Below are 51416 nucleotides of genomic sequence, written 5' to 3'. Positions count from 1 at the left end.
CCCGCCCCCGCCCCAGGGCCTCTAGGCTATTTTTTTCCTCCACAATATCTAACATTTAATCAAGAACCGCAGGGTCATCTTTGACTCAACTCCTCTCTCTCTATAGATAGCTATAGAGATATATAGAGATCAATAAGTAGATTTATTTCCTCCCTCCCTCATTCCTTCCCTTTCTCCCTCTCTCTCTCAATATACCCACCACCTTGTCCCTGATCCAGGCCACTCTCTCACCAGGCTTAGCGGAAACAGTCCCCTATCTGGTCTCTCTGCTTGTTTGACCTCACTTCAGTTTACTTTCAACCAAGCAACTAAAAAAAATTTTTTTAATCAAATTATGCCAAGCTTCTACTCAAAACCCTATAGGAGCTTTTAACCCTGGAGTAAAAGCTGAAGTCTTTGCATTGACCTCCAAGGCACAACACTCTGGTCTCTGTCTTCATCTCCTAATACTCTCTTCCTTGAAGTCACTCTGTTCCACCTACCCTGGCCTCCTTAATCTTATACACAACCTGCCTGGTATACACTACCTTAGAACTTTCACTGGCTGCTTGTCCTGGAATGTTGTGCCAAATAGTCTCAAGTTGCATTTCTTTACCTCCTTCATGTCTCTCCTCAAATGTCACCTTCGCAATGAAGCCTTCCCTGGCCAATATAAAAATGCCAGGTTCCCCTATACCCCAGCACCTAGCCTTCTTCCCTACTTTATTTTTCTCCTTCGCTCTTATGACTAACACACATATTCTACTCACTTGTCTCATTTTTATGAGTCCTTCACAAGAATATAAGTTTCATGATGGCAGGAACTTCAACAGCAGTTTTTCACTGCTATATCACCAGTAGCACTGGGGATAAGGTAGACAAGAACAGTGTTTGGCACATAGCAAATACTCAAAAAAACTATTTGTAGAACAAATCACTCCATTTCAGACCATTCAAGAGTTGTCCAGAAGATATCTAGGATTGTCAATGAGGAAGAAGTCCCTATTTTGCTGCCATGGGCATAAGTGATACTAGAAGTCATAGATGTGAATGAGATTGCCCTGGGAGAGTAGAATAAGGGAAATAGGCTGTGAATAAAAACCTGTACAAGAATCTCTAATGGCTATCTATTTATTTGTAAATTCCAACTGTGGCTGGTATAGGACTATTGGCTACCCACTCAATATCCATTCTTCCCAACATCCTTCTAGAAGAATTTGTTCTCCTTCTCCTGATCAAGTGCTTCTTGGAGGTTCCCAAAGCCTGGGGTCCTGGTCTAATCCAAATATGGTGGTCCCATACAGATTCTAAAATTAAGTCAATGATATGATGTAATTCTGGTCATTTGGGAGTTTACAGGGGGCTTTGCTCTTCCAAAGTATCTTCTCTTTTGTCTTCTGGAATGTGGTACTTCTACTGCTATCTTGTTGAAGTCACAACCCAGATAACAGAATAGAAAGGTGGGGAAAGATGTGTTGTTGATGATGTGCCGAGCCAAGTTAACCAACCTCTGAACTTAGGTGAAAGAGTATTAATGAATTCCTCATTGTTTCAACCACTTGGCTTGGTTTCTGTTACTTGAGGGTAAAACTATTCTAATTTATATGCTTCAATACTTCCATGATATGCCCAAGCTTTCTTTCTAAAGGTATTTCTACAACTTCTCTACACACACCCTTCTTAAGAGTTCTCCATGTACATCTTGGGCTTTTGAGCCTTTGATCAAGCCATTCTGAATGCACTTACCCCAAGATCCTGGCCAGTCACTATATTATCCCTCATCAAACACAACTTACATGTCACTTTCTCCTCCAGCCTTTCACAAATTACCTCAAAATTAAGATCTCAAATCTTCTGGCAGCGTTTTTACCTCTGGCACTTACCACACACCTCTGTGTTACTGTTACTTATACAATACCTACATCTGCTTTTGACTACAAACTTCAAAGCAGAGTGGTCCAAAGGATTTTAATATAAAGGCTTAACATTTACCAGGCACAGCTCTAAGTGTATTTATTAACGCTTTTAATACTCACAATGAATCCTAAGAGATAAATTCTGTGATTCCCATGTTGTAGATTAGGAAATTAAGCAAAAAAACATTAACTTGCCTGAGGTTAGGGAGCTAGTACAGTGCAAAAGCTGGACTCCAATGAGGCAGTACTTAGCTGAATTGAAGGCGTTAGTTCAAGTGCAAATAACTGACCACAAGGTATACATCTACTTCACTTACACAAACCGCAAGAACTTTAACACTGCTAGTACTAAAACCAAAGCATCTGTGTTTCTAAGCGTAGACCCGCCCCACAATGCTCTACTCTTCAGAGCCTGGGACCTGATGAATTAAGGCTTGGAGGAACTAAGCCTTTAAAAAAAAAAAAACTCAATAAACCGCCCACCCCTTTTCCAAATGTCTGTGCGGCGGCCCTTGTCGCTCCGTGAGCCCAAGGAGCGGTGAGCAGAGGAGGAAGGCGGGGAAATGCCTAGACAGGGCTGAGGAAGGTGGCGGCAACCAGTCCCTGGGGCGGGAGAGGTGCAGGTGCCAGGAAACGTCAGGAAGCCCTTCCTGGCCCGGGCAGGTAACAGAGCCGGGAGCCCGGCTGCCCGGGGTGTGTGATCGTAAAGGGGCAGCCTGGGATTGCGGCGGCAGAGACCGAGGAGACACAGCGAAAGACGCCCGAGAAGAGCAGGAGCACGTGCGCCTTCGAGAATGGCGCCGACACCAGCCCTGAAGAGCCACACTCCAGAGCTGGCCCGGGGCCAGCCGCCGCCAATATCCCGCCGGCTTCCGCGAAGACCGCCACGCCCCCCATACGCGCCTCGCTTGCCAAAGAGCGCCCAACCCGCAGACGCAACTGCAGGAAAGGCACGGGTGGGCGGAGTCAAAAGTCGGAAGTGCCCTGCCTCGCCGGCCTTCCAGGGAAACCTACCAGCTTGAACTACCCGGAAGTACCGCCCCCAGCCGGAACCCAGGATTGCTTGGCAACGGATGCGGGCTCTGTTACCTCTGGAGCTAGCCGGGCGTAGCTCCCACCTCCTGCACCCGCAGCCTGCGGTCCCGCCCGCCTCCTTTCTTGTCGTCCCTCATCGCGTCGCGGAATCCCGGCCCTTGGCACTACTTACATCTCTCGGGCTCCCATGACGCCTTAGCGCCCACTTGCCGCAAAGCCAACCTTCACTCATAGCGAGGCGGTCCCTTCCCCAGAATGGCCTCTGCGTTGACCGACCGCACCTCTCGGTCCATGAACACCTACACCTACACCAGCCGACCCCGGGCGCTGCCCTGCCATCGCCGCCGTTACCGGGACAGCCTGATGCAGCCGTGAGTGACCAAACCAGTCCCTCTATGGTCTCCACTTGCGCCCCATCCCGGGACCAGGGCCTGACCCCTTGCCCTGGCAAAAGCTGCCTAAGTTGCTTTGCCTGTCTACCCTCTGCCGAAATAAAATTTCTGCTCTTGAGAACTCTCCCGTAGTATGGAGAGTGCCCTCTCTCAGCTGACTTTGAGTGATGCTGTTCAGTTGCTGACATCCAAAACATGTACAGAAATCGACCTGTTTCACAAAGTTTGAGTCAAGTATTGTATATTGAGGGCCAAACACCTTACTGGGGGCATTTATATACATTTTCTTACTTGTCTGCAGTGCTGCAAGGTTGGTTTTATAACTCCATTACGCAGATAAGGAACTGATCACTTTGAGAAAACCAAAATAGAAAATTTAAATTTGAAGAGGGATTATTTATGTTATAAAAGGATCTAATTTAAAAATGACTCTTTCTCAATGGCACTTTCTGGTACCATTAAGTGGTTGCTTACACATCATTGCTATTAAATCACACCAACAAATTAGAAAGAAATATCAATAGTGGTTTATTAGGAACTATTTTTTTGATAGTTATTTGGTTAGTATTGAAGTAATCTGTTGATTAGTTGGTTAGCATATTGAAATAATGCGGATGACATAGTAAAATCTCAATTTCAAGGAAGTTGCCACTGGGCTCAGTGGCTCAGCCTGTAATCCCGCCCCTTGGGAGGCTGAGGTGAGTGGATTGCCTGAGCCCACGGGTTCGAGACCCGCCTGGGCAACTTGGTGAGATTTCATCTCTACAATAAATCAAAAATTAGCCAGGTGTGGTAGTGCCCGCCTGTAGTTCCAGCTACTTGGAAGACTGAGGCAGAAGGATCGCTGGAGCCCAGCAGGTTGAGGCTGCGGTCGCCAGGAGCAGCCACTGCACTCCAGTCTGGGCGACAGAGTGAGGCTCCAACTCAAAAAAAAAAAAAAAAAAAGGAAAGAAGTTTAGTTAACTCCTGGTTCTACAGACCAAGACGTATAAGAAGCAAGGTGCCAGCATCTGCTTGGCTTCTGGTGAAGGCTGAATTTTCATGCTATGTCATAACATGATAGAAAAGGTCAAAGAGGAAGCAGATACGTAGGAAGAGGGCCAAACAAGAGGAGGAACCTCATTTTGTAGCAACCTACTCTCAGGAACAAATCCTGCAAGAATTCTCAGTCTTTTGAGAGTGAGAAGTCACTTACTACTGTGAGAACGGGCACCAAGCCATTCATGAGGGATCTACCCTATGATCCAAACACCTCCTGCTAGGCCCCATTTCTCATCACTGCCACATTGGGATCAGATTTTATTGTGAGTTTTGATGGGGACAACAAACCAAACCAGTACTGTTAGCTAAACTTGCTGATGGGTGATTAGATGACCATATCCAAAAAAGAGAACATTTTTATGTCAATCTGTCTCTACCCTGTAATGCCCTTAGTTCTATTTTATTCAAAACGTTTTGTTGAACTGGAGAATCTCTCCATTTTCAGATGACACATAGCTGGAAAGGATAACATGCTTGAAGGGGGTCAAGGTTCCAAATTATAATGATTGGGTATATAACTGGGCTAAAACCAAAAGATGAAATTTAATTGGATAGCTGTGAAGTTCTATACTTAGGTATGAAAAGTCAATGATACAAATACAGAAATGGAAATAACTGATTTTTCATGTGAAAGGACCTAGAAATTTAAGTTTAACACAAGTCTAATGTGAGTCAAGCGCTCCCACCTTTTCATAGGACCATAAATATTAAAGCTGAAAGAGAACATTTGAATACTAGTCTTCTCATTTACAAAGAAGAGAATATGATACATCTTTTATACATTTGTTGGTAGTTAAGTGATCATAAACTTGATTATATTCACCCTTAGGCATGTGCCCCAAAATAATTGCGATAATGACATTCTCATTTTACAAATCCTTTGGTAAAGGATATAAAACCTCTAATAAAAATAACTTTTTAAAATGCAGATTTAAAAAAATGTTATCTTAGAACATATCTTTTTTTTCTCAGATCAGATAAAGTTTAAAATCATTGTGGTAGGTGGAATAAGATTCCCTCAAGAGGTCCTCTCCCTAATTCCTAGAGCCCATGAATATGTTACCTTATGTGACAGAAGGGACTTTGAAGTGTGATTAAGTTAAGAATCTTGAGATGGGGAAATTTTCCTGAATGACCTAGGTGGGCCCAATATAATCACCGTGGCTCTATACAAATGAAAGAAGGCAGGGAGAGTCTGAGTCAAAGGAGATGTGGCAATTAAAGCAAAGATCAGAATCATGCACATACTGACTAGAAGTAGCCACAAGCCAAAGAATGGTGGTAGCCTCTAGAAACTGGAAAGGGCAAGGAAGCAGATTCTCTTCCAGAGCCTCCGAGAGGAGTACAGCCCTGCTAACACTCATTGTGGACATCTGACCTCCAGAATTTTTTTATTTTATTTTTTTTTTGAGTCGGAGTCTCACTCTGTCACTCAGGTTGGAGTGCAGTGGCACTCTCACGGCCACCACAGCCTCGACCTACTGGGCTCAGGCAATCCTTCCGCCTCAGCCTTCCAAGTAGCTGGAACTACAGGCATGTGCTACCATGCCCAGCTTATTTTTTTGATTTATTGTAAAAACAAGTTCTCACCAAGTTGCCCAGGCTGGTCTCGAACCCCTGAGCTCAGGTAATCCTCTGGCCTCAACTTCCCAAAATGCTGGGATTACAGGCTTGAGCCACCGCACCCGGCTGACCTCCAGAATTCTAAGAGAACACATTTGTTCTGTCAAGCCAGTTACATGGTTAGTAGTGCCATTTAATGAACTAGGAAACACTAAAGAGGTAACAAGCTGGAACAGAGTAGTAATATTTGCTCAATTTTGAGATTGAGATATCCCAGGGAGATGTTGGTGGGCAGCTGGATATGCCTAGAGTTGAGAGAAGAATTCTAAGCTAAGAATAAAATAAAATTGCGAGTTTTAAGCTTATGGATCATAATTGAAGCTTTGAAAAAGGATGAGGTCAGCTAAGAACAAGAGAAGGCTGAATCCTGGAATTCTTCCAGTGTGGAAGGAGCTGTAAACAAACCCTGAGAAGAAGCCACCAGTAAAGCAGCAGAAAAACAATCAGAAAAATATGGTGGTAACTCAGAGGCTTGGAAAAGAGAATGCTTCAGTGAAGGACTGGCTCACTAAGCTGAACACTACCCAAAGGTCAAGTAAGACGAGCAGTGAAATGTGTCAGGATGTTCAATAGTGGCCTCAATATCTGATGAAAAAACAACTTATACCCCACTCAAAACCATTTCCGATCGAGTACTATTATTGATGTTAGTAAATATTTGGTTTCATAGCTATAAATAGGATATCATTTAAACAACTTTGAATGAAAATACCACCTGTGTATTTATATTTTTTTACTATAAATCATTTATTCAGATCCCTGAAATTAAAATGTTATTGACTTTTTTTTTTTTTTTTTTTTTTGAGTTGGAGTCTCACACTGTTGCTCAGACTAGAGTGCAGTGGCCGCTCCTGGCCACTGCAGCCTCGACCTGCTGGGCTCCAGCGATCTTTCTGCCTCAGCCTTCCAAGTAGCTGGAACTACAGGCGTGCGCTGCCACACCTGGCTAATTTTTTTTTTTATTATAGAGATGAGGTCTTGCCAAGTTGCCTGGGCGGGTCTCGAACCCGTGGGCTCAGGCAATCCACTCACCTCAGCCTCCCAAAGCGCTGGGATTACAGGCTGAGCCACCGAGCCCGGCCATTATTGACATTTTTAACAATAACTTTTTAAAAATCTTTGAGTTTAAAGAACAATGAGACATTTGACTTATTTTTTAAAGTCTGATTATTTTATTGTTTTAACTTTTCAATCTTTGATTCAAGATTTTTTTCAGTCCTTTGGGGAAAATCTTTTTTCATATGGGCCTTTTTACATTTGTTACGTAATTATATAGATCTGCAGCCTAACTCTAGCTCTGCCACTTATTAGCAAGGTGACACTGGGCAGATTTCTTTCTAAATCTATTTTTCCTCCTGTCAAAAAGGAATCATAGTTCCCAACTTGAAGCTTCTTGTGAGCAGTAAATAAAATAATGCATGTGCAGGACCTAGCATAAAATAAGCATTACATAAATAGTATCCATTTGTCTCCTTATTTTATGGCCCACACTAAAATAGAAATCTGTTTTCTTAAAGTATTTTCATCTTAGTCTAAATCCTATTGAAACTAAAATATATTGAACTGTACACTTTAAGTGAGCAAATTGTATGGTATGTTAATTATAACTCAATAAAGCTGTTCAAAATAAAAAAAAATTTTAAATAAATAAATCCTATTGAAAATGAGTTTACTTCATAGAGACCAACACTCTATTAAACTAGTTACTTAGAATTTTCTGTGTTACAGAGATGAAGAGCCTATGCGTTATGGAAACATAATGTATGACAGAAGGGTAATCCGTGGCAACACTTACGCACTTCAGACAGGGCTGCTGGTAAGTTCCATTTGAATAGTTTAACACCAAGCTATGACGAAGGATCAGTCTGTCTGTATTAATTCCCAATTCATTGTAGACTAAACATCCATAGAATAAAGATGAATTACTAGAAAATGAAATTATTATTATTAGTAGTAGTAGTGATATCTTGTTATTATTTTGAGTCCAAGTCTCACTCTGTTGCCCAGGCTGGAATGCAGTGGCACAACCATGGCTCACTGCAGCCTTGACTTCCTGGGCTCAGGCAGTCCTTTCCACCTCAGTCTCCTGAGTAACTGGGACTACAGGTGCCTGCGACTGCACCTGGCTAACTTTTTGGTTTTTTGTAGAGATCAAATCTTGCTATGTTACCCACACTGGGCTCAAACTCCTGGGTTCAGGCAATCCTCCCACTTTGACTTTCCAAAGTGCTAGGATTACAGGCATGAGCCACCATGCCTAGCCAGTAAACAAATTTTTTTGGGGGGGGGAGGGGTGGAGGCCCTTGGCAACAGAAGTTTAATTTCTTGTAATTCTGGAGGCCATAAATCCAACATCAAGCTATTGACCAGGGAGGTTTCTTTGAGGCTTCTCTCCTTGGCCTTCTCTTTCAGTGCTCCACTCCCCACTTCCCCAACACCAGTGTCAGCAGGAGCTAAACTACCACCACCACCACCTGACACCAGCAAGGTGTACAAGCTGACCCTCTACTTTTAATAAAGTGTTATCAGCAGGACGCAGCAAGGAGTTGAATTTCCAACTCTACCCAGACTCACATACTAAAACAAAAAGAGGTAACTTCCTGCTAAAAGATTAAACAGGATCCAAAATATTACAATATAATATGGCTGCCTTCTGTCTGTTTCCAAGGGTCTTCTCTTGTGCTTCTGTGTCCTTATCTCCTTTTCTTATAAAGTCACAGACATATTGAATGAGGGCACACTCCAATGAACTCACTGAATTTTCTCTTTAAAGATCATATGTCCAAATACAGTCAATTCTGAGGCACTGAGTGTTAGAACATCAACACAGGAATTTTGGTGAGGATACAGTTCACATGGTGAAATGATATGTGCCAGTAATATTTTAATAACTACAGCTAAATTACTTTCCAAAAGAGCTGTGGCATGTACATTGTCCCCAGCAGCCTTTGAATGTACCTTCTTTTCACAGAAAATGAAATTTTTAAAAAGACATATAAATACAAGCCCAATGGTGGTTGCCAGGGCTGAGGGTAAAGGTCATAGGGAGTTATTGTTTAATGGGTACAGAGTTTCAGTTTCGCAAGATGAAAAGAGTTCTGGGGATGGATGGTGGTGACAATTACAGAACAATGTGAATGTACTTATGCCCCTGAATTGTACACTTCAAAATGGTTAAGGTGGTAAATTTTATATTATATGTATTTTACCACAATTAAAAATAATAACTAAAAAAATACAACCTCCAAATTTTCATTAGACTCAACAGAACTCTGGAAAACTGCTCTAAAAGTTTCTAAAATTTCCTCTCAATTTCTGAATTTAAATTATTACAGACCAGCTCAAACAGTTCACAGACAGCTGAAGACCCTTCTTTGAGTAGCACTGATCTAATACATCTAAGTTTGTTTAGATTATCTCACACTCTAATATAGTTATTATTTAATCAAAAGTCTGAATTATGCTTCTTTTCTTTAATTCATTCGTCAAATATTTATTGAGTTTTAGGTCCTGTGCTAGGTACATAGGATACAAAGATGAGTAAGACAGGGAAAGACATTAAGGGTAGTGATTTCTTGGCACAGACCTGTGATATAGTGAATCTGTAAACAGTACATGATATATAAGTGCCTAATACAAGATGGTGATACAGACACTTCTCTGTTTTCAATAGGGTTATGTCCCAATAAGTTAAAAATACATTTAAGCCGGGCTCGGTGGCTCAGCCTGTAATCCCGCGCCTTTGGGAGGCTGAGGTGAGTGGATTGCCTGAGCCCGCGGGTTCGAGACCCGCCTGGGCAGCGAGACCTCATCTCTACAATAAACCAAAAAAAATCAGCTGGGTGTGGTAGCGTATGCCTGTAGTTCTGGCTACCCGGAAGGCTGAGGCGGAAGGATCGCCGGAGCCCAGCAGGTCGAGGCTGCAGTGGCCGGGAGCGGCCACTGCACTCCAGTCTGGGCGACAGAGTGAGACTCCAACTCAAAAAAAACAAAAAAACAAAAAATACATTTAAAACACCCAGCCCACAATATATCATAACTTAGTCTAGCTTCCCTTAAACATGCTCAGGACATTTACATTAGCCTAAAGCTGGACAAAATCATGTAATGTCTATTTTATAATGAATTTTTTTATAATAAAATGTTGAATATCTCGTGTAATTTGTTGAATACTATACTGAAAGTGAAAAACAAAATGAGTGTATGAGTACTCAAAGTACAGTTTCTCCTGAATGCTTTTGCACTATCTTAAAGGCTGGAAAATCTTAAGTGGAACCATCATAAGTCGGGGATCATCTGTATATGGAATGTTGGACAGTCTGAAGCAGTGGTTCCCAAACCTGGCTATGCATCAAAATCACCTATAAAACTTATTAAAATTATATATGTATCAGCCCAATCCTGGATCCTCCTGCATTAGAACCTCCAGGAGTCCCCTGCTTCCCCCACTGAGGTGGTATCAACAAGGGTAGAGCAGAAAGCTGAACTTTCACCTTCACCTAGCTGCAATGAGGTAGTAGGAAATGGTACAAGTCAGTGTTCCACTGTTTCTGGGGTGGTGTCAGCAAAGCCAGTAGGAGGCTGAATTTTCAATCCTATCTGACAGTAACGAGGAGGAGCAAGATGGTATGAGGCCATCCTCGTCAGTGCTCCACTCCCCCCTTCCCCAGCACCAGTATCAGCAGAGCTGAGCAAGGAGCTAAACTACCACCACCACCACCACCTGACACCAGCAAGGTGGTGCAAGCTGACCCTCTACTTTTAATGAGGTGTTATCAGCAGGGCGCAGCAAGGAGTTGAATTTCCAACTCTAACCAGACTCACATACTAAAACAAAAAGAGGCAACTTCCTGCTAAAAGATTAAATAGGATCCAAAATATTACAATATAATACCCCAAATATCAGGATATAAATAAAAATCCACTCTATACAAGAATCAGGACAATCACAACTTGCGTTAGAAAAAACAACAAAGAGATGACAATATCAAGATGACTTAGATTAGGAATTACCTGATAAGAATTTTTAAAGCAACAATCATAAAAATGTCTCAATTAAAAGTGAACAGTAGCCGGGCTCGGTGGCTCAGCCTGTAATCCCGCGCCTTTGGGAGGCTGAGGTGAGTGGATTGCCGGAGCCCGTGGGTTCGAGACCCGCCTGGGCAGTGAGACCTCATCTCTACAATTAATCAAAAAATCAGCCGGGTATGGTAGCGCATGCCTGTAGTTCCAGCTACTCGGAAGGCTGAGGCGGAAGGATCCCCGGAGCCCAGCAGGTCGAGGCTGCGGTGGCCGGGAGCAGCCACTGCACTCCAGTCTGGGTGACAGAGTGAGACTCCAACTCAAAAAAAAAAAGTGAACAGTTAGGAACACAGTTGAAACAAATTTTTTTTAAAAACTTAGCAGACAAATATAAAAATGAACCAGATGGAAACTATAGAACTGAAAAATACAGTAACTAAAATGTTTAAAACTCACTGGATGGACCTAATAGTACATTGGAGATGACATAGGAAATAATCAATGAATTTGAAGAAAAATAAATGGAAAATACCTAGCCAAACAACAGAGATAAAATAGACGCCCCCCATCCCGAACCTCAGAGAGCTGAGGAACGATAACAGAAGATCTACATTCATTTATTGGAATCCCAGAAGGAGAGGAGAAAAAGTGTAGGTTGGAAAAAATAGAGCTTGAAAATTCCACAAATTTGCCAAAAGGCTTATAGATATGAAAAACTAAATGAACCACAATGAGGATAAGCCAAAAGAAATCCACACCAAGACACATCAAAATCAAACTTTTGAAAACTAAAAGCAAAACATTTTGTTTTTTTGTTTTTTGTTTTGAGTTGGAGTCTCACTCTGTTGCCCAGACTGGAGTCTCACTCTGTTGCCCAGCCTTGACCTGCTGGGCTCCAGCGAACCTTCCGCCTCAACTTTCCAAGTAGCTGGAATTACAGGCGTGCGCTACCACGCCCAGCTAATTTTTTTTGATTTATTGTAGAGATGAGGTCTCACCAAGTTGCCCAGGCGGGTCTCGAACCCGCAGGCTCAGGCAATTCACTCACCTCAGCCTCCCAAAGGCGCGGGATTACAGGCTGAGCCACCGAGCCCGGCTAAGCATTTTGAAAGCAGCCAAAAAGAAATGACATATTAGCTAAAGGAAAACAATGATTTCAATGACAGCACGTTTCTCATCTGAAACATATATGCATCAAGAAAGTGGTACAATATTTTAAAGTCCTTTAAAAAAAGAACTATCAAGCTCTAATACTAATCCAAGGAAAATTTTTTCAGATGTTCTAAATGTCAGCATAGAAGGAGGCTGGCTTTACTTCCCCCACACCCAGAAAACCAAGAACAAGTGTACAGTGCCAAGATTATCACTAGCAATACCCCAGAGTTCAAGTATGAGGAGGAGATAGTTCTCAGGCCACAGAGAAGTAGAAAATCAACAGCCAGCAAAGTAAAGAGTCAAACCACAGAATGGGAGAAAATATTTGCAAACTGCCTACCTGACAGGTTATTAATAATCTGAATATGTAAGGAGCTCACACAACTTAATAACAAAAATCATAATAACCTGGTTTTTAAATAGGCTTCAGATCTAAATAAACATGTCTCAAAAGAAGATATACAAATAACCAACAGATATATGAAAAAAAGATTTGGAAAAAGATGAATAAAGTGGAAGGAACCATTCTGCCCAATATTAAGACTTATATATTGACCTAGTTATCAAGACGGGATGGTTATTGGTGGAAGAATAGACACGTGGGCCACTGGAACAAAATAGAGAACTCAGAAATATGCCAGCACAAATACATTCAACTAATTTTTGACAAAGTATCAAAAGCAATTCAATGGAGTAATGATAATCTTTTAAACAAATGGTGGAGGAGCAATCAGACATCCACAAGAAAATTAAATGAACCTTGACTGTAACCTCACACCATATGCAAAAATTAATTCAAATAGATCATGGATTTAAATGTGAAACTATAAAATTTATAGAAGAAAGTATAGGAGAAAACCTTCAGAACCTAGGGCCAAATGAAGAGTTCTTAGATATGACACCAAAAAATATCTGTAAAAGAAAAAATGATAAATTAGACATCATCCAAATTAAAAACCTGTGATGCAAAAAACCTGTATAAGAGGAGGAAAAAAGCCAGGCTCAGTGGCTCAGTCTGTAATCCCACGCTTTGGGAGGATGAGGTGAGTGAATTGCCTGAGCCCGCGGGTTCGAGACCCGCCTGGGCAGCTTGGCGAGACCTCATCTCTACAATAAATTTAAAAAATTAGCCAGGCGTGGTAGCATGTGCCAGTAATTCCGGCTACTCGGAAGGCTGAGGCCAAAGATCGCTGGAGCCCAGCAGGTCAAGTCCACTGCACTCCAGTCTGGGCGACAGAGTGAGACTCCAACTCAAAAAAAAAAGAGGAAGAAAAGACAAGAAAATATTTGTAAGTCACATGCTCAAAAGAGATCTAATATCTAGAATATATAAAGAACTCTCAAAACTCAAAAGTTAAAAAAAAAAATTAGAAAAGAGCCAAAAGATATGACCAGATATTTCACCAAAGAGTGAGACAGAGATGGCAAATACGTACATAAAAAGATATTCAACGTTAGCCATTTGGGAAATACAAATTAAAACCATAACGCTGTACTACACACCTATTACAACAACTAAAATTTAAAACTAGTGATAATAGCAAGTGCTTGCAAAGATGTGGATCAACTAGAAGTCTTGTGTATTGCTGATGAGAATGTAAAATGGCACATCCACTCTGGAGAGTTGCTTAGCAATTACTTGTACAATTAAACATGCACTTATCATTTGACCCCAAAATTACACTCTTAGACATTTATCCCAGAGAAATGGAAACTTGTTTATATATAAACCTGTATATAAATATCCACAACAGCTTTATTTAGAAATTTAAAACACTTCCTAAGTGTCTTTCAATAGATAAAATCTACTACATCACTTAAAAAAAAAAAAAAAAAAGAATGAACTATTGGTATATACAGCATCATTACCTTCTACATAGAAAATCCCAAAGAATCTACAATAAAGTTCCAGAACTAACAAGTGAGTTCAGCAACATTAGGGCATTATGTTTAGTTTAAAAAAAAAAAAAAAAAAAGCCAATCTCAAATAATTATGGACTGTATGATTTCTTATACACAACACTCTTGAAAAGACAAAACTCTAGAGATGAAGAAATATAACTGGTTGACAAGGGTCAGACATGGACATAGGGCTTGGGAGCAGATAAGAAGGGCTACCCAAGGAAGTGCCTTTGTGGTGATGGGACAGATCTGTATCTTGATTGTGACGATGGTGGTTACATCCCAGTTCAAATGGGATAAATTACATGGAATTGTATATACAAACACAAATGCAAGTCAGTGCATGTAAGTATTGTGAAAACTAAAGACCTGTTAACACTATTTTGCCAATGTTAATTTTCTGATTTTGTTATTATGCTACAATTAGATAAAATTTCAGCATTAAGAGAAGTTGGATAAAGGATACACAGAACTCTACTATTTTTCAACCTCCTGTGAATAATTTCAAAATAAAAAAAAATTTTTTTTTTTTGAGATGGGATCTTATTCTGTCGCATGATCACAGCTCGCCACAGCCTTGACCTCCTGGGCTCAGGTAGTTCTTCTGCCACAGCCTCCCGAGTAGCTGGGACTACAGGCATGTACCACCACACCCAGCTAATTTTTAAAATTTTTGTAGAGATAAGGTCTCACTATATTGCATAGGTGGGTCTCAAATCCCTGGGCTCAAGTGATCCTCTTGCCTCAGCCTCCCAGAGTACTGGGATGACAGGCATGAGCCACTGAACCTGGCCTCCAAATAAAACTTTTTTAAAGAGATGCTTTACACTCTGAAATGGTTGGATTAGGCAATGCATTTCTAAATTTCTATTGCATTTATGATAATATTCCGAATATTGTAAGAACTGACATTTGTAATTCTGCTTCATGAAATAAAATGGAAAGAAATCAAGCATGATATTTACAATAGTGTAAAGAAAATACACAAAGGAAAAGAGTGTTCACTCAGTGATCCCAAAATGATATCAGTAAATGTATTCTTCAGATAAAATTGTAGGTAATTCCTTTTTTGACAATATGGTTATTTTATAATAAAGTATATGATAACCATGCCGGGGAAGAGCCATTCTATGTCAGATGTTGTATTGGGCGCATTATATGATCATTCGATTTGTTCCTTACAACCAAAACCTTAGATAGATGTTCTTGGTACTCTTGTTGTACAGGTGAAAAAAACTGAGTATCTAAAAACTTAGGCTATTAGTCTAAATCTTACGAGTTCAGGAATTAATAAATGGCAGGTTTGAATCTGAGCTTCAGAGCCAGTGCTCTTGTTTGCACTATATGATGCCAATATGAGGGCAAGTTTATGATAGTGTTAAATAAGAAGGACCACACAAAACAACATATCCTTGCAACTTCAAAACCTCTATACATTGAAATTAGATGGAATCATAGTTTTCTTCTCTCTTAAAAAAAAAACTTTAATGTTATATTGTCATTTGAACTAAAATGTGTTTAGAATTTTAATTATTAAAAATATTTTCATGCAAGATACTATCATTTTCCCTTTCTTTCCCTGTTTACCTTGAGATAAGACTGGCCAGCCATAGAAAGTGTCTACACAGTAAGATGCAGATACCAAATTAAGGGCCACCAAATATTGCAGGACGACTGTGAATAATTGTTTCTAATCCCTTGATCAGCATATCATTTGTACACTTGGAGAGGCTTTATTCGGACTAAGGATTTTTTTTTTTTTTTTGAGGATATTTTCTTTGTGAGCTAACATATTTTTTAAGATAATTCTGTCCAAATGATACTCAATTTTTTTTTAATTCTAGTGTTGTTCAATTTCTTACCTACTCAGTAAAGTTTATTGTAACTGAATGGTTATATCAGTTTTACTAGGCACCAGAGGAATTCATGGTAAAAATGCTTGAATTAGAAAAACAGTTTATAGATAGGATTCTGCACCCATTTATTCCAGTTCATAACTGTACTTTGAAGTTACTTTTTGCTTTGTCAAGCGTTGTTGTCATTACCTTACAAAGTTGCAATAAAAATTTAATCGTCTCTGATAATCAGGAAGCATTATTATAATACATGCTTTTATGCTATCCAGGAATCACTTTTGGAATGGCAGTTCCTGTATACTTTGAGAAATATTTTCTAAATTCTAGAAGCCTTTTCTGTCCCTGTTAGCCTGGACAGCCTGATCCTCTACAGCTTCAGAAACAGCAGGAGGCTAAGAGGAGGGCTCTTGCCAGAAAACGAACCCAGGAGCAGCTCAGACCACGAACGCCTGAACCTGTGGAAGGCAGAAGGCATGTGGATGTGCAAACAGGTGTGTGACTGTGCCACTGGTATCGTGGCTCCTTGATTTACTCAGTTGTCTATGTCAGTTTCTTTTTATTTGGTCTTTGTGTTATTTATGCATCCCCTGTGCTATCTGATACTTCCCAATCACATTGGTAGGGAAGTTCATTCGTTAAAGAAACACATAGAAGCCGGGTGTAGTAGTTCACACCTGTAACCCCAGGACATTGGGAGGTGGAGGTGAGATGATTACCTGAGCCCAGGGTTTTGAGACCAGCCTGGGCAGCTTGGTGAGACCTTGTCTCTACAGCAAATCAAAAAATTAGCCAGGTGTGATGGCGCGTGCCTGTAGTTCTAGCTACTTAGAAGACTGAGGTAGAAGGATCACCTGAGCCTAGCAAGCCAAGGCAGCTGCAGTAGCCATGAGCATACCACTGCGCTCCAGCAGTGAGACTCTGACTCAAAAAAAAAAAAATTAAAAAAGAAATACATAGAGTATATACTGTTATTATACTGAATATGGCTGAAATGTAGGGTTAAAAAAAAATTGTGGCCAAACAAATTCTCTCTTAGCCCTTTTCAAATATTCTTTTCTCAAACTGGGATTCTTTCTCATAGACCAACATGAACCTCTGTTCTTTTCATCAGGACCTTCAGGAGAGGAGGGTAGTGTAGTTTTATTTTGGCATTTTGTTTGTTTTGAGAGGAATCAACTCACTCAGATCTGCATCATCTGCCTCTCACGCCAGCCTCTTCTGTCCTTTTGCTTTTCTGTCACTGTATATTCCCCAGGGCCACACAGCACTCCTGTGTCTCACTGTTCTCTGCTATAGAGGCTTACCTGGACCTATAGGGTCTAGCTGTGTTGCTGACACTCTTGGTAATCAGACAAGGCGTGTTTTCCTTGGGCCACTGTATCTACTTCAGTAAAATTCAACGTGTAACTGCCAGGATCATTTCTGGGTGGTAAAGGCAAAAGGAAGAGAATCGCTTGTTTTTTCCCCTCTTTTAGGTCAAATCTAGAATGAGTGAATGTCTCATTGGCCAATATAGTTGTACTTCTGTGAGAGCTGAGTTTTAGTGTTTGTGCTATCAGAATATTATGTGATATAATGGCAGCCATCTTTTGTTGAGTATTTCTTCAGCGATGATACCAAGTTTTTTACTACTATTTCCTCAGAGACTATACCAGTTCCTTTACCTGTGTACCTCTTTTATTATGACAAAGATTCCATGTGACAGGTAGTTATGATTCTTTTTATAAATGAAGAAAGTGAGGCCCAAAGAGGATGTAACTTGGCTAGGTCCTGTGTTCAACATCTGACTCCAGTGTTCATGTTGTTTGCATGATACCACATTCCTCTTGTCTCATAAAATTATTCCTCACATGAAGTTTGTTTTCATACATCTGTTTATAATTTATAGGGTAGAGGAACCATCAGATAACATGGTGACTTGGCCATGATTTTTTTCCAATGTCTAGGTTTTTTTCAAATCGTTATACATTTACTATCTTAGGATTCAATTATGTATATATGCAAGGGGGGACCTCAAAAACTGGAATTTTTTTTTTTTTTTTTTTTGAGTCCGGGCCTCACTGTCACCCAGGCTGGAGTACAGTGGCATGACCTCAAAAGCTGGAATTTCTTATGAAAAATTGTGTATTTATGCTTACATGTTTTAACTTCAGCCACCTTCAAAGTACTCTTTGTTTGATGCAATACACCTTTATCACTGGTCAAAACAGCTTTTGAACTCATCAATTTTTGACACCTTTTAGCACTTCTGCCATTTTCGATTTCACTCTTTCACATCGGCAAAACGTTTCCCTTTGAGTACTTTTTCATCCAGGGAAACAAAAAAAAGAGTCACTTGGGGTGAGACGGGGTGAAGAGGGAGAGTGGAGCATGAGGGTCCTGCCATTTTTGGTCAAAAACTGCTGAACCCTCGGTGTGGTGTGGGCAGGTCCGCTTATAAATCACCCATCGTGAAATGGGCAAACGCGTTGAAAGACTCTCAGAAAAAATTCAGTGAAGCTGAACGCAGCTGGTACACGGATGTAGATGGGTTCCTAGAACACTTACCTGGTAGTGGATGCCTGTACTCTGAGGGGTTTGCCCTCCAAAAGACAACTCCAGGATTTTTGGGAGGTCCCTCTCATATTATTAGTTTGTTATCCCCTATTACACTCTGCATCTTATGCACATCTATGATCACATGTTCTTCTTTAGTTCCATTTTCAAATATGAAGCTTAGTGCTTTCTAGACATTCACTAAATGTCTTGGAATGACTGACTATATGGTCTTCTAAATATATAAAAACTTTTAGTTCAGTATGTGAGTTGAATCCCACATTTGAACACTTTTGTTCTAAGACTTATTTTCTGATCCATTTTATTCTGTTTTGAAGAAGCTAAAATTTCAAGTCCTTGAAATAGAACAGAATTTTAAACTCAGTGTAGTGTCTTCTTCTTAGAACTTTACCTTGAAGAAATTGCTGACCGCGTGACAGAAGTTGATATGGAATGCCAAACAGATGCATTTTTGGACAGACCACCAACACCACTCTTCATTCCTGCCAAAACTGGCAAAGATGTGGCCACCCAAATACTAGAAGGAGAGGTACAGTGCATTCTGTGGACTTCCTTCTACCATCTTTGTAAATAAATTAAATTTGGGTAACGCTTAATATGGGCAATAACCGCTTTACAGTCTGAAAGATTCTACTTTTTGGATTTCTTTCCAGATATTATCTATAATGATTTTATCCTATAGTACCCAGAAGTGTTTTCAGATGCCATGCTCTGACTTCTTTGCTGATTAGAAATAAAATAATTACAAATGTTTTTAGAATATTTACACATTGATTGTTTACATACTTGCTTAATTATGTATATAAGGTAGATTTGTATCAAAGAAGGAAAACTAATATCCCTGATATAAAAGATTCCATGTAGTTGTTTGTGGATTATATAACTTTTATAAGAATAGTCTCTCTGCTAAAAAATTTTTTGATAATTACATATTCCTATCAGTGTGGAATGCATAAATAGGTCAGTTTATGAAATTGAAGAAGAGAAGGCAGTGATTATGTTCATAATGACCAAGTGGAATTTAAGACTTGAAGGAACTTGAAAGAAATGTCATTGAAATTGGGAAATAAGATAACTCTTCAGAGGCTAGAGATGAATCACCAAAATATCCATTATTCTTGTTCCTTGTTTCACCAAAAAATAGCCAGTAAAAGTCAAGCAGAACAGGCAGAGAATAAGAAAGACAAGGATATTTTCCTTGTGTTTAAGAGTTTAATCTTAAAATTATTGAGTATCAGGGTTCATTCTGATGAATACCTAGATTTCTTTCATAACTTTAACATAATAGATTTTTGCCTGTAACCAAAGTGCTGTTCATTTTGAAGACTAGAAACCATAAATAAAGCACCATCATAGTGTCTGGTACACAAGAGACACTTAATATCCCAATATTGCTATTCTTCTTTATGTTTTTTATTGAGCGTTTGGCTCATGATTAAAATTTTAAGTTTGCTTTATTTTGTGTGTTTAAGCTCTTTGATTTTGATCTTGAAGTTAAACCAATGTTAGAAGTTTTGGTGGGGAAGATAATTGAGCAGTCTCTTCTGGAAGTAATGGAAGAAGAAGAGTTGGCTAACCTGCAGACCAGTCAGTATGCATATGAAGAAATGAGAAATGCTGAACTTGCTGAAGTTCAACGACTTGAAGAGCAAGAGAGACGACACCGAGAAGAAAAGGTATAGAATTCTATTTTTCTTTCTTCAACACTCTTTTGGCAGCTTAGCATATTATGTTAAAATTTCATGTGATGTATCATAAAGCTGAAGATCTCTGGGAATATGTTAGAAAACGACCCATAGTATTTGTTGCTTAGTTCTCTCCTATAGATCATAAATCTTTTTTCTTTTTGAGTTGGAGTCTCACTCTGTCGCCCAGACTGGAGTGCAGTGGCACGCTCCTGGCCACTGTAGCCTCAACCTGCTGGGCTCCAGCGATCCTTCCGCCTCAGCCTTCCAAGTAGCTGGAACTACAAGCGCGTGCTACCACGCCTGGCTAATTTTTTTTGTTTTTTTTTATTGTAGAGATGAGGTCTCACCAAGTTGCCCAGGCGAGTTTCAAACCTGCGGGCTCAGGCAATTCACTCACCTCGGCCTCCCAAAGTGTGGGATTACAGGCTGAGCCACCAAGCCCAGCGATCATATCATGCATATGAATTACATCTTTAAAATTTCAGCTTATATAAATATACCTAAATTGAATTTCCAAAAGTTCCTAAATGAAATGAAACTTCCTAAATTATATTTGCCTCAGTTAGCCTTATATGTCAGGAGTCCTAGAGAAAGAAATACATATGTTGGTTTTCCATAAGTTAATGGTAGAAAGATGGAAGGAGGGAAAAAGTGAGTATGCTGGGAAGAGACTGAGGGTAAGAAGTAGGGGAGCTGGATAGAATTCTGGGTCTTTTTCTCAGTGACCAGGCCCTTTTCTGTACTCTTAGGGATGTACCAGAAACTTGAGTTCTTGTAGAACATTCTTCAGATTAAAGTTTTTCTTTGCCTTCAACAAGAAAAGTTTTACAATCCAGTTTTTTAAAAATATGCCAATAGCCTGCAGTTAGGACACCCTAGACACAGTAGTTTTTCTGGTTCTGGCAATAACTGTCATCCTTTATTGTATACTGATGAATAAATTATAAAGTAATACCTGAATACCTAAGACAGTAAAAATAATTTCCCAAAGGGCCTAACTTACTATGAAGAATAGCTTAGTTGTTGGGAAATCCTACTCAATACCTAATTAAGTGGACTTTAAGTTTTCCTCCAAAATGAATAATTAATTATGTAAAGAGCATAGGGCTTATGATAAGGATTGCACAAATGCAAGACTTTGTTTAAAAAATATAAAATAAACACTGACAAAATAAGCTTAGTTGAAATAATCAGTGAAATCTTTATCAAAAACTATCTGTTTATTTATTACTGGGAAATATATTATGGAAAAAAGGAATACAAGTCATCTAGATTTAGTTTTTCTTAACCTTTGAAGACAGATTTAATTAGAAAATATACTAATGTCCCCACTTCCACATGAGAGTAGAGAAGAGGATTCATTAACTTTGTAAATATTACATGGTCTAAAGAAGGCAACAAAAAAATAAGAGGCTTTTATAATCTTCAAAACCATTTCAGCTTTATGCATTTAAAGAATGATTACAAATGAGTTCATTCATTGGCCCAAGTTCTCTTCTTTTCTTTTCTTTTGAGTCGGGTCTCACTCTGTGGCCCTTGCTGGAGTGCAGTGACATGATCATGACGATCATGGCTCATGGTAGCCTCAACCTCCTTGGCTCAAGCAATCCTTCTATCTTAGCATCCTGAGTAGCTGCGACTACAAGTATGTGCACCACACCCAGCTTATTTTTATTTTTTTAATTTAATTTAATTTTTTTGTAGAGACAACAAGTTGCTGTGTTGCCCAGATTGGTCATAAACTCCTGGCCTCAAGCAATCCTCCAGCCTCAGCCTGTCAAAGTGCTGGGATTACAGGCATGAGCCACCATGCCCAAGTTCTTTCACTGAAGACATCTAAGCAATTTTAATTTTCTTATCAGTAACACTTTATATTAATATTAATAAAAATACATATAATGATTATCTTTCTTCTATCATCTACATAGTCAAGCATGTATATCTTGAAATGATTTTACTTGAAAATGGATCAGGAGATGAGTTTTACCTTAACCTCCATCTTCTGTACCTTTTTGAATTCATTACCCACTAGTTCTTGAAATTCATTAAAATTTTGATGAAAAATATGAACCTTTAATAGACTGACACCTCACTGTCTATTTTTTGATAAGGTTAAATTATTTCACTAATTTACTTCACTAGACTCAGCACTTTGGGAGGGCATAAGAGCTAAACAACCATCTACGCTACTCTTGGCAGGACCGTCGTAAGCAGCAGCAGTGGGAAATAGTACACAAGCACAGCGAGACGGCACAAAAGATCGCTGCCCGTTCATTTGCACAGCATTACCTGGCGGACCTTCTACCATCTGTGTTTGGCAGCCTCAGGGATAGTGGCTACTTTTACGATCCCATTGAAAGAGGTTTGTGTATATTTTTGTAAGAATAGCTCTGTTACAATAAGCATCCTCTTAATGGTTTACATTTATCTCATGTCCTTTTTTGTTTTGAACTAGAATCTTCCTATCTCTGAAACAAATAAAGAAGTGAATTATAGTTGTTTTAAGTAAGTACTGTTGCTAATGAGAGGTATATTATAAAGATCTTGATTTTAGTATGTTAGTATTTCTTTATTGAAAAGCAACATTGTATAGTAGAAAGAAGTAAGGACTTGATAATCAAAACTTGATTTGAGGACCCAGCTTCATCATTAACTAGATTTATGACCTCCAATTTCCTCATGTGTGAAATGAGGATTATTTAGGATTAAGTGATAAAGTATATGAAACTTTGTATAAAGCACTTTGTGTAAAGTACTAGGTATATGTAAGTAGTTATTGCTATTAACTTTTTCTCAGCTGACTTCTTATTCTAATCGAAAACCCTTTGGGGACAGCTATTGTAGCCATTTATTCATTTATTAGGCTCTTACCCTGTCTTAGACTGTGTCAGGTGTTGGAGAGAAAGAAGGTCCCTGATCTCTGCCTTTAGGAGCCCACAGCCTGATGCCATCTGCACATATCCCCTCAAAGCCCACTCCTCAGCTGCTTAGCCAGTGGAGGGGAGGAGTTGCGTGTCCTCACTGCCACCGCCTTCCTCAGGGTGAAAAGCACTTATGCCCACAGTGCTTTGTGTACAGACCCTATCTCATTGGCCAGTAGTATTCGGGGCAGATATTAGTAGTTAATTTTCACTGATTACATATTTAATCATAAAGGTTAGGTCACAGACAAATATTAGTTTACATTTATATTTTTCCAATTTTCATAGTGTTTTTCATATGTGATATCATTTGATCTTCCCAAAAACCCTGTGGGGTAGATAAAGAAGATATAATTCCCATTTTTCAGAAGTAGAAACTGAGACTCAGAAGTTAAATGCCTCTCTTTCAAATCCTCAGTCAGTAGAAGTGTTTACATCTCAAATTGATTTGGAATGCTAATTCCAACCTTATTTTCTGTCATGGATTGCCCAATAAAAGTCAGTTATAGGTCATTTAAAAGCTTGCAAGTGAAATTCATGCCTGAGATTGAAATTATTTATGAATATTCTATCACACATTGTCATCCTATTGAAAAATAAAAATTAGATGCTTGTCCCAAAAAAGGCTATTTTGAAACATTAAAACGTATATTATAATACACTATTATCTTTTAAATGTTTGCACAGTAGATTTCCATTTCAATTTGAACAAACTCATTGCTAGTGGAAATACCTAGTTCCTGACCCATTTCCATGTGGCTGCCTCCTCAGATGCCCTGTGATCCGCATCCTCTGAATCTGATCAGTTTCTTTCCATTAGTCCCTAGGCTTCAAGAGGATCATTCTTCTTACTGGCATTGCTCAGTCCCAGATTTGCATTACTTTTGGATCAGAGTTCTCCCAAATTTACATCCCCTCCCTGCCTCCATGACCCATCTCAAATGCACCTATAAGGTCAGCTCCAAATGCCTGGACTCCAAGGGAGGCCTCATAGTTTTTAAAATATTACTTCTGCAATAGAAAGGAAACTGATCAGAACATATATAGAGAATATGACAAAGGTTATATCATATGAGTTGGTTTAAGATTTCATTTTAAGAAATCACTGTTAGCCAGGCTTGGTGGCTCAGCCTGTAATCCCACGCTTTGGGAGGCTGTAGTGAGTGGATTGCCTGAGCCCGCAGGTTCGAGACCCACCTGGGCAACTTGGCGAGACCTCATCTCTACAATCAGTCAAAAAATTAGCCGGGTGTGGTAGCACGCACCTGTAGTTCCAGCTACTTGGAAGACTGAGGGGGAAGGATCGCCAGAGCCCAGCAGATCGAGGCTACAGTGGCCGGGAGTGTGCCACTGCACTCCAGTCTGGGCAACAGAGTGAGACTCCAACTCAAAAAAAAAAAAAAAAAAAAAGAAAGAAATCACTGTTAATAAATTGGCTGCATTGGGGGAAAAGCACGTTCTCTCTATCTATAATGATTCATAAAAATCATTGAAATTTTTTAATTGCAGATATTGAGATAGGATTTCTTCCATGGCTAATGAATGAAGTTGAAAAAACCATGGAATATAGCATGGTGGGAAGAACAGTACTTGATAGTAAGTACTTTTATTTTATTTAAAAGTCATGTCTAGAAAGAATGAGTTGAAAAAAGAGATTAATTTTAGTATTTAAACTTTCAGTGTATTAATTATATTAACACAGATACAAATTTTTACCCTCAGTATTATTTTTGGTTCTTCTATAATTTGATCTGTATTAATATCTTCTGTCATTACTTTATAAATGATATATATAGTTAATATATTTATACAGAATATAGTTAATATTCAATGCATTAAGTTTTACAAAAGTTAAATATGCTGACTTTTATAAAAGGTTATTTTATAGGAACGGGATGAGGCCTGCTGAATGTTTTATACTCATCTATAAATCAGAATTATAACTCCTAAAATATGAAAATCATAGTGATTTCTGGACATTTAACTTTTCAGTGTTAATACGTGAGGTGGTTGAAAAGAGGCTGGATATGTATGAGCGTAAGGAGGACAAACATCAGTCTGTGAACCCCGATGATGAGCGTGGTGGTTCTGGAGCAATGAGAGATTCACCAGTGAGCTACCACTTCCAGGATCTAAGCATGTCACAGACACAGAGGCCACTTCCATATGATGAAGAGCTGGCCCAAGAAAGGAAGTTCATGGACGAGAAAGAGCTCTTAGGGCAGGATGAAGAAGAGAACTGAGGAAATCCTTAGGGAAGGAAGATGTCATAACAGAGGGGAGTCATGAAACCAACCAGCAGCCAAATCAACAATGCCAGCAATCAGGTAATGATGCATGAGGCCCTCAGGCTTAGAAGTTATGTTGTATTTAGTCAACATGTCTTTGTCTAATGGACTGGACAAATCAAATGTGATCAAATAAAATTTATTTTAAATGAATTTAAAATTTATTTCAATTTAATTCATGTATTTAGTAGCATATTCAAAGGCTATAGTGTAATTCTAATGAGAATTGTATTTAATTACTAACTTCCCATTACCACTATATATAACTAGCAATACTTTTCCTTAATCCTTCAGTTTTGTGATTCGTTTCTTTGAGTAAGTATGATATTTAATATTAGATATCAGCCATTGAGCTTTTCTATAGGAATACTATTTCACTTATTCTATGAAAGAATGCCTAATGACCAAAAGCTACAGTGCTCCCTCCTGCATGGACCAAGAACTGTCCTTTATTTGTATAAAATTAAGCAGCCCCTCCATCTTTAATATTCCAGTAAGACTTAAGAGGTTCTACAGATAAGTAATATACTTTCACCTATTTCAGGCAGTGCCAATACAGCAAAAGTCCCTTAGGCAGTCTCATGCCCTTCCTCAAAGGCAAATCACTGTTATCAATTAGGTGTGTACCATCTAGGCCTTTTTAAAAGTATTTGTATGCATATATATGTGAACATCTAGAAATATATAGTTGATTTTCCTTTATATATTATAAATATTATTTGCATATTTTATTTTTCATCTAACAGTATTTCTTAGATCTTCCAACATTAATTCACATAAATCTCTTATCTTTTTAAATGATGATATGATATTACATATCACAACTGTGCTAGAGCATAGGAAATTAACATCTGACTTTTTTATCTGAACGTGTTTAGAGAAGTTACCTGCATATTGAAAATCACAGGTTATTTTATCTCTAAAGCCTTATTAATCTTAAGCAATAATGGAAGTCTTCTGAGCCTTTAGATATAGCCTATTTTTCTCAGAATATTTGTAAATGTATAAACTGTGGTGATTTAAAATGACATACTTATTAACTCATTTACCTTAATTTCTTTTTAAGTTAGATACCAAGAATGTATCCACATTTTAAAATTTTATGAAGTACCCATTTTTCCATATGTCTCTATGTCATTTAAACTTCATAGCAGCTTTCTGAAATATGTTTGACAATGTTTGTATTTTTAGTTTCTAATCATTAGTTGACTTATCCAGCAAACACTAACTGAGTGCCTACTCTGTGTTGGGATCGAGGCTGCAGATACAGCGGTAAACAGATGTGCATACCACATGCATGCTTTTTACAGTCTAGGACTGGAACTAAATGAAGTAAATGATGTAAGTGAAGACACCGGAGCCCAGGGATTCAAGTGATCGGCAATAGGTGGTGAGCCTGTTGTCACCTACTTCAATAATAGCACTTAAGGGGAACCCAAATCTTCTTACTTCTAATCTAGTGTATTTTCTTCTAAACAACCTGACATCTTTGTGAGATACAAAGAATAATTTTAAATAAATTCTTGCATTGACAGCATTGTAAAAGTTGGATTGCTGGGTTAGTTCCATCATGTCAAACAGTGTTTATGATCATCCTAAAATTTATAAGATAATAATTTTGGCAAGGAGTCCAAACAATTTTTAATTAGGGTTGTTGCTGATTATGATTATTGTTACTAATTTTTAAATATCTACAACCAGTTTTTAGAAACCTAAAAGTGGATTTGAGGTGAAGTATCTTCTATAGTTCTAATCCTCCTTTAGCATAACCCAGCTTATTAAACTCTTCACAGACCCTTTGCTAACATTCAGACCTATGCTCTGTAATTTCATACATTAATTTAATTTGTTAAATATATGGAACTCTGTATATCCCACTTGGAACTGGTTAAGCTTAATTGCAATCCTAGTCATCCTAGAGAGAACCACAATTATTGCAAGGTCGGGGCATTGTCCCTGTGAGAAAACTTAGAGAAATGCATTATATGTTATCTGGTGAAAAGAATATTAAATGGAAATTTAAAGTTTTCTTGAAGTTTATGAAGAATTCCTTCAAGCACATGAAGACTTTATGGGAAATCATAAGGTAATGTGCTTAGGTTCTGGATGTCTAGAAGACTTCAGTACTATAAGCAACTTTGCAAATGGGTTGGATGCATAAAAATCTCCAAACTGCCGTTAACTTTGCTTACGTTTGCTAATACCCTTCTCATAAGTTCTATTCCTTTCTATTGTTTCAACCAACAAACAGTAATAATAAAATAATAACATGTACTTGGTATATAGGATCATCATCCCTTACATAAATTCCCATATCACTAAAATAGATCAGAGAGGTAGAATGTAATTTTCTCTAGTGTAGGCATCATTGCATTTAAGCCACTTGAGCCATCTGAGGAATACCAACTTGACTTATGAAGTCACTCTGAGTGGCACAGAGTGGAGATTGAAAGCATGGACTGGAAGCCAACCCCTGGGCTTGAATCCTCACCTGCAAGGAGATAGTCTTTGCCATGAAGAAGAAGGACTGCCTTTCTCTAAACTTTTTTTTTTAATTAGGAAAAATAACTGATTTATCAGTCTTGTGTTTTGTCTTTAAAACATATAGATGAGTGGGGAACTTGCTAAAGAAAAAGTATTTGGAGCTTAGAATTCCTTTCAGAGTCATAATGGGGATGAGGGAAGCAGTATTTTGCATACTACATCAAAATGTCATGGTACCATAATCATCCAAATGTTAATGGTCTCCATTTCTTCTATACTGGAAGTTTTCATTTTTTTATGTTGTCAAAACCTCAACCACATCAGCTAAATTTGTTTTTTATGCTTTGTGTACTATGGAAAATTTGATGAATTTTGCTTTATTCTTTTGTTTATAGATGAATCACAGAAAGTATATATATGTATTCTACAGCTCAATAGCCATAGCCATTTATCTCATTTCACTTCTTTAGCATGAAGGCATTCTGAAAAGACCCAAACATGGTCTTAATTCTCCACTAACCGATTAGCATCCTTCCTTTCTTTCTTTCTTTCTTTCTTTCTTTCTTTCTTTCTTTCTTTCTTTCTTTCTTCCTTTCTTCCTTTCTTCCTTTCTTCCTTTCTTCCTTTCTTCCTTTCTTCCTTTCTTTCTTTCTGTTGGAAACTCACCTCATCGCCCAGGTTAGAGTGCAGTGGCATGCTCACAGCCACCCCAGCGTCGACCTGCTGGGCTCAGGCGATCCTTCCGCCTCAGGCTTCCAAGTAGCTGGAACTACAGGCACTTCCTTCCATGACTGACTAATTTTTTTTATTTACTGTAGAGACGAGGTCTCACCATGTTGCCCAGGCAGGTTTTGAACCCCCAGGCTCAGGCAATTCTCTCATCTCGGCCTCCCGTATTATTTCTTAACCATAATGACTAGGTCTAACCAGAACCAACCTTCTCCAATCTTATTCGTAGTCAAAAACCCAAACAAGAATGTTACAAATAGGTTGTCTCTACTGTGAAAAAGTAGTGCTAATGGTGTTGGATTGGTGCCTATAATTCTCCTTTTGAATTAGAGCACATGTTTCAATAATAGCAACTTATATCATTAAAATTTAATAAACTGATAGTTTAGATGGTGTTTTTCATACCAAGAACATAGCATAACTGAAAGATATGAGTTAAAAGACAAGGTAATGGCATTATAGTCTTGCTTATAAATAAAATCAATTCTTATATTGAAGGTTTGATATTCCAGGATAAAAATATTTTAAAGAGGCCAGGTGCAGTGGCTCACACCTGTAATCCCAGCACTTTGTGAACCAAGGTGAGAGGACTGCCTGAGCCCTAGGGGTTTGAGACCAGTCTGGGCAACTTGGCGAGAGCTTATCTCTACAATAAATTAAAAAATTAGCCAGAATGGTGACACATGTTTGTAGCCCCAGCTACTTAGAGGACTGAGGGGGAAGGATCACCTGAGCCTAGCAGGTGAAGGCTGTGGTAGCTGTGATCCTGTCACTACACTATAGTCTGGGTGACAGTGACTGACTCAAAATAGATATATATATTTATACACATTTTTTTAAGATAAAATAACACTTAAACAATTTTAACTTCTTTTTGAAAACAGATTTAAAAGAAATGAATTTTCATCGCTGTATTCATTTATGATTTGTATAAATGTAAACATTTTTAGTTGTGATAATTGTATATGTGGTCTTTAATAGTTTATATTAGGTGGGCTCGGTGGCTCAGCCTGTAATCCCGTGCCTTTGGGAGGCTGAGGTGAGTGGATTGCCCGCGGGTTCGAGACCCACCTGGGAAACTTGGCGAGACCTCATCTATACAATAAATCAAAAAATTAGCTGGGTGTGGTAGCGTGCGCCTGTAGTTCCAGCTACTTGGAAGGCTGAGGCAGAAGGATCGCCGGAGCCCAGCAGGTCGAGGCTGCGGTGGCTGGGAGTGGCCACTGCACTCCAGTCTGGTTATATTTTATATATATATATATATATTTATATATATATGTATACATAGTTTATATTATATAATATAGTTTATATTATAGTTTATATTATAGTGATATCCATATTTAACACTAGGTGTCAGTAAAACACCAAGGTAAAATTAACTTGCCACCAACTTCATACATTATTTAATGACCCTAAGAGACCTTGGGAGGGAAAGAGTTCAAAAATGTATTTCTTGGATACTGCAGACTCCCACTGAATATTTTGTCTTGCCCTAAAGTTATCTTCCAGCTCTGTGGGGTACCAAGACTCTTAAGATACTCATTTTAGAGTAGACTTTAGTGATTGTACACTCCACTCTCCTTCTGGTTCAGAATCCTTAGCAGATGACCATTTCGTCTTTGCTTCATCACTTTAAAGGTGAGATTTTTCATTCTATGGACTGCTCTAAATAACAATTCTATTTTGCTTGGTTTTATCTCCACAGTCTTGGGCTATGGTTAGTATAGTCACTATAGTCCTCATGTGTATGCCTAATAAGCAAAGGTTGTAACAGGACAGGTTTTGACTCAGTTCTTATTATAAAAAACTCCTTTTACACTGAGTCAAAACCTGTCCTGTTACAACCTTTGCTTATTAGGCATACACATGAGGACTTGATTATGCTGGAAGGAAACAAAAGACTTTTATTGCTTATCAGCCCTACCATATAATAAAATAAAATTTTCTTTCTCCCAAATTTTTCTTTCTCCCAGTGAAATATTACCACTTTTCCCAATTATTCCTCATATGGCATATTTCAGAAATTCCTCACTCTCTAGTCTGGTTTCTTAAAACTCTTATTTAGTCAAAATTTCTCTTAAAATGTGTTTCCCAGATTTAGGCATACTGCTATAGGCGTAAACTAGCTCAGCAAGGGTATTGTTCTCAAAGCAGGAGGATGGCATAAGCCTAGGAATTTGTGATCAACCTGAGCAACGTAGTGAGACCATGTATATACAAAACTTTTAAAAATTAGCTGGGCACAGTGACATGAGCCTGTAGTCTCAGCTACTTGGGAGGCTGAGATGGAAGGATTTCTTGAGCCCAGGAGTTTGAGGCTGTAGTGAACCATGATCATACCACTGCACTCCACCCTGGGTGACAGAGTGAGACCCTGACAAAAAAAAAGAAAAAAGAAAAACAAGGGTATTAAAATCATATACTAGAAGATATGTAATGCAAAAGAGAACAATAATGAAGGAATAGATACATGATGAAGTAGTAATATCTTTGCATGAAAATCTGGTATTCATGCCTTTCCTATGTGCTATGGTTTGAATGTTTGTCCCCTCCAAAATCATGTGGAAACCTAATTCCCAATGTGCGAGTATTGAAAGGCAGGACCTTTAAGAGATAAAGCAGAGCCCTCATGAGTGAATTAATCGGTTATTGGATTAATGAGTTCTCACAGGTAACTATAAGAAATAAATTCCTTTTCTCTATCAATTATCTAGTTTCACTATTCATTGTTATTCTGTTATATGCAACAGAAAACAGACTAAGACAGAAAATTGGTATCAGAAGTAAGGCTGTTGCTAATAACGAATTGGTTATGTGGAAATGACTTTAGAACTGGTAATGGGCAGAGCTGGAAACTTTTGAGGGAGCAGGCTGGAAAGCCACTGTTTCATTTTGGTGAGGACTTAGAACACAAAAAGACTAGGGAAAGTCTGGAACTCCATAGAAATTGGGTAAGTGGTCATGACCAGAATGCTGACAGAAATAGGAAAAGTGAAGGCCATTCTGACATAGTCTCAGATGGAACTGAGGAACATAGTGTTAGAACCTAGAGTTAAGGTTATCCTTATTATAAATTGGTAAAAAAAAAAAAAAAAAACTTGGCTGACCTGTGTCCATGCCCAAGAACTTTGTTGAAGGCCGTACTTGAGAGTGATGAACTGGGGTATCTGGTGGAAGAAATGCTTTAGCAGCAGAGCATTCAGACTGCTTCGGGGCAACTTTTAACTGCCTACATTAAGCTGTGAGAGGGGAAAAATGGCATGAGGACAGAATTTATAATCAAAAGAGAAGCAAAGCAGAAAGATTTGGAAAACTCTCAACTTGGCTACTTAAAAAATGAAAAAATGATGCCAGGGTTGGTGACTTAGCCTATAATCTCAGCACTATGGGAGGCCAAGGCAAATGGATTGCCTGAGCCTGTGGGTTCAAGACCAGCCTGGGCAACTTGGCAAGACCACGTCTCTACAATAAATTTTTTAAAAGTAGCCAGGCATGGTGGCGTGCACCTGTAATTCCAGTTACTTAGCAGGCTGAGGCAGAAGGATCGCTTGAGTCCAGCAGGTCGACTCTGGGGTGGCCGTGAGCATGCCACTGCACTCCAGCTTGGGCAATGGAGTGGAACTCCAACTCAAAAAAAAAAGAGAAAAAAAAGTGAGGAAGACATACGAGCAGCCAACAGGCACATAAAAATATGCTCAGTCTAAGGCCCGGCGCAGTGACTCATGCCTATAATCTCAGCACTTTGGGAGACCGAGGTGAGAGGATTGCCAGAACTCATGGGATTGAGACCAGCCTGGGCAGCTTGGCGAGACCATCTCTACAATAAATTAAAAAATTAGCTGGGCGTGGTGGCACGTGCCTGTAGTTCTAGCTACTTGAAAGGCTGAAGTGCAAGGATCACCTGAGCCCAGGAGGTTGAGACTGCGATGGCCATGAGCATGCCATTGCACTCCAGCCTGGGCGACAGAGTGAGACTCCAATTCAAACACACACACACACACACACAGAAAAAGACTCAGAAACCTTAAAAAAAAAAAAAAAAAAAGAAGAAGAAGAAAGTAAGAAAAAAAGTGTGTTGGACAAGGAAATCAAGGGTATAGCCCAGCAGCCTTTTGCCAAAAAAATTAGCACAGATTGAAGGGAGCCAAGCACTTTTCCTCAAGACGATGGAAGAACCCGAAGGCATCTCAGAGATCTTCTAGGCTCCCAGAGGCCTATGATGGGAAGCAAAAATGGTTTCAGGAGACAGGTCCAAGGCACCTTCCACAGGCCTCCCAGGGCCGCCTGGGAACTCTACTGTCCTTTCTGGATTCTGATACAGTGCTTCTCAGCTGCCCCAGCTGTGATTCAAGCAGTCCCAGGTGTGGATCAACCCTCTATTCAAGAAGACACAAGCCATAAGGCTTGATGGGATGTACATATGCTAATTCTGCAGGTTGGCAGAAAACAGAAGCAGTGGAGGCTTGGCAGATTCTACCCAGATTTCAAAGAATAACTGAAAACCTGGAGCCCAGGCAGAGACTCAGTGCAAGGGTGGAGTCACTGCAGAGAACCTCCACTAGGGTAATGCTGAACCAAGATGGAGATGTGGGCTCAGAGCTGCTGCCAAGAGTCCCCACCAGGGAATGCCTCATGGGGCTGTAGGAGTGGGATGCCGCCAGGATCCTAGAACTGTGGAGTCACCAGAAGCATGCAACGCCTGCCTGGGGAGGCTTTGGGCACCAGACTCCAACCCATATGCCAACCACATGAACTGTACCCAGCAAAGCTATGTGAAGCAACAGAGAGTTTCCCAAGGCCCTGGGGTCCCAACTACTGACCCAGAGTGTCCAGGGGATAGCACGTGGACCCACAAGAGATTATTCGCCAGTTTTTTGTTTTTAAGATGTGGGGTCGGCTGGGCACAGTGGCTCACGCCTATAATTCCAGCACTTTGGGAGGCCGAGGTGAGAGGATTATCTGAGCTCACAGGTTTGAGATCAGCCTGGGCAACTTAGCGAGACCTCATCTCTACAATAAATCAAAAAATTAGTCGGGCATGGTGGTGGGCGCCTGTAGTTTCAACTACTTGGAAGGCTGAGGCGGAAGGATCACCTGAGCCCAGCAGGTCGAGGTTGCGATGGCCATGAGTGTGCCACTGCACTCCAACCTGAGTGACAGAGTGAGACTCTGATTCAAAAAAAAGATGTGGGGTTCAATTCAGGATTAGGTATAAAAATGAAGTTCAGGCCTCCCTTTGATCCCTACTTCGTCTGGTTTGAGATCAGGTATGCTTATTGATGTTGTATCCCCCCTCTCTCCTCTGAACAATTATTCTCCAGCTTTAAGATGGAACATCTGTCCTGAGGAGTCTTGGACTTGCTGGGAGCTTGTTGCCCCTTTCTCTTTGCCTGGTTCTCCCTTTTGGAATGGGCTGAAACTCTGGACTTTGAACTTTTGATCTGGTGCTGGAATGAGTTAAGACTTTGGCACTCTAGGGATAGGATGAATGTATTTGTTCTGAGACGGACATGAGTTGTAGGGTTTCAGGGGCAGAAGGCTATAGTTTGAATGTTTGTCCCCTCCAAAACTCAGTACCCAATGTGACAGTATTGAGAAGTGAGGCCTTTAAAGGGTGATTGGGTCATGTGGGCCCAATCATGGATTCGTGGGTTAACGGTTGTCACAGAAATGCGACTAGTGACTTTATACGAAAAGGAGGAGAGGCCACAGCTAGCACGCTCAGCCTGCCCCTCGCCAAGTGATCTCCTGTGCCACACTGGGATTCTCCAGAGAGTCCCCACCAGCAGGAAGGCTCTCCCCAGATGCTTTCTCAGCCTCCATGACTGTGAGAGATACATGCCTTTTCTTTATAAAGTATCTAGTTTCAGGTATGCTGTTATGAGCAACAAAAAACAGACTAAGATATTAGGACTTGTTTTTCCTGCATTTTAGTATTCGGACACTTGTTATGAGTTAATAAACTACATTATAACATCGCCTAAGCAAATGTCTTTCAGAAGTAATTTTATCAACTAAATTAATCATTGTCTCATTTTTGTTAATAACCTCATTGGAATAAGAGTAAGTCATTCAGTGTTTTGAAGGTAAACTTTTAAACTGCTACTTGGTTTGGTTTTCTTTGTTCTCTGTAATACAGTCTTGTAGCAGAATGTTTAAATGGGACTCCCTTCTCAGAGGCGAGGCCCAGGCCCCAGCAGCTGAGAGCCATGCAGTAGTACCTGGTAGTGCTACATCCCAAAGAAGGCGCCAGCTGTGAGGCCCTGAAAGACTGCAGGCTGGGGCTGTGGGCGCTAGACCTTGTCCAACTGAGGCTGGAGAAGAACAGAGGGAGACTAGAGCTGAGGCTTATGCTGGGGCTACTGGCGTGCTGGGCAGGTTCTAGGTGGGAAAGAGAATTCCAGGGGAACACGACCTGTGTTCCCTGGAGTTGGAGCAATTGCTGTTAAAAAATGTAAGATACCAGCAAGCAGTAAATAATGGTATCATGGTATGTAATAAAAGACAAACCAATGGCTGGGCATGGTGGCTCATGCCTATAATCTCAACACTTCGGGAGGCTAAGGTGGGAGGATAGCTTGAGCCCAGGCATTCAAGGCTGCAGTGAGCTATGATCATGCCACTGAACGCTAGCTGAAGCAATAGAGTGAGACCCTGTCTTTAAAAAGTAAAAATAAGCCAGGCTCGGTGGCTCAGCCTGTAATCCCGCGCCTTTGGGAGGCTGAGGTGAGTGGATTGCCTGAGCCCGCGGGTTCGAGACCCACCTGGGCAGCGAGACCTCATCTCTACAATAAATCAAAAAATTAGCCGGGCGTGGTAGCGCATGCCTGTAATTCCGGCTACTTGGAAGGCTGAGGCGGAAGGATCGCCGGAGCCCGGCAGGTCGAGGCTGCGGTGGCCGGGAGCAGCCACTGCACTCCAGTCTGGGCAACAGAGTGAAACTCCAACTCAAAAAAAAAAAAGTAAAAATAATAAAAGATAAGCCACGGTCATGAGAACATTCAGGTTCCCCTCAGGACGTTCCAGAGCAACTGTGCAACCTTCACTTCCCACACAACTAATCTGCATCTGTCATATTTCCCACTGACCCCACTGACCAGCAGCCTGGTGACTTTGAGGTCTCACAGGCGAAAGTGCCCACCATGGTGCGACTGGTTGGTGCACCAAGAGCCGGCAGCAGGACGGCATCAGACACCTCCCACACCAGCTCTGATGTCAGAGCACACTTCCGATGAGTGGGTGCCTTTAGGAGGACTGCAGCCAGCTCCCTCGTCGGATCTTGAAGGAAACCCCAAAAGTTCTCTGTGAGAGGAAGAGCCAAGTTTTTATGCCCACCATGTAGAGGGCTCTGGAGGTAGACTACAGCTGTTCCACCTCGGCAGATGTTCCTCTACCTGGCCCAGTCCCTTCTAACCAAGGGGTCAGAAACAGCAAACATCTGCACAAGTCAGGAGCAATTTGGGAAGAAAAGGAAAAGCCAGACTCACCAGCCTCAGCCTCTGCCACACCCTGCAGACTGCCCAGCCTGAAGCTGGCTAGACTGGGGAGGGGAGAGGTTTCCAACTAGGTGAGGGCTCAGAGTTCTGACTATTGCACTGTACTGAACTCAAGTGTTATGTCTTAAAGCATGACCAGAAACAGGTAACAAAAGTAAAAGTCAGACTATGTCAAAATTCAGAATTTCTGTGCATCAAAGTACACAGTCAACAGAGTAAAAGAGTAACCTATGGGATAGGAGAAAGTATTCACACATTATGTATCTGGAAAGGGGGTAATATTCGGACTATATAAATAACTCCTACAACTCAACAACAACCCACAATAAGTGTTAAAATGGACAAAGGACTTCAACAGACATTTCTATGAAAAATGAAATACAAATGATCAACAAGCATGTGAAAAGATACTCAACATCACCAAACATGAGGGAAATGCAAATCAAAACTATGAGATAATACTTCACACCCATAAGAATGGCTACTATCCAAAAAACCAAAGCTAAGTTGGCAAGAATGTGGGAAAATCGGAACCCTTGTACGCTGCTCGTGGCTATGTAAAATGGTACAGCCACTATGGAAAATGATATAGGAGTTCCTAAAAAAAATTAAAAGTTGAATTGCCATATGATCCAACAATTTCATTTCTGGGTACATATCCAAAAGTATTGAAAGCAGGGTCTTGAGGAGGTGTTTGTACACCCCTGTTCATAGCAACACTATTCATAATTGCCAAGAGGAGGAAAGCAACCTGGTCCATATATGGATGAATGGATAAGCAAAATGGGGTCTATACATGTCATCCAGCCTCAAAAAGGAAGGAAACACAAATGCTGCAACATGGATGAACCCAGAGAACATATGTATATGTCAAGTGAAATAAGCCAGTTGCATAAAAGACGATATATAATACCCCTTATATGAGGTATCTGGAATAGTCAAATTTATAGAGACAGAAAGAAGAATGATAGTTGCCAAGGCTAGAAGGAAGGAGAAACAGGAACTTGTGGTTTAATGGGTTTAGAGTTTCTGTTTTGCAAGATGAAAAAACTCTAGAGATTGGTGGCACAATGTGAATATATTTGACGCTACTGAAGTGTACACTTAGAAATGGTTAAGATGATAAATTGTTATGTTATGCATCTAACAATTTTTTTAAAAGTAACCAGAAAAGCTGTGGAATCTGCCTGAGATTTCATCCTGGAGGCAAAGAGAAACAAGTCTACAGATTGGGTTAACAGAGTCAGCTGTAAGAAGAGTAAGGTTGTGTGTCCTGCCTGCCCCTATTCAAATCCGGCTTGTCAAATAATCTGGTTGCATAGGAGAATGATATATTAATTAAATGCTGTGAGGATGAAATGTTCCTACATTGTTGCTGTGTTTCTTTTGCTCTTTGTTTCACAATCAATTCTCTTTGTACCTTTCTCTAAACACAGCAGGAAGGGAATGTGATTGTTGAATTTCTAAACAGATGATACAACCAGGTTGCCACCCAGCCGTGGTAAATGTTAGTACCTGGCAGCCAGCAACGTCTCAGTGGCTCCCTGACTTATAGCTGAAGCTAACTGTGATTGATAGAAGATATAAGGTGATGACTTCACATCTTCTATATTGATTTCTTTTAAGAAGGGTCTTCAGAAGTGTAAAAACAGCCGGGCTCGGTGGCTCAGCCTGTAATCCCACGCCTTTGGGAGGCTGAGGTGAGTGGATTGCCTGAGCCCGCAGGTTCGAGACTCACCTGGGCAGCGAGACCTCATCTCTACAATAGATCAAAATCAGCTGGGTGGGATAGCGCATGCCTGTAATTCCGGCTACTTGGAAGGCTGAGGCGGAAGAATCGTCAGATCCCAGCAGGTCGAGGCTGCGGTGGCCGGGAGCGATCACTGCACTCCAGTCTGGGCGACAGAGTGAGACTCCAACTCAAAAAAAAAAAGTGTAAAATCTTCCCCAAATGACAGGAATACATGGCATTTTGCACAATGCAGAACTGAATTAATTTAATTGAGCAAGTTCTCATCATTTATCCTTGTATAGCTACATTTAGTTATCTTGCTTTCAAAACTCTAACAAAATGAATGAGAGTGGGATTTTATAAATATAAAGCTGTAGTAACTAAAAGGGTCTCCCAGAAAGAATGATACTGTAACATCTAAGTTCCTTGACCGCTAAACATGAGAGAATTACATGAAATATGTTCCTAGCTGGGCTCGGTGGCTCAACCTGTAATCCCACGCTTTGGGAGGCTGAGGTGAGTGGATTACCTGAGCCCTCGGGTTCGAGACCCGCCTGGGCAACTTGGCGAGACCTCATCTCTACAATAAATCAAAAATTGGCCGGGCGTGGTAGTGCGCGCCTGTAGTTCCAGCTACTTGGAAGGCTGAGGCGGAAGGATCGCCGGAGCCCAGCAGGTCAAGGCTGCGGTGGCCGGGAGCGACTACTGCACTCCAGTCTGGGTGACAGAGTGAGACTCCAACTCAAAAAAAAAAAAAAAAAAGAAATATGTTCCTGAGTTCAGACGAGGTGCAGGGCAGGCCATCGCCAGTCTGGATTTGGCAGAAACATCCCAAGAATTTTGCATCAGTGCACTGACATTACTCCAAGCAGTGTTGTGACGTTGGCCTGCTGTTATCCTGCTATTGTAGGACTTGTTTAACTTCAGACAATGAAATAATAAAACATCAGAGTTTTATATCTGCAAGATCTAGGAACTAGGCAATTTTATCTGTATGATGGCTCAGCCTGATGTTATACAAGACCATTCCAGTGCAGTGTGTGTGTTTTGTGAATGTTAATTTTTGATATGAGGACAATAATTAATAAGAGCATTGCCTGTAGCTAGACACACCAGGCCTAAGTCACTGCATCTTATGCATAGATGTATTTACTGTTGCTACATTAATACCTCCTTTACCCATATAAAATGAATGCCATTTGAAGATTTCATCTTTCAAATAATTATGCAGAGAAATATCATAGTACTTTCAAAAGATACTGAAACCATGCTACCTATTCCATACTGACTAATTGAAAATTGTGTGTACCAAATTTTTTTTTCTTTGCTCTTCAGTCTGGATTATAGAAATTAATGTATTCTGGCTTCTTTATCATTTCTAGGCAAGAATGAAATCTAGGAAAGCAGGAGAACTATGTTGTTTTTAAGAAGGGAATGACATCAGATTTGTATTTTTTTGCAGAAGTATAAAATAGACTTTTTGTTAAGAATGGAAATGGGACGGTCAATTAGTACAGTATTCTGATTGTCTAAAGAAGAACGTGAGGCAGAGAGGGTGAGGGTTGGAAGCAAGGGGGAGGCGTGAGAGACAAAGCCAAGAGGAGATTCTAGATTAAGCAAAATCTGTAAGGAGTTAGGGAAGATTAAACCAAATTCAGGGGGAGAAATCACCCACTGAGTCTCAGTTTTTACATTTCTAAAATGAAAATTTAACAATATATTCCCCCTGTCTCATCACAAGATTTTTGTGAAACATAAAGCAGCTAAGTGTCAAATGCAGAGAAAATGATCTACAAATGCTAGTTATTATTTTCTACTTTAATCGATTTGTTTTTGTTTTTTTTTTTGAGTTGCAGTCTCACTCTGTCGCCCAGACTGGAATGCAGTGGCCGTTCCCAGTCACCGCAGCCTCGACCTGCTGGGCTCTGGCGATCCTTCCGCCTCAGCCTTCCGAGTAGCCGGAAGAATGCGCTACCATGCCCGGCTGATTTTTTTGTTAATTGTAGAGATGAGGTCTCGCCAAGTTTCTCAGGCGGGTCTCGAAACCACAGGCTCAGCCAATCCACTCACCTCAGCCTCCCAAAGCGCGGGATTACAGGCAGAGCCACCAAGCCCAGCTAATCAATTTTTAAAAGCAGTGCACAAAAGCAAAAGTATGTCATGAGCAGAAGAAGCTGACAGTCATTTATGCAACAAATATACACTACATGTTTGCTCCATATGGGGCACTACTGCTCTACACCATGGGGTGACAGCAGTGATCACAACAGACCCAAGCTCTGTCCTCCTGAAGCTCACGCTCAAGTAAAGAATGATGTAGGGGCGGCCCTGGGAACCTCGCAGCTCGTGAGTGGATAAGGTGGAGGACTGGAGAATGGTGCTGCTTGTGACAGAAACAGGGCTGAGAGGGAAGCTGCCAGGTTGCAGAGGGGACGAAGCGGCTGCCATCTGGAACCTGATCAGCTTGAGTTGTGGGGAAACAGCCTCCAGAGATACAGAAATAAGCTGTCGGGTGACAACAAAGAGATTGGGCCAGAGGGACTGGATTTGGGGATATCATCTCATAAAGGTACTGCTGAAAGCTTAAAAATTAATGGGACTGCGAGCTTGAAAGAGTAGAGAAACTCACAGGTGGAGAGTTGAAGAATACAATTAAAGGACAGGAGGCAGGAAGAGCAGACATCGAAGGGAGCAGATGATGTGATCAGAGAAATTGGAGGAAACTGAAGAAATGGCATGGCAGAAGAGAAGGGAGAGTTTGCTTTTTAAGAAATCACTGGACTGGGCTCGGTGGCTCAGCCTGTAATCCTAGTACTTTGGGAGGCCGAGGTGAGAGGATTGCCCAAGCCCGAAGGTTTGAGACCAGCCTGGGCAACTTGGCGAGACCTCGTGGCTACAATAAATCAAAAAATAGCCGGGCATGGTGGTGCTTGCCTGTAGTTCCACCTACTTGGAAGACTGAGTCGGAAGGCTCACCTGACCCCAGCAGGCCGATGCTGCGGTGGCCGTGAGTATGCCACTGCACTCCAGCCTGGGTGACAGGGTAAGACGCCAACTCAAAAAAAAAAAAAAAAAATCACTGTAGGATTCCTTTCCTCATGAATTTAAAATTAAACACATAAACATCAAATTCTATGCAGATTATAGAGCATATATAAACTTCTATAAGAAAACCATGTGCCACATCAGGCCAAAAATAATATTGTCAGAATATTAAAATATCAGATTCTCTAAAATGAATATCAAAACCTGACTAGTTTCTGAAATTGTCAGTAGTTGCTTCCATTATTTATTTAGCACAGTGCTACTTTCTTTTTCTCTTTGAGTCTTATTTTATCAGCCAGGCTGGACTGCAGTGGCATGATCACAACTCACCACAGCCTTAACCTCTTGGGCTCAAGTGATCCTTCCACCTCAGCCTCCCGAGTAGCTGGGACTACAGGTGGGCACCATCACGCCAGACTCATTTTTTAAATTTTTTTGTAGCAACAGAGTCTTGCTGTGTTGCTGGTCTTGAATTCCTGACATTGAGCAATCCTCCTGCCTCAGCCTCCCAAAGTGCTGAGATTACAAGTGTGAACCACCACACCCAGCCTGCATTTCTTTATTCAGGGCATAGTTGTCTATTTGATTTTTCTGCCATACCCCCGCAAAGGAAGAAATACTTGGTGTGGTAGGCTGGATAGTAGCCCCCCAAAGACGTATACATCCTAATCCCCAGAACCTGAGAATGTTACCTTATGTGGCAAAAGGGACTTTGCAGGTGTGATTAGACTAAGGATCTTGAGATGAAGAGCTTTGCCTGGATCAGCCAGGTGGGTCCAATGAACTCGCAGGGTTCTTATTAAAAAAGGAGGCAGAAGGGCCAGAGGCAGAGAAAACAGTGTAATAATAGAAGCAGAGGTGGTCATGATGCGGGGCCATGAATCAAGGAATGCAGGCAGCCTCTGGAAACGGAAAAATCAAGGAAACAGAACCTCCCCTGGAGCCTCCAGAAGGCACAACCCTGCTGATGGCCTTGATTACCGCCAACTGAGGCTGACTAGGTGTCTGACACCCAGAACAGTAGGATCGTGGATTTGTGATTTCCACAGCCAGTGAGTGTGTGGAGGTTGGTTACAGCAGCAAGAAGAAATTGAAACACCCACTAAGCATTTTTAGGGAGATCTAAAAAGTCAGATAAATAAGCTTTCAAAACTTCAGGGAGGCCGGGCTCAGTAGCTCAGCCTGTAATCCCAGCGCTTTGGGAGGCTCAGGTGAGTGGATTGCCTGAGCCCGCGGGTTCGAGACCCGCCTGGGCAACTTGGCGAGACCTCGTCTCTACAATAAATCAAAAATTAGCTGAGCATGGTAGCGCGCACCTGTGATTCCAGCTACTTGGAAGGCCGAGGCGGAAGGATCGCCGGAGTCCAGCAGGTCGAGGCTGCAGTGTCCAGGAGTGTGCCACTGCACTCCAGTCTGGGCGACGGAGTAAGACTCCAACTCAAAAACAAAACAAAACAAAACAAAAAAAACCTCCAGGGATATTTGCATAAACTGCCTAGACAAAAAGGGGGAGAAGCCAGGTACGGTGAGTCACACCTATAATCCCAGCACTTTGGGAAGCAGAGGCGAGAGGATTGCCTGGGCAGGTTCGAGAACAGTCAGGGCAACTTGGCAAGCCCTCATCTCTGCAATAAATAAATTTAAAAAGAAAGAAAACTTAGCCAGGCATGGTAGCACATGTCTGTAGTTCCAGCTACTTGGAAGGCTGAGGTGGAAGGATCACCTGAACCCAGCAGGTTGAGGCTGAGATGGCCATGAGCAGCATGCCACTGTACTCCAGCCTTGGAGACAGTAAGACTCTGACTCAAAAAATTTTAAAAAAGGGAGAAAGGCCCTATGCTCTGGAGTCGTCCTCAGCGTGCCTGCTGCCCTACTAGTGCTGCTATCATAGTGACTGCTGCTGTCAAGTCCCCTCCAGCAGAATCTTGTGCATGTGTGGCCTTAGAAACCCGTGGGTGTTGGCTTTCGTTGTACTTCTCACACTGGTCAGAAGCACCATGTCAGTGATCACTTGTAGTGTTCTCCCTGGTTCTCATCACAGCCTTGCACACACGGAGTGCTCAATAAATGCCTGCTGAATAAACCAGCAATTGTAGGCCCCAGCCAGGAGCACCAGGTGCTTGTCCTAGCCCTTGCTAGGTGGGTGCATAAAGGCCAAATGCTTCTGTTCTCTTATTCACTTTCATTTGTCAAATGAGGGTCTCAACTAGTCTATTTAGTCTCACTCACATGTCTGATCGTGTGGGTGACAGCATCATGATCATGCCTGTTCTCACTGCCAGTGATAATCCTCCACCATTGTCACCTGTGATTCCCCCACTCAGATGCTCCCTTTTTAAAGCCAATGCAAATGTCACGTACCTGGAGTTTCCTAACATCCTCTGAGGAATGCTCTTTGCAAACTGTGGCTTGCCAGTAGAGTAGGACACCAGCCACACTTTACTGTGTGACCAAATGTGACAGGACTCCTGGTCTCTGCAGTCATAGGTATCTGTACCAAACAAGTATGTCACATTCCCAGAGCAACATAAGCCAGAAGCATGTAGGGCTTTGCCGAGTGTGAACAGAGACCACGCCATGCTAAGCGTCCCCGAAGATCATAGCACTGCAGTCCCCATGTATGGCGAACATCTCATCATCCCCTCCATGCAGGGAAGACTAAGCCTACTGGCTAAGTGACTCATCCCAAGGTCACAGGACGTGCAGAGGTGGGGCTGGGATGTCCATCCCTGTCCCTGGGCTGGTGGCTTCGGAGGCTCTCCACAAACCCCCTACCCCCACTCCTTGCAGCCCCCCACTGAGCAGGACAGGGGCAGTAGCAGTCAGCTTCACAATTATCATCTCAGTGAACAAGGAAAGCAGGAAATGTATTTATGGAAATTGTCTTACGTGGTAATTTTCAAGAGACCTGAGATTGCATAAAAAAGATATATCAGGCCGGGCTCAGTGGCTCAACCTGTAATCCCAGCACTTTGGGAGGCTGAAGCGAGTGAATTGCCTGAGCCCACGGGTTCGAGACCAGACCGGGCAACTTGGTGAGACCTCGTCTCTACAAACAAACAAACAAAAAGATATATCAGCAGTTTGGTTTTCAGATTGCCCCTGATGCTACTTTTCTGGCCATATTTAGACCAAGCAGAACTTCAGAAAGTTTGCATCACTTTAAAATAAGAAGTGACTACATTCACATATTTCACACAAGATTTAATTAGTTATAGAACTAGTTCCACATAAGAAGATGGAGTAACAGTGTATGTGATACTAGAAAATCACAGTCTTCCCAGAATGCCAAGGAAGAACACTGTCTACAGATGAGATTATTTTTATAAAAAGTAGTAGTAGCAGTCAATAGGTTGTATGCTTGGATTTTTCTTAGAAGTACAGTATTATAAACAAAAATGTCCCTAATTCTAATGAAAATCTATGATTTCAAACTTTTTGTTTTAGGTTCCCATTTTTCAGTTGATCTAGGCAAAAAAAATCCAGGACATGATGCATCTATTTCTGACCATTTTTTTCCTTCCACTTTGGAAAGTTGGAAACATTCCTTCTTTCTTTCTTTCTTTTTTTTTTTTTTTAGAAAGCAGGATTTATTAAGGAGACAGAAAAAGCTCCCACAGCAGGAGCTGTGACCTGAAAGAGGTTGCCCAATTTAAAATATTTTTTAATGCTAAATAAATGCTATCTATAGCATTTTAAGAGCAAACTATACAAAATACTCATAAATACACAAATTTGCTATTTCTAATATGTTGCCCTTCTTGTCTAGTAACTACTAAAATTATTCCTAACAAAATTTCAGATAATATATTTATGCGGTTTAACTATTATAAATTATAAAATAATTTTAGCAGGCCAATAGATTACAGAGTTAGAAACACTTCAATATTTGTTTATGTATACAGTATTAGTCATTACTTTAATAATGTTTGCATGTTCTTGGGTAAAGTATTATGCATGTTTTTCTGTGGGAGTATGTCAGTTCACATACTCCCATTTAACTTCCTTAACTGAGTCATTCTTCTGTTTTTGAAAAGCAAGATGAAACTCATATTGTATGGTCAGTGTCAGAGGGTTCCCCAGTGCCCTGTATTAAGTGAGATTTTCATAGAGTGTGTATAAGTACCTTCCTAGGAGATGTCTTCATCTTTTCATCAAGAGGACTTGGCCCAGTATCTCAAGTCACCTGGATTGGGGGGAGGGGGTGGAAAGGGTCAATGAAAATGTAAAGATTTCTGTTTTGTGGTTAATTTATCTAGTCAAGATTATGTTCAGTAAAATCTCTTTTTTAACATTATTGTTTTCATCTGTTAATCAAAAAGAATCATCTACTCTTTCCATATTAAAGAAACATCAACACAACAAAAACATAGCATTCAATAAGAAAAGACGTAAGACATCACCTGTCAAACAGATGACAATTTGTTGGGATGGCAGGTGAGAAGCCTGCTAAAGTGCTTTTTATTTTTATTTATTTATTTTTTTGGGTTGGAATCTCACTCAGTCGCTCAGACTGGAGTGCAGTGGCATGCTCCCGGCTACTGCAGCCTCGACCTGCTGGGCTCCGGCAATCCTTCCGCCACAGCCTTCTGAGTAGCTGGAATTACAGGCACGCGCTACCACGCCCGGCTGATTTTTTTGATTTATTGTAGAGATGAGGTCTTGCCAAGTTGCCCAGGCGGGTCTCGAACCCGCGGGCTCAGGCAATCCACTCACCTTAGCCTCCCAAAGCGCGGGATTACAGGCTGAGCCACTGAGCCCGGCTTAAAGTGCTTTTTTTCAAGCAATATTTTTTTTGCAGGGACTATATATTGTGGCTCAGCTGGTCTGGGGCAGAACCTGGCATCATTTGTTTTAAGGCTCCCCAAGTTATTGGGAAGTGCAGCCAGAGTTAAGTTGAAATCCAGCCGCCCGGTGGCTCTCGCCTGTCTGTAATCCTAGTACTTTGGGAGGGGGAGGCACAAGGATTGCCTGAGCTCAGGGGTTCGAGACCAGCCGGGGCAACGAGACGGAGATCTCGTCTCTACAATAAATCAAAAAATTAGCTTGGTGTGGTAGTGTGCGCCTCTGGTTCCAGCTGCTTGGAAGGTTGAAGTGGAAGGATCGCCTGAGCCCAGCAGGTTGAGGTTGCGGTGGCCATGAGTGTGCCACTGCACTCCAACCTGGGTGACAGAGTGAGACTCCAACTCAAAAAAAAAAAAAAGTTGAAAACCTCTGAGCACTGTTTCTTCTCTGGGCTCTTTCATAAACATTGGTTTCTTATTTTCATTTGACCCAGAATTACAGTCCCCAATTTACATAAAAATGGAAATTGAACCCAGTGAATGTGGGGGATGCTACCAGGCCCTGCAATCCCTGCCAGTCTCTCAACCCTCAAAGAGCAGATACGGAGGCTGTGTGATCCCCCCAGGGGGGGGGAGATGGGGAGAGAGCCACCTCATCTGTCCCCCAGCCATCTGCTACTGGAAGGCTCAGCTGGAAGAGTGGGTGAGAGTCCAGGGCCATGAGGGAGATGCCCCCAAATGTGTCTTATTTACAATTAAAATAACCAGAGTCAAATCATATGTTTCTTTCTTTAGTAAATGTCTTTAAACAGTAAAAAATCCTATTTTAAAAACCAGTGTATACTTTTTAATTAAGAAATTTAGGACATATCTAGATTTTAAGAAAATAGCCATGGGTTTATTTTCAGGAACTATTGGCCAAAGCCAATATAACAATGTTAAAACAGTATTATGTAATAAAAACTATTGAAGTATTGAAACTTCAAGTTTAAATAAGAGTTATCTGTTTTAATTTATCTATTTTTTTCTAGTGTGATAGATCGTGTGTGTGTGTGAGTGTATGTGTGTGTATTTTACAGTGTTTTTATGTCTAATAACTTGCCTTGGTTGAAAATGTAGTTCTCACAAAAGGTAGCTTCTGAGTTTCTGAACTGATAACGCACCATAAAGTTGTAATGAATCTGAAAAGGTGGGAAAGTCTCACCAGCCTTTATAGTATGATCCGGTCAATCCTGGCATTGAGCTTATTGAATGAAAATTTCACATCGTTTTCTTTTAAAATTATTTCTTAAGTACCACATTGTAGTCAATGCAGAATAGAGTACTTTTAAATATGCAATCTCTTCTCCAAGAGCTTCCAAATTAAGCAAGAATTGGTTTACATTTTAAATTACTGCCTGGGAAAAGAAAGGAGAGGATATAAATTGATAAAAATCACTTGTGCCTCTGTCATCTGTTTGGAATTTGACATAAGTGATAATAAATTCCTCTACTCCTAGGCTTTAGAGACACAAGGTTGAACAAACTCTGCCTGGACAGAACCCACACTGCTGGGACTTCACTTCAGTTTACTTTCCTGCAAAACAAAACATGCCCAGGGTGTGCACAAACACCATATCAGAAGCACAGCCGGGACCTTAGCAAGCATCCAGCATAGAGACCTAAACTAACAATAGGAGAGAGTTTTCATCTGCTGCAAGTTTGAAGTATGTCCATCTGGAGGCAAAAAAAAAAAAGAAAGTCTTTTCGTGAAATTCATATACTGTTTAGATATCTAAAACGAGTATCTGTAAATAACTGCCCTTAGGAAGGATGAGGAATTATGTGGACATGGTGCCGTTCTGTATGTGAATAGGCTGGGAGCATGTTCTCTGCGTTGTTCGCATATATGTTGATGGTGCATTACCCACATTGTAATTACCCACAATGTGCATTACCCACAAACCTGATCTTCCCCGGGGCCTACGTGAGGAAGAGACACATACTGTATTTCACTAGTGTTCTTTCATCAGCTTCTGTTAGTTTACTGATAGAAGAATCAATGTTAAGAGATGGTGTAACCACCTGTTAAAATATTCTGATACTTGCTTAAGACTGCACCAAACAATCCCTGGGAATAGGGTGCTTTGGTCAGCACATTAACTTTCACGGGCCAAAGAGGTTCCCATCAGGTCAGAGCAGTGGTGTCTGGAAGCAGAGCAGCTAGGCTGACCCTGGGGCAGCTCAACCCTGAGCCCTTCTTGAGATTCTGAGAAGGAGGCCACAGACAGTTCAGTCTATTGAAATCAATTTCATCTACAGAGCAAGAGTAACAAAAGGAGTGTACGTGACCTGCGTCATCACAGAAAACACAGCCATAAGACTTAGGTACTAGCCAGAGGGTCCCAGGGCATCAAAACAGAGGGAATATAAATCATACAAATGACAGAGTGTGCCGCTGCTACCGGTGAAATCTTTGGGACCAAACTTTCTGAAATTACATAATTCTGATAAATACTTTAGTTTCTGCAGTTTTAAAAACTGTAGAATTTACTAATTTACCAGCAAGAAAGTCTCATCCACAACTTTGTTTCATAGTCATTTTGTAAATATATCATTTAAAAAATGGCAGGCCAGGTTTGGTGGCTCAACCTGTAATCCCAGCACTTTGGGAGGCCGAGGTGAGTGGATTGCCTGAGCCTGAGGGTTCAAGACCAGCCTGGGCCACTTGGCGAGACTTTGTCTCTACAACAAATAAAAAATTAGCCGAGCATGGTAGCACATACCTATAGTTCCAGCTCCTTGGAAGGCTGAGGTGGAAGGATCACCGGAGGCCAGCAGGTCCATGCTGGGGTGGTCGTGAGTGCCACTGCACTCCAGCCTGGGTGAGTGAGACTCCAACTAAAAAAAAATGACAAATATACATATTAAATATGCACACAGAAAGTCTGAGTTCTTACTGTTTCTGGTACTAAATTAAAATAGTCACTAGATGTTGGTAAAGAAAGTTGTTTGCCTAGTATTCTCAACTGAAAACAAAAATAAATTGTTCCAAAAATATAAGTGAGATTTTTCAGTCAGTTTTTTAGATGGGAGGTTTGAATACTCTCAACCTTCAGTTCTTCTCTTAGTGACAAAAGTATATTCTCAGGAAATTCTGTCAGAGGAGTGCTGGAGGACTCTGAATGTTGAATGGAAAAGTCTCATTCTGTGATGCTGAATCACTAACGCAAAATATTATCGATGACAATCAGCTACAACAGATAAGGAAACTAAAAGGAATGTGTACACTTCATGACCACATTCTCTGTGATGTAGTCATACCATGTGACAAAGTATGTTAAACGATTTTTTCTGGAAAAATCTAACATGTGTAAATACAAATTAACTCTATATTCTATAAATACAAATTAAACTTTTTTATACAAATTAAGTTTTTGTCCAGGCTCAGTGGCTAAGCCTGTAATCCCAGCACTTTGGGAGGCTGAGGCAAATGGATTGCCTGCCTGCAGGTTAGTGGCCAGCCTGGGCAACAAGGTGAGACCCCATCTTTACAATAAATCAAAAAATTAGCCAGGTATGGTAGCACACACCTGTAGTTCCAGGTACCTGGAAGGCTGAGGCAGAAGCATCACCAGAACCCAGCAAGTCAATGCTGGGGTGGTTGTGAGTGTGCCATGGCACGCCAGCCTGGGTGACAGAGTGAGACTCCAACTCAAAAAAAAAAACTTTTACACTCATTATACTATAGAGACCCTGCAATTCAAAAAAGAACACACAAAAATATTTGAGTATTTTTTTCTCTCCTGACATATAGTTATCTCAGTGTTACTAAAGTTGTAGAGGAAGAAAATACTGATATAGACACTGGGTTTTCTGCCTTTTGAGAAAAGTATTTAAAATAAGAGAACAACCAATGATGTATACAAATCAATGTTTTTGTCTGGATACTAGATTCTAGAGTCTATACTAGAGTCTAGTATCCAGACAAAACCACTGATTTGTACACATTTGTCGACTAGATGGCAATAGCTGAAATGAGCCTGCTATTCCTGAAAAGGAATTCACTTGAATTTTAAGTTTTGGAGGTTCTGTTTACTTCTATTCATACATACATGTGCCCATTTTGACTGTTTTTGTATGCACCATTACTTTTCTAGTTGCATTTATGAACTCACCTTGGATTTCTCATCCTAATTGACTCTGCATAAGCTACCTACTGTAGTGAATAATAATTTTAAAATGGCCATAAAGGTTCCACTGACAAAACTGAGCTGATTTTGGACCAACATTCCTACCAAGAACAATTTGAAAACCTGGACAAAATATAACATTGGTTTGAAGGCATCAGAGGCATCAGAGGTCTATCAAGGCTGTATCTTCAGGACCAAGTTATGAAAGAGAGGCAAAATCAAGAGAAGTCAACACTACACTTGGGGCCATTTTCCCCCTTGAGGCAACTGTCAATTCAGAAAGTAAAAGCAGTAACTGCCAGAGTAAGAAGCCAAACAGAATTCTTGGTCACCTCAAGAACTGGGGGAATAAAATTTAGACTTCTGAGGAAGGGTCCCTGTAAACACCCTAGGTTTTTGGTTGGGGCCTCTAAGTGTTAAACCCTTAGAAGAGTGAACCAAAAATAGAGAGTAGCTCTTAAAAGACTAAAGCTCTTGGCCAGGCACGGTGGCTCACATCTATAATCCCAGTACTTTGGGAGGTCGAGGTGAGAGGATTGCCTGAGTTCGCGGGTTTGGGACCAGCCTGGGCAACTTGGTGAGACCTCATCTCTACAATAAATCAAAACGTTACCCAGGTGTGGTGGTGCATGCTACTTGGAAGGCTGAGGCAGAAGGGTCGCCTGAGCCCAGCAGTGCCACTGCTGTCCAACTTGAGCGACAGAGTGAGACTCCAACTCAAAAAGTAAAAATAAACTAAAGCCCAGCTATGGATTATTTCAATCTCTGACAAAAAATTACCCCCAATATTGGGTTTCCTTCTCTTGGCTTTGCATCTCTTTCATATCTTGGCCTTGAAGGTCCCTAACCCAGCTATCTGCCAAAAGCAAAAGTACATCTTCTCTGAGGAAAGATGACATCAGCCAGGTTCAGTGGCTCAGCCTGTAATCCCGTGCTTTCGGAGGCTGAGGTGAGTTGATTGCCTGAGCCCGCGGGTTGGAGACCCGCCTGGGCAACTTGGCAAGACCTCATCTCTACAATAAATCAAAAACTCAGCCGGGCATGGTAGCACATGCCTATAATTCTGGCTACTCGGAAGGCTGAGGCGGAAGGATCGCCGGAGCCCAGCAGGTCGAGGCTGCGGTGGCCGGGAGCGGCCACTGCACTCCAGTCTGGGCGACAGAGTGAGACTCTGACTCAAAAAAAAAAAAAAAAAGAAAGATAACATCATACAGATCCTCAAATTATTACTAAGAATGTTTACATGGACTGTCTAGCACTCATCCAAAAATAACCAAGGCATACAAGAAATTTAGCAAATTTCACTTTATACAAGTGATAAAAATACAAATCTGACAGCATGTACCTCTTGATGATATAATGCATTAAGAAGTATGCATCAGCCAGGCTCGGTGGCTCAGCCTGTAGTCCTGCGCCTTGGGAGGCTGAGGTAAGTGGATTGCCTGAGCCTGCGGGTTCGAGGCCCGCCTGGGCAACTTGGTGAGCCCTCATCTCTATAATAACTCAAAAAATTAGCCGGGCATGGTAGCATGCACCTGTAGTTCCAGCTACTTGGAAGGCTGAGGTGGAAGGATCACCGGAGCCCAGCAGTTCAAGG

At 40.8% G+C, this 51416-nt stretch overlaps 1 protein-coding gene across 1 annotated transcript; it reads left to right on the top strand.

Annotated features, from left to right (window-relative positions):
* The first annotated feature begins 2988 nt into the window (after window positions 1-2988).
* RSPH3 (radial spoke head 3 homolog) lies at window positions 2989-25527 on the top strand. Its single transcript, XM_008049949.1, has 8 exons — window positions 2989-3301; window positions 7715-7802; window positions 16271-16412; window positions 18861-19006; window positions 19950-20153; window positions 22365-22527; window positions 24596-24682; window positions 25079-25527. The coding sequence occupies exons 1-8, from the start codon at window positions 3186-3188 to the stop codon at window positions 25327-25329; spliced, it is 1197 nt and encodes a 398-aa protein (XP_008048140.1). The 5' UTR covers window positions 2989-3185; the 3' UTR covers window positions 25330-25527.
* The last annotated feature ends 25889 nt before the right edge of the window (window positions 25528-51416 follow it).

The sequence above is a fragment of the Carlito syrichta genome, unplaced genomic scaffold, assembly GCF_000164805.1.
Source record: "Carlito syrichta isolate Samal-C Ts95f unplaced genomic scaffold, Tarsius_syrichta-2.0.1 Scaffold142847, whole genome shotgun sequence".
Classification (NCBI taxonomy): Eukaryota; Metazoa; Chordata; class Mammalia; order Primates; family Tarsiidae; genus Carlito; species Carlito syrichta.
This window is presented reverse-complemented; position numbering and strand designations above follow the sequence as displayed.

Bases quoted from the DNA above. Each gene is read 5' to 3' on its own strand.
- RSPH3 (XM_008049949.1), top strand. From the start codon at position 3,186: ATGGCCTCTGCGTTGACCGACCGCACCTCTCGGTCCATGAACACCTAC. The intron at 19,007-19,949 runs GTACAGTGCATT...TGTGTGTTTAAG, and splicing joins CCCAAATACTAGAAGGAGAG to CTCTTTGATTTTGATCTTGA. The intron at 24,683-25,078 runs GTAAGTACTTTT...TTAACTTTTCAG, and splicing joins GGGAAGAACAGTACTTGATA to TGTTAATACGTGAGGTGGTT.